Below are 72089 nucleotides of genomic sequence, written 5' to 3'. Positions count from 1 at the left end.
CACATTTGGCACGTATTTTTTTCTCGCACAGATACAGCCTAAAGCACTGCAAGACTGTGAACAGCAATTTGCAACTGAAAACAACAGAGTCAGGAACTGCTAAACAAATTGATCGCGTAAAATCAACCTTTGTGTAAAAAAATAAACTGTTGCAAATGTCTAAATTACTTCTTGTGTGCATGCGGCAAAAAGTTCCCAAAATAACCCGATTTGTACATCTTTCTTTTACCTGCGTTTACAGTTTTGGCACGATTCTCTCACATTGAGTTTTGCAAGGGCGAAGAGAAGGGTGGGTCCACCTTCATGTAGCCAATCAAATGAGCTTCTCGCTGACTCTCGTTTTACTCTTATCTGATTGGTTCAATTAACACGGCAGTCGCCAGAACACATCTTTATCTTCATTTGGCTTGCCATCGTTCTCGTTGCCGAAATTGTACTTTTAATGCACACATACATGTTAAATAAATAAATAAATCATGATTGCTTAACCCCCTGAGGTCGGCTATCGCGCCGGCGCGATAGGCTCGTTTTTTTCCGTATGAGTGCAAAAAAAAAAAAAAAAAAAAATATATTAATTTTTATCTTATATGCTTGTGTTATACATCAATCGATCCTGTTAAGTGTGTATTTTTTTTTTGTGTATGCTCATAATAAAAACAAAGTGTTGTGCTTTTCGCCAAATAAATAAAAATAAACATGACCTACTCTCCGTCAGTGAAGTCAATTCTGAAACACGTCCGAAAATGAACTGTAACTCAGCGAATACTCAGTCAAACAGGCATACAGTCACACAGGCATGAAGCTTGAATTCTCTTCTTTTAAATGAAGTAATTTTTATAAAAAACAAATATTCACAGTTTATGTAATATGTATGCAAAGAGAGAGATGTCAGTCGTTCTCATCTCAGCTAATTAAGTTTTAATGTGCTCCGCCCACGGAGAGCGCGCGCTATTCAAACGCAAATGTGAGGCGATCCAACCAAACCTGTGAAACGCCCACATCAGCTGGATAACACACACCGCGAGTTCACTTTCAGACTTATGTACTTTACGATGCTGTGAGGAATAATACTATCTTGATAATAATCCTGCAAAAATTTACCTCAGAAGTTCTGGAAGTATCATTTCGAGGAGCAAACGGATCCCGCTGAGGAATTAGGTCAGTTCTGTTTGCTTTGTTCTAATCGGAATGAATGAACGCAAAGATGCGTGCTGTTGTGGAGCTACTACAGCTGGCAAAAATACTGTTTAAATATGAATCGCGTTTCTGTGTATGAATGAATGAACGAACGAATGCACAGATGCGTGCTGTTGTGGAGCTACTACAGCTGGCAAAAATACTGTTTAAATATGAATCGCGTTTCTATGAATGAATGAACGCACAGATGCGCGCTGTTGTGGAGCTACTACAGCTGGCAAAAATACTGTTTTAATATAAATCGCGAATACAAAGAAAGATTACACTGGAAATATTGTTACAATTTTAAATGTTGTTGTAATTGTATAACCTTAAAAAAATATATATATATATAAATATATATATATATATATATATATATATATATATATATATATATATATATATATATATATATAAGGATAGATGTAAACAAAATCTTAAAAGGTCATTATAAGCCTTCTCTTTAAATAATTTTATTATGCTTTATTAGTGACACATTTGGGAAGAGAATATATTCCAAGTCTGAAAATTCAGTATGAGAACAATTAACTGCACAATTACTAGAAATGTTTACCTTGGATATTGTACAATTTGCAAGCAAAATTTGTGGAAAAAAAACAAAAAACCAGTTATATATTGTCCTTGCATTCTTGTGGCTCAGTCACACACCTGAATGAAAGGCTCATTACGTATGCAGCCTCATTATGCGGGCCCCATTGACTCCGCAGGTGTGAATCACGCCCACCCGCATATGGCCTTTCCAAACAAAAAGTGTTTTACAAGATTTAAATCAATGTATTGTGTTATGTGAATGAATAGGCAGGATGATTTTCACATGATTTTGAAGAAAAAATTCTAGGCAACGTCATCCATTAGTCAAGTCAAGTCAAGTCATCTTCATTTATATAGCGCTTTTAACAATGTAGATTGTCTCAAAGCAGCTTTACAGAGATAAGCGTATAATTTAAGGTAACAGAGATTGTTTCGGCTTTACAGCAGAGTTAAGTTATTTCCATCTAAAGTTAGTTTTAATTGATTTGGTTCCGTCGCAATGATCATTTGTTATTAAATTAGGGGCCGCTAAGACGACACCATTCTCTCTACACAGACTTTAAACGCGAACCTGTGAGAAACGCTGATGGCGTTCACATGCGCATTTAGAATGGGTTCTATAGTTATGTGCGTTAGAATATACGCAGGTTTGGAATTCCCTACAAGCCAAGCCTAAACAAAATACTTGTCTTTCCTTATAAATTTTGATAAGGAATTTTATTTTATTTGTTGCTTTGGGGTAGGACCGCAAGACGAATTTTCCCGACAACGCCTTATCTGTAGAGTGGTAGTGGGATCCTCCATAGGGAGAGACTAGTTGGCACTTCAGCACTGCGTTGTCATCGGTCCAGGTGAAGGTCCTTCGTCAGATCTGGATACGGCCTGGATCCGGCAGGCTGCAGGAAAAACCTTGGGATAAACACAGACACTAAAATTAGCGTAGATGCCATTCTTCTCATGATGTAACGAGTACATCAGGATTTTTGGGAAGTGTTCCCGGTTCCGGCTGACCTAATCTATGCAGCATAACATTAAATTATAGAAGTCTATAATGTATTATGTGAAAGCTAGGTCAAAGAGATGTGTCTTTAATCTGGCTTTGAACTGACAGAGTGTGTCTGCTTCCCGGACAATGGTAGGAAGACTGTTCCAGAGTTTTGGTGCTAAATAGGAATAGGATCTACCGCCAGCAGTGGATTTTGATATTCTAGGTATAATCAACTGGCCGGAATTTTGAGATCGTAATAGACGTGACGGACTATAATGCGTTAAGAGCTCGCTCAAGTACTGCGGAGCTAAACCATTCAGTGCTTTGTAAGTAATCAGCAATATTTTAAAATTTATGCGATGTTTAATAGGGAGCCAGTGCAGTTTTGACAGAACTGGGCTAATATGGTCATACTTCCTGGTTCTGGTAAGAACTCGAGCTGCTGCGTTTTGGACCAGCTGTAGTTTGTTTATTAAGCGTGCAGGGCAACCACCCAGTAGAGCATTACAATAATCTAGCCTTGAGGTCATGAACGCATGAACTAATTGTTCCGCATTTGTCAATGAGAGCATATGACGTAATTTAGATATATTTTTAAGATGGAAAAATGCAGTTTTACAGATACTAGACACGTGACTTTCAAATGAAAGATTGGTATCAAAGAGCACACCCAGGTTCCTAACCAACGACGAAGACTTAACAGAGCAGCCATCAAGTGTTAGACAGTATTCTAGGTTATTACGTGAGGAAGTTTTTTGTCCAATAATTAGAAACTCTGTTTTTTCAGAATTTAGAAGTAGGAAATTACAAGTCATCCAATTTTTTATATCCGCTATGCATTCCGTTAATTTTGTGAATTGATAAGTTTCGTTAGGTTTTGAAGAAATATAGAGCTGAGTATCGTCAGCATAACAGTGAAAGCTAATTCCATGTTTCCTAATGATATCTCCTAAGGGTAGCATGTACAGAGTGAACAGCAGCGGTCCTAATACTGAGCCTTGTGGTACGCCATACTTAACCTGTGATCGATGAGACATCTCATCATTTACTGCTACAAACTGATAACGGTCAGATAAGTATGATTTAAACCATGCTAGTGCATTTCCTGTAATGCCAACATAATGTTCTAATCTATTTAAAAGAACGGTGTGGTCGATGGTGTCAAATGCAGCGCTAAGATCGAGTAACACTAATAGAGAGATACAACCACGATCGGATGATAAGAGCAAATCATTTGTGACTCTAACGAGAGCTGTTTCGGTACTATGGTACGGTCTAAATCCGGACTGGAAATCCTCGCAGATATCATTTCTTTCAAGAAAGGAACACAGTTGTGAGGATACTGCCTTTTCTAATATCTTTGACAGAAAAGGTAGATTCGAGATCGGCCTGTAATTGACTAATTCTGAAGGATCAAGTTGCGTTTTTTTAACAAGCGGTTTAATCAAAGCCAGCTTAAAGTTTTTTGGTACGTATCCTAGAGACAAAGACGAATTAATGATATTAAGAAGAGGATCTATGACCTCTGGAAGTATTTCTTTCAGTAGCTTAGTCGGTATAGGGTCTAACATACATGTTGTAGATTTAGATGATTTAATGAGTTTAGTAAATTCTTCCTCTCCTATAGCAACGAATGAATCAAATTTTTCCTCAGGGAGACTACAATGCACTGCCTGATGTGATACTGTAGTAGACGGTTGCATAGTTATAATTTTGTCCCTGATATTATCAATCTTATAAGTGAAGAAGTTCATAAAGTCATTACTGCTGTGTTGCTTGGAAACTTCGGTGCTTGAAGCTTTATTTTTCGTTAGTTTAGCCACCGTTTCAAATAAATACCTAGGATTATGTTTATTTTCTTCTAATAGGGTTGAAAAATAAGCAGATCTAGCAGCTTTTAAAGCCTCTCTGTAAGTAATTGAGCTCTCTTTCCATGAAATGCGAAATACCTCTAGTTTTGTTTTCTTCCAGTTGCGCTCCATTTTTCTGGCTGCTCTCTTAAGGGCCCGAGTGTGCTCGTTGTACCATGGCGTTGGACTATTTTCTTTAATCTTCTTTAAGCGCAACGGAGCAACTGTGTCTAAAGTGCTGGAAAAGAGAGAGTTAAACGTTTCTGTTGTAATATCTAGTTCTTCTAAGCTATCTGAGATGCTGAGATGATGAAACTGATTAGGAAGATTATTAATAAAGCAATCTTTAGTAGCAGAAGTGATAGGTCTCACATATTTGAAACACGGAGTCGGCTTTGCAGCCTTGGCTAAATGCAAATTACACGAGACTAGATAATGATCTGAGATGTCATCGCTCTGCTGCAGAATTTCAACAGCATCCACATCTATTCCGCGTGATAATATTAGATCTAGAGTATGATTACGACGATGAGTAGGTCCTGACACGTGTTGTCTAACTCCAATTGAATTTACAATGTCTTTAAATGCCAATCCCAATGCATCTTTTTCATTATCGATGTGTATATTAAAATCACCAACAATTAGTACTTTATCTGCAGTCAATATTAATTCTGATAGAAAGTCCGCAAATTCTTTGATAAAGTCTGTATGGTGCCCTGGTGGCCTGTATACAGTAGCCAGCACAAATCTCAAACGTGATTTATCGTTTACACTATATATTTTTACATTAAGCACCAATGCTTCAAAAGAATTATATTTAAAACTTGATTTCTTAGTGGTTTTGAAACTATTACTATAGATTACAGCAACACCACCCCCTTTGCGTTTCAGACGAGGCTCATGTTTATAACAGTAATCTTGCGGGGTTGATTCATTTAAAGTAATGTAATCGTTTGGTTTTAGCCAGGTTTCTGTCAAACACAGCACATCTAGGTTATTATCTGAAATCATATCATTAACAATGAGTGCTTTTGAAGTAAGCGATCGAATATTCAGCAACCCAAGCTTTAGCATTTGCTCATCTGTATTATAGCTGTTTTTTATTTGTTGAACATCAATTAAATTTTTAACCTTAGTTGGGTTTAAACGTTTTTTGGATTTCCAAATTCGGGGAACAGACACAGTCTCTATATGATGATAGCTAGGTGAAAGAGGCTCTATGTGATGGGATTTATCTGACCTTGGTGACGAGAGGCCGCTAGCAGACAGTCGGTTTAGCCAGTCTGTCTGCTTCCTGACCTGAGCCCCAGATTGTCATGTTTGAGCTCTAAGACTATGAGCCATATTACTAGAGAGAAGAGCAGCACCATCCCAGGAGGGATGGATACCATCTCTTTTCAACAGGTCAGGTTTGCCCCAAAAACTTTTCCAATTGTCTATGAATTCTATATTATTAAGCGGACACCACTTAGACAGCCAACCGTTAAGCGAACACAATCTACTAACTATCTCATCACTCCTGCGAACAGGAAGGGGGCCAGAGCAAATTACAGTCCTTGACATCGTACTTGCAAGTTCACACACCTCTTTAATATTAATTTTGGTGATCTCCGACTGGCGGAGTCGAACATCATTAGTGCCGACATGAATAATGATCTTAGAGAATTTACGATTAGCATTAGCCAGCACTTTTAAATTTGCTTTGATGTCAGGCGCTCTGGCTCCCGGCAAACATGTGACTATGGTGGTTGGTGTCTCTATTTTCACGTTCCGTGTAATAGAATCGCCAATAACTAGGGCACAATCATTCTCAGTGGGTGTTTCACTGAGCGGGGCAAATCGATTTGTTATGGTAATCGGAACGGAAGAGTGGTTTTTAGATCCGCGACTAGAGCGATCCCTCACTGTCACCCATTTGCCCGGCTGCACAGGCTCTACTTCAGCCAGAACCGACTCATGTAAAGTGTGCACTATTCTATGCGCATCCAAAACATCTAAAGCACTAGCACTCTTACTATCCTCAATTAAAGTTTGGATGCGTGTTTCTAATTCTGAAATCTTCTCTGTCAACCTAACTGTCTCCTTACATTTATCACATATAAATCCTATATTGTCGACAGAGAAGCCTATACTAAACATGTGACATGAAGTGCAAGTGACAATAACAGGACAAGACATTACTCACCGTGTTTGTTGAGTGATTCTTACTCACCTGAGCTTTTTATGAACTCAAAGGCGCGGACGCGCGAGAGAAAAATAAATAAATAAAATAGCTGAGCGCACGGGTGGCGCGTTAACAGGCTGGCGAATTACTAGCGTTTTGTGCTAGTAGTACTAATAACAAAAGCTAGCGATGTCAGGTTAATCTGAGATGTTGGGTAAAATGTAGTAGTATAAACAACTAGAAATGGTAGTAAAATGATGGTTCAAAACAAAGAAATATATGGCTAAGACGGAGCTTATCGCACCGAATCAAACAAACACACTCACAGCAGGCAGCGAGGCAGACAGGAGCAATCGATCAGACAGGAGCAATACCCAATTAGTCAAAAGTCTTATTTACATATATTTAGAATGTGTTTTATGGCCTTATTTCAGAAACTTTAGTTTTTTGTTTTTGAAAAATCCATGCATAAACATTATTCTATCAAAAATACAAACATGTACATGCAAGTTGTTCACATATTATGGTAGCCCTGTTTGTGCTAAATAGAGTGAATTTACACCTTTGCCATTAATATGTTTATAAGCAACTGAAAAAAGCACAAATGTCAGGGCATGTCAGAACATCTCAAGGACCCCAAAAACCCCTCAGACCCCAGAGGGTTAATAAGCTGTGCACCATTAGGCTGACTATATGAGTTAATACTAGTTCATAATAAAAGCTCACGTATCGATTGCTCCTGTCTTGATCGATTTTGTTTTTGTCTACCTTGCTGCTGGTTTGTGTCTGTAAGCTCCATATAGCTTTCTGTTTTGAATCTCTATTTACTAAATCTGCACAATTTCTGTTGTACTGGTGGCACATCTGAACGCAAATTTACTTTATGTACAAAGCCAGCAACCACACCCAAGGGTTCACTGAAGTTGACAGCAGTTTGACCGTTCTCTGCAGAAGATGCAATAGATCCATTTCGTATCTCAAGATGCAAAGCAGTAAAGAGATCCATGCCAAGTAATGGTGTTCTGTCTGGTACAATGTAGAAAGAAGCCTATGTATGGTGACATACACTCACCTAAAGAATTATTAGGAACACCATACTAATACTGTGTTTGACCCCCTTTCGCCTTCAGAACTGCCTTAATCCTAGGTGGCATTGATTCAACAAGGTGCTGAAAGCATTCTTTAGAAATGTTGGCCCATATTGATAGGATAGCATCTTGCAGTTGATGGAGATTTGTGGGATGCACATCCAGGGCACGAAGCTCCCGTTCCACCACATCCCAAAGATGCTCTGTTGGATTGAGATCTGGTGACTGTGGGGGCCATTTTAGTACAGTGAAAACATTTTCATGTTCAAGAAACCAATTTGAAATGATTCAAGCTTTGTGACATGGTGCATTATCCTGCTGGAAGTAGCCATCAGAGGATGGGTACATGGTGGTCATAAAGGGATGGACATGGTCAGAAACAATGCTCAGGTAGGCTGTGGCATTTAAACGATGCCCAATTGGCACTAAGGGGCCTAAAGTGTGCCAAGAAAACATCCCCCACACCATTACACCACCACCACCAGCCTGCACAGTGGTAACAAGGCATGATGGATCCATGTTCTCATTCTGTTTACGCCAAATTCTGACTCTAACATCTGAATGTCTCAACAGAAATCGAGACTCATCAGACCAGGCAACATTTTTCCAGTTTTCAACTGTCCAATTTTGGTGAGCTCGTGCAAATTGTAGCCTCTTTTTCCTATTTGTAGTGGAGATGAGTGGAACCCGGTGGGGTCTTCTGCTGTTGTAGCCCATCCGTCTCAAGGTTGCGCGTATTGTGGCTTCACAAATGCTTTGCTGCATATCTCGGTTGTAATGAGTGGTTATTTCAGTCAAAGTTGCTCTTCTATCAGTTTGAATCAGTCGGCCCATTCTCCTCTGACCTCTAGCATCAACAAGACATTTTTGTCCACAGGACTGCCGCATACTGGATGTTTTTCCCTTTTCACACCATTCTTTGTAAACCCTAGAAATGGTTGTGCGTGAAAATCCCAGTAACTGAGCAGATTGTGAAATACTCAGACCGGCCCGTGTGGCACCAACAACCATGCCACAATGCCTCAAAATTGCTTAAATCACCTTTCTTTCCCATTCTGACATTCAGTTTGGAGTTCAGGAGATTGTCTTGACCAGGATCATACCCCTAAATGCATTGAAGCAACTGCCATGTGATTGGTTGATTAGATAATTGCATTAATGAGAAATTGAACAGGTGTTCCTAATAATCCTTTAGGTGAGTGTATATATCTGACTTTAATGGTAAGGCACCATAAAACTGGAATTGTCTTTTTCATATACATCACCAAACGACACATCAAGGGAAAGATCTGCGAAGTGTTGGCAGTACAGATGCTCTGGGAGGATGGAAACGTCACAGGTTCCGTATGTAACCCTGCTTCGCTGAAGAGGGAACGAGGCACTGCGTCGAGACGCGGTGGGAACGCCCCTGCGTGATTGCGTCGTGCAGCACGTGTATAATCAGTCCAATGGAAAGACGAGACATCATAGGTGGGTGACGTCATCGACCAGGAAACTATAAAGCACCCCTGAAAACAGACCACGCTAGCTTCTGATAGGCCGAAGCAAGTCAATCACAGGCATGCAGGGAGTATGGCAGGGCGATGCAGCATCTCGTTGCCTCGTCAGGGAACCAGGGTTACATACGTAACCTGAGATGAACTCGAGCTGCGTAGAGACGTGGTGGGAACACCATACCCACAACGCCATAATAGCAAATGCCTGTTCTGCGTGAAGTCATTGCACACACTAAGAAGCAAGCACCCCAGACCCTGGAGTGAAGCCTAGATCCAAGTCATAAAATCTAACAAATGTATGCGGTGAGGACCAGCCTGCCGCATCACAGATGTCATGGAGGGAAACTCCCGATAATAAAGCCTTAGAGGCAGCCATACTCCAAGTAGAATGGGCCCGGACAGCCAGAGGTGACGGCTGACCAGCCGCTTCGTAAACAAGTGAGATAGCCTTGACTACCCACTTCCTCATCCTCTGTTTGGATGCGGGGCAACGTTTTCTTGGTGACCCGAAACAGACAAATAATTGATCTGATTTACACCACAGGATAGCTCTGTGTACATAGGCATCCAAAGCCCGAACCAGGCACAGCAGATTAAGTTTTTCCTGATCTGGAGTAATAAAAGGTGGAGGACAGAAGGCCTGCAGCACGATTTGGCCCGAAACATTAGTAGGGACCTTAGGAATATAACTCGCCCTAGGGTAAAGAAAGGCTTTCACCATACCAGGTGCAAATTCCAGGCACGAGGGAGCAACCGACAAGGCTTGCAAATCTCCAATTCTCTTGTTAGAAGAAATAGCAATAAGAAATAACGTTTTTAGTGTAAGGAACTTTTCTGAAAACTCTTCAATGGGCTCGAAGGGAGCCAAAGCCAGGCCTTCCAGTACAACGGCCAAATCCCAAGCCGGTGCTCTAGTGTGCAGTGCAGGCCTCAGCCTCAGAGTGCCACGAAGAAAACGAGTAATAAGAGAATCTCTCCCAAGTGAAGCACCACCCAGAGGGGGGTGGTAAGCAGATCTAGCCGCCACATACACCTTCAAGGTAGAAGGAGATAACCCAGCAGAGAAATGTTCTTGCAGAAAATCAAGTACTGTACCAACAGGGCAGATAACAGGATTCAGATGGTGTTCTCCGCACCAAGCAGAGAACAGTTTCCATTTCAATGCATAAAGTCTTCTCGTGGAGGGAGCTCGAGATTGGAGTATGGTCTCCACGACCTCGGTCGAGAGACCTCATTCTATGAGCTAGGCCCCCTCAGAGGCCAAGCCCACAGAGATGGCGGTGCGCGAGAGTGCAGCGGCTCTGAGCTCTCTAGTTCGGTGCTTTTTAGTATGTTTAGCAGGAATTGCATGGCAAATGTATGGCGAACTCTGCCAAGCACAATGTGTATATAATCGCACTAACCTGATCAGCATTGGCTTACGAAGTAATGTTCCAGTCACAGACTATTTTCAACAAGCAAATAACATACCGCTCAAAATATCAAGAGCACCGGGGTCTCCGTGGATTGTCACAGGTTCCTGCAGGCAGCGATGACAACGGCGGAGGAATAGGAAACAGAAGCGAGGATGTAGAGCCGGCCTACTATTGCGTCCTACTATAGAAGCATCCACACAAGCCCCCTCTTCCTAGTGTTTTTCTTACAAATGTAAGATCCATTGTGCACAAAATGGATGACCTAGAACTGCGAATAGCAACTAGCAACTTTGCCCAGGATTGCTGTGTGATGATCTTGTCTGAAACCTGGCACCACCCTGCTTTCCCCGATAACGCTGTACAGCCAGCAGGCCTCACCATCCACCGACACGACAGGAATAGTGACTCCGGTAAGGACAGAGGAGGCGGACTCTGTATCTATATTAATAATGACTGGTGTTCACAAAGCCATGTATCATATAAATATTGTTCCCCCCATCTCTAGGCATTAACTATCATCTGCCGCCCCTTTTACTTACCTAGAGAGATAATTGTAGTAACCATCACGGCCATCTACATCCCTCCAGATGCTAACGTTAACGTAGCCCTCAGCTATCTTCATGGGTGCATAAGCAAACAGCAGCAGGCGCACCCGAATGGGGTACATATAGTAGCCGGAGATTTTAACCGGGCATGCTTAAAAGCTGTCCTCCCTAAATTCACCCAATATGTGAAGTGTGCCACCAGGGAGAACAGCACACTCAACCATGTCTATTGCAATATTAAGCATGCATGCAGAGCAGTGTCCCAGCCACACATTGGCCTGTCAGACCACCTTTCTCTGCACCTTATACCAGTCTACACCCCTCACATCAGGAAAAATAAGCCCACCATTAGGACGATCAACACCTGTCCAGAGGATGCCCTCTCCCAGCTCCAAGACTGCTTTTCAACCACGGAGTGGCGTCTATTTGAGAACCTTGATGTGGAGGAGTATACAGAGTCTGTCCTATCCTACATCACATTCTGTACTGAAAATGTCACCGTCACTAAACGGATCAGGGTCTTCCCAAACGTGAAACCCTGGATGACAAGTGAGGTGCGGCTCCTTATCAGGGATCGCAACACAGCATTCAGGTCAGGGGATAGGGCACAGTACAGCTCAGCCAGAGCTAACCTAAGGAATGGCATTAGGGCTGCTAAGGTAGCATACAAAAGGAAAATAGAGGGATACATCATGGACAACAACCCACGTCAAGTGTGGCAGGGATTACAACACATCTCCAACTACAAGGGCCACAACATCACATCTAACAACCCTGATGCAAAAAATGGCAGAGGAATTAAACAGTTTCTTTGCCCGGTTTGAGGTGAATGGTCAATCAGCTTCTCCCCCAGCCTTCACCAGCACCTCTCTATCCCTCCAGGAACATCAGGTGAGGAGAGCAATAAGTGAAGTGAACCCGAGGAAGGCGGCTGGACCCGACGGAGTACCAGGGAAAGTACTCAGGGCATGTGCAGACCAACTAGCGGGGATTTTCACCGAGATCTTCAACATTTCTCTGACCCGAGCCATCGTCCCATCTTGCTGGAAATCCGCACCATCATCCCAGTTGCAAAAACATCAGCACGGAAAAGCCTGAATGACTTTAGGCCCATCGCACTAACATCACTGGTAATGAAGTGTTTGGAAAGGCTGGTTGCCCAGCACATCAAGGCCTGTCTCCCACCATCATTTGACCCTCACCAGTTTGCCTATAGGGCAAACCGCTCTACTGAGGATGCTATTGCCATCACCCTCCATGCAACGCTGAGCCACCTCGAACACTCAGGCAGCTATGCAAGACTACTCTTCATAGATTTCAGCTCAGCCTTCAACACTATAATCCCGAACATTCTGATTAAAAATCTCTTGGGCTGATCACTTACAAAGCACTAAATGGTTTAGCTCCGCAGTACTTGAGCGAGCTCTTAATGCATTATAGTCCTTCACTTCTATTGCGATCTCAAAATTCCGGCCAGTTGATAATACCTAGAATATCAAAATCGACTGCTGGCGGTAGATCCTTTTTCTATTTAGCACCAAAACTTTGGAACAGTCTTCCTAACATTGTCCGGGAAGCAGACACACTCTGTCAATTCAAAGCAAGATTAAAGACACATCTCTTTGACCTAGCATTCACATAATACATTATAGACTTCTATAATTGAATAATTCAACTAGTCTCTCCCTATGGAGGATCCCTTTACCACTCTACAGATAAAGCATTGTTGGGAAACTCAATTCGCGTATCTACCCCGATTTGATAAAATAAAATAAAATTCTGTATAAAAAATTATAAGGAAACACCAGTACTTTGTTTAGGCTTGGTTTGTAGGGAATTCCAAACCTGCGCACATATATTCAAATGCACATAACTATAGAACCAATTCTTAATGCGCATGTGAATGCCATCAGCGTTTCTCACAGGTTTGCGTTTAAAGTCTGTGTAGAGAGAATGGTGTCGTCTTAGCGGCCCCAAATTTAATAACAAATGATCGTTGCGACGGAAGCGAATCAATCAAAACTGACTTTAGCTGGAAAATAACTTTATTAAAGAACCGCTATAAAGCCAAACCAATCTCTGTTACCTTAAATTATACGTTTATCTCTGAAAAGCTGCTTTGAAACAATCTACATTGTTAAAAGCGCTATATAAATGAAGATGACTTGACTTGACTTGACATTATACACCCTGCTCACCTCCTGTTCAACCTGCTTCCCTCTGGCAGGCGCTATAGGTCAATGGAAGCTTGCAACTGCTAGATTAACAAATAGTTTTTTCCCCTGGGCAATATGTTCACTGAATAAACAATAACCCTGTGAAATATCATATTACCTTTCTATGTGGTTTACGTGGTTTCTTCCACGTAACCAAGGCACGTAGGCATCGCTGCGTGACCTTGATCATGCGAAACGGATTTCCCCTCGAAGAAAACCCCTTGGTCCTGAGCAACCACTGCAGGGGTCTCATGTACAGAAGGCCAAAAGTGATTACGTTGGACGCAGCTGCCATGAGACCCAACAGTCTCTGAAACTGTTTCACAGTGAGTGACTGGCCTAGTTTTATCCCATTTACGGCTGTGAGAATCAAAGAAATACATGCCAGTGACAATTGTGCCCGCATCGTTGTTGAATTCCATACCACACCTAGAAAAGTGGTCCTCTGAGATGGGAGGAGCACACTCTTCTTGGCGTTGAGCCTCAACCCCAACATCTTCATGTGAGACAGAACGACATCTCAATGCCAAACTGCCATCTGCTCAGACTGAGCTAAAATCAACCAATCGTCGATATAATTCACCACGCGGATGCCCTGGAGTCTCAGGGGAGCCATGCATTTCGTAAAGGTGCGGGGTGATAATCCTAGGCCGAACGGAAGAACACGATATTGGTATGCTTCACCCCTGAAAGCGAACCTCAGGAACTTCCTGTGATGAGGATGGATGGATACATGGAAGTAAGCGTCCTTCAAGTCTATTTAAACAAACCAGTCCTCGGACTATACCTGTGACACAATCTGTTTGAGCGTAAGCATCTTGAGCTTTAGTTTCTGGATCCTGCTGTTTAGTTGACGCAGATCTAGAATAGGACGCAACCCCCCATCCTTTTTTGGAACAATGAAGTAACGGCTGTAAAACCCTGACTCCCTGCTGGGAGGAGGAACCCTTTCTATAGCCTCCTTTCATAGAAGAGTCAGTACTTCCTGCTCCATAACCAGAGCCTGCTCAGGGTCCACCACCTTAGGGAGGACCCCTAGAAATCTGGGCAGACGAGAACCGAACTGAATTCTGTAACCCTTTTCTATTATATGCAGGACCCAATGAGATATATTTGGCAGTAGTTTCCATGCTGCCAGAACTTCTACTAAGGGAACCAGTCTCTCGAGACTGGCTTTGGATTTGGTCAAACAGTCAATTCGGTGCCCTGAAGCAGCGAACCGGCAGAGAACAACCAAACTGACGGTTCTACGACCCTCCTCGGAGGATCGTTTGGGGACGCTAACACCTCGGTGCCCTGAAATAGCGAACCGGCAGGAAACAACCGAACTGGCAGCACTGCGACCCTCCTCAGAGAGTCGCCCCCCAGAGGGTCACTGAGGAGAAATGGTTTCTCAAAACCCTCGCTCCCCAGAGGGGACCACCCTCAGAAGCCTGATATCCTTGGCGTCAGGACTTCTTCTTTGTCAAAGCTTTCTTCGAAATGATGACAGTCCTCAGATCTTGCCTACCTCTAACTGGCTTTGACTGCGACCGCCACCCAGGCCCCCCTGATTGTGGAGGAGCCCAAAAAACGCTTTGTTTTTGCTGCACTCTGTGCTGCGAGGAGCTTGTAGTCGGCTGAGACTGCTCCCGCCCAGCAGTCTCAGGGACATTAGATTGGCGAGGAAGAAACCTCTGGAACGCCTGCTGATTGTTTCTTTGTCTCTTGAAATCTATCGACGACACAATTTATAGCATCACCGAAAAGACTTGAAGGTGAAAGCGGTGCGTCCAGAAGAACAGATCTGTCTCTATCCTTTATGTCAGATAAATTTAACCATAAATGTCACTCCGTGACCACCAGGGCTGCCATAGAATGGCCTATTGATTTGGCCGTCTCCTTGGTGGCCCAGAGAGACAGATCTGAGACAAATTCTCGAATAGCGTCAGTCTCATATCAGCCTGGTATGCTTGCAAAATAGACATGGTATGCAAGCATGCCGCAGCCTGACCTGCTGCCGCATAAGCTTTACCCACCAGAGCTGAAGTGGCTTTTAATGGCTTGGTGGGTAACAACGAAATAAGATTGCATGATTTATCAGATGCACGTAAAATTGTAGTTTGTGTTCATTACTATAGCAACAGTGGGATCCCAGCACATTTTCAGTAGAACGAAAAAGAGTATTTTATTTAAGATGTTAACCTGTACCCCACTTTTTACTGGCACTTTTCTATTCATACTGTTTTAATTCCTAATTTCTTTGATCGGACCTCTCACTTACCCTTCTTTGCTTTTGCGTGGACTTACTTTTCAAAATTAGTAATAAAACAAGTGATGTTAAGTGATATTAACATTAACCACTTTGCTCTCTCAGACAACAATGTTAAATGTTAATTCATTTAAAGACTTACAGTGATAAAAATTATAGGTTAAGCTTATCATTTTCACCTTTTCTTTTTCCGCTCTGCACCCCATACTGCTTCCCACTTAGGGATGGGTATCGTTAAGGTTTTAACGGTATTACTACTCTTACCGATACTCCTTATCGATCCGGTACTTTAACGGTATTCTTATCGGTTCTTTTTGTTATATTAAAAAAAAGGAAAAAAAAAATTTAGAACATAATTAATATTGCTTTATATTTTGAAATGTAAAATAAATATCTATAGCAAAAGAAAAAGCAATGCTTTAACAAAACAAATAAAACATGTATGTTATGCAGAAGGGTGCAGGCTTTTGTGTTTTATATACAGAAGACATAGGACACCAAAAACAAAGTACAAACACATGGTCAAACAAAAAAAAAGTATACAATAAAACAAATATACAAATTATATACCCAGTGCTTTAATTTCAGTAATGTCTACTGACATTACTGTTCAGGAGTAATATGGGCTAAAAAGACATCTAATAAAGTCAGATGTAAAATAACACTGCATAGTTTATCATAGATAGATTGAAGCTTATAAAAGCCAAAATTATTCATTCAAGAGCTGCGACTGATTTTCTCTTTGCCTTTTGTTGTTTGATTCACATTAATGGAGCAATCGTCAGCAGGATTAGACTGCTGCCTCTTTAAGACCAAATGCAGATCTAATCATTATTATGCATCATATTTTCTCCCAACTATTTACGCAGATTTAAGACATAAACTGTGTTTAAGTGAATAAACTGTTTAAGTGTATCTCCAAGACGGCCATTTTGATATATTTTTGTGTATATTTGATCGTTTAGATGCGCACACGAAGCCCAAAATATACGTTGCTTGTCTCGTTGCGGTGTGTTTCGGAGCGCGCGCCGCATTTGGAACAGCGTCTCTTGCTCAGTTTTGGTACTTTTAATAGCCTTTTATTATCAAAGTACGCGTCCCGCAGTTTAGCAACAGTATAGACTACATTTTACAACAATCACCGATCGTGCAGATTCTAACGTTAAGTTTGGGTTTTAGGGAGAAATGACAGCGCACCGCTGTGAGGGGAAGGAAGTTGCGCTAAACAGAATGAATGCGGTTTTAGTTTTTAATGGTTATACCTCAAATATCTTTTTTATAATCATTGGAAGCCAAAATCTAAATCTAAAATAAAATTAGTTTAATATCAAAGATCTAAGTGTAGCCTAACCGTTTGAATGTTTAGTTCTGTCCTCATCGTCACTCATTAAGCAGGGCTGTTGTGTTGTGCGCACCGTCGCTCCGCGTGAAAGATCTCTCTCTCTCTCTCTCTCTCTCTCTCTCTCTCTCTCTCTCTCTCTCTCTCTCTCTCTTAGCAAAAATGCATCACAGTCAAATGGTTTAATATTATTATGTATAGAAGTGGCTGGCGAGATTAAATTTGCAAGATAATCATTTCTTAATAGCAATAGCACTTTCTTAATTTCTCCAGTACCGACAGCAGAACCGATAACGTCCGAGCGTATCGATCCAGCGGTATTTCAAAATTCAGCACCGGGGCCCGTTTAATACCGGGTTTCGGTACCCATCCCTATTCCCACTTCTAACCATTTTGGTCATGGGACAGACTTAAGGCCCTAACGTCGGAGGGTGAGTGGCAAAATTTAATTTTGAACTCATTTGAAATGCTAAACAAAAGTTAAATCAAAATGTTTCTTTTCACAATTTGTTTTTAACAAATAATGTTTGATTATTTATAAAGCTTTATTAAAGTAGATTTTCAAAGAATGATTTTGGCACAATGGTGCCCCCCTCCCGTGTGGCGCCCCATGCACTACATTTACTGCAAACCCCATTTTTGTGCCACTGCAAACCCCTCCAGCAGGAAATGGATATCACCTCATCATACGGTGCCCGTCTCCCTTCGGTCCCCTCAGGGGGATGTTCTGCCAACCACACCACCTTGTGTGCTTTGGAGCGCAGCGGTCTCTTCAGTGAGTTCTAGTCTCAGTGTCCGCCCGGAATCGTTGCGACTCTGAGGGGTCAGTTCAGTTGTTTCCTGCCGGTCATCCATTTCAAGGCACCGGATTGGCTACTAGATTTCAGTCTCGAGAGGCTGGTTCCTGTCTCAGCCGAAGTCTTCTTGGGGTAAGACGGATCTACGAACCATCATTATCTCAAAGAAGGCCTGGTGCCAGACCTCTGAGGGCAGTCCCCTCCAGGGGAAGTGCTCAACACCTTCGGTGCCCTCAGGGGGCCGTTCTGCCAACCCCACCACCTTGTGTGCTTCGGGGCGAAGCGGTCTCCAGCAGTCTCTCAAGTTGGGTTGAGATGCTAGAGACCAGTCTCGAGAGGCTGGTTCCTTTTAATAGTCTTAGCTGAAGTCTTCTCAGTGTAAGACGGATCTGAAGACCATAGATATCTCGAAGAAGACTTCGGGAAAGAGGTCCTGACGCCAATAAAAATGTGTTCCTCCTCCCGACAGAGAGTCTGAGTTTTACAGACAGTATTTTATAGTTCCGAGGAAGAATTTGGTGTTGCACCTAATTCTAGATATGAAAGCCTTAGCGTAAGTTCTGCCAGGAAGACTCAATCAGCGCGTCACGTATTACCTCACTTCTAACCAATCATGTGCTAACACTCGCAGTATAAAATATTGGTACATATATTTGTCTGAGTTCGCAGATGCTGACGCTGCCAATTACCTCCATCTTCCCCAACCACCACCAAGATGGTACCTTCCCCTTCATTCTCCCCACCACCACCAGGATGGTCCCTTCCTTTACCTCCATGGGGTCGGCTGCACCCCTGCCTTAGTCTTCAGGCAGGATATGCAGCTTCCGCTACCCTCACATTGCGCGCTAAGGACGGGGCCTACGCCAAAGAACTTAATAAATTTATGCTTGCTGAGCTGTTAATAAATATACGCTTGTTATATCATTTTATCGCCCGGGTCTTTCTGGTAGAACTGTATGCTGAGGCAAATTGTGACACAATCAGATTTGAGGATTGGTTTGTCAATTCTTTTGAGTGTAAAGCAAAAGAGATGACGTCACGTTTTAAGGAACGGGGTTATAAAAACACAACTCTCCATAAAGCATATAGCAGGGCCAAATCTGCAAATAGGGTATCACTTCTTCAAAGAAACCTAAATAAGCCAACAAAAGATAGACCCATTTTTGTTACCACGTATAGTACAGAGGCAGACCAAATTAAGAGAATAATTAGAAAAAATTGGGGTATTATTGAAAGCGATGAGATGCTTGGCCAGCTGTTTCCTGAGCCACCTCTGGTAGCTTTCAGGAGATGTCCTACTATTCGAGATAAACTGGTCCGGAGCCATTTGAAACCAGAAGGCCAATATACGTGGTTGGGATCTAAACCCAAAGGGTCTTATAAATGTCAACACTGCAATCATTGTACAAATGTTTTGCAGTCTAAAACCTTTGTTGATACTATTTCCCAAAAACAGTTTACCATTAACCACTTCATAAGCTGTAAAACAATATTTGTTATATATAGACTGGAATGTCCTGAATGTAAAGTGTTTTATATAGGAAGGACAAAGAGGCGCTTACAGGACAGATTGGCTGATTCGCACGGGCAACATGAACTATCCTATGGCGAGACATTACGGGGAACACCACAATAGTGATCCATCGACCGTACAGATCTGTGGAATTGATCATATCCCATTGTCACTAAGGAAAGGAGACAGGCAAAAACTACTAAACCAGAGAGAAAGTTTCTGGATTGATAAACTGCAGGCGACTAGATATCCAGGCCTGAATGAAGAACTTGATCTCAGTGTTTTTCTCTAAAACTACAATTCTAGAAATTTTATTTTATTTTTTATTTATATTTTATGTACTTTGGTGATGCATGTATTATGTAACCTTGGTATGTAGCCACAAATATCCTGTTCTATTAAGTACCAAGGAGGACATCTAGTGGTCTTTCTATAATCCTACAACTTTGAACCTACCTCTGCCAAATGGAGGTTTTTGATTGGTTGTGTGAAGACTTAAGGAAGGTCTCTTGTTTTGTGAAATTGTTGACTCCCTGACGAAGGCTTGTATGCCGAAGCGCGTCAGAGTTTTTAAAGGTTTATGATGACCAAGCCATAAAATAAAGGCTTTTTAATTTTTCTTAAAGAGAGTGCCTTGGAGTTTCCTAATTTGTTCTATAATGTGCAGATCAAATTGAATGTGCAGACCAAATAAATAGATAAATAATTCCCCCAACCCACACACACACACACACACACACACACACACACACAATTTAACAATCTGTACCTTATGGACTTTATGCTTTACAGCTTTATGCCACTAGGTGGGAGTAGAGTATGATTTGGACCGTGTATGAAAAGTGGGACAAGAGAGAGAAAATGAATAAAGGAATGGAGATACTGTATATGTGTACACTTTTATATCCTTATTTTGTGCTTTATCTTTTGCTAAAAGGAAATACTTAACGTAATGGTGATAAAGATGGCTGTGCTTACACCCCGCACTTATTTACAAATTCTAAGTGAGCCCATGATATTTTTAAAAGCATGGCTTAACATGTTTAGAAATTATGTATTGCTTGCAGACATCAATATTCTGGAGGGTTTCCAAGGGTACAGCACAAGCTGGTATTGTATGAATGAGGTGACTATACGCTCACAGAGAGTATTACATGTGAATAAAACCTCAGGAAAGTGGAGACTATTCTGCAGTCTCATATGCTGCAGTATGAAAATTCTCTTGCACTCAAAACTAGTTTTAGTTTTTCCACTCTCGGCATGGTTCTTGTGGCTAAACTGAAATTACAGATTATTATTTAACAGTAATATACTTTTTTCCACTTCTACATCTGTACGAGTCCAACACACCACAGTGACTAATGCTGCCAACTCAACAAAGTGTGTCTTGATGTTCAGCAAGTTCAACATTAATTGCGACAACTGCAATTTGCCATCTGTGATGCCATTTCAGAGGAACTGCATTCTGTCGATCTTAGCAAAGCGAATACAGCTGTTATAACGCATACCATTAGGGACCCTTGCAAGGGAACAACTGATACTCATGAGGGCATTTTCTCTGCATCAGCTACAGAGAGACTCCAGAAATGGTTGTCTTAACCCAGAGAATGTTGCAGCAGTCATATATAATCTCTGCTCATTCTTTGGATTGACAACATGACACACAAAATGTATTCTCAAATATACAAATCTAGTCCAACCTCTTCATGCCTCAATCCAGAAAGACCAAGAATTTTGCCGGTCCAATGTTACGCAAGCTATCACCAGAGGGAAACACCTCAAAGCTCAGCGATAATGCATTTCTGATCATGCTTTACCGCCTATTGTAATTACAGATGCTTGGGATTATGGTATTGGCACAATACTTTTCATGTTTTCATGGAGAGACAGAAAACAGAGAAAGCCATTGCTTTTGCATCACGCTTACTTTCTGAAGCAGAGAGAAAGTATGCAGTCATTGAAAAATATGCATATAGCAACAAGGTCCAAGATTACTTTTTCTTTGTGTCTATAATGCAGGAAAAGGCATTCTTACTCATCAATGCATGAGGCCTGAAGTACATCTTTATTCAAACACACAGAATACAAAAAATAGAAATTAAATTCCTTTAAATTCCTAAAGCTTATAATCATCTGATAGCCAAGGTTCCAGTTTCACTTAAATCGTACATGTCTTAAAATGCCTGTATCTGGACTCCTCACTGGCCTTCCCAAAAAGACCATAAGACAGTTGCAGCTCATACTGCCAGGATTCTGAGCAGAACCAGAAAATATGAACATATCACACCAGTCTTCAGGTCTTTACATTGGCTTCCAGTAACATTTAGGATTGATGTTAAAGTATTATTACTGGTATATAAATCACTCAGTGGCCTAGGACCTCAATACATTGCAGATATGCTCACTAAATATAAACCACATATAAACAGATAACTCAGATCATTAGGATCACATCAGCTAGAAATACCAAGGGTTCACTCTAAGCATGGTGAGTCTGCTTTTAGCTACTATGCCAGCCGCAGCTGGAACCACCTTTCAGAAGAGATCAGATGTGCAATCCACATTGGAAAATCTCACAGTAAAACAAGCAGCTGTGCAAAATATGATTCACCAGTTTTTTGCCAGATGAGAAGTTTATTTATGAGAAGTTTATTTATGTATAATCTTATTACTCTTTTCATTCTTTTTATAACTGTATCCACTGTATGTCCGACTGATTGCACAGTATTCCTCCTTTTGATTCTAAACTGAACTCAAACGGCACAAAGAATTGGGTAAGAGACAAACATAACTTAATTGGGGAACTTGAGAGATGAAACCATGCTGATGACCTGGGTCTGTGGTGGAGTAGTGAGTCTGATGTGTAATTAGAGTCCTAGAGCTCCTCCTGTCCGATTTTAGGGGAAAATCTGGTCCATCGGAGACGTCCAATAGATTTCTTAGGCGCCGAAATAACACCACAGACACAGTTTAATCACCATGGGAAAATCTCAGAGTAAAACTGGGAGTGGTGGAAAAATATGATAAACCAGTGTTTAGTGAGATGAGAAATGATACTGAATCTATGTATCATCTTTTTACTCTTTTAATTCATTTTATAACTGTATCATACATCTCTTTTAATTTCTAAAAACTGTTTTAATTTTCCTTGATTTTATTTTGCGATTATTTTAATTCCTTTCTATAAAGCACTTTGAATTGCCATAGTGTATGAAATGTGCTATATAAATAAACTTGCCTTGCCTTGGCCTTATAGTGTCAAGACAGACACACAAATTGGACTCCTTATAACATTGTAGATTTCATTTAATTCGTATTATTAATTATTTTTTGAGTCTCTTTACATTGATTTGTGGATCATAATCTATTTATTTTAAAATAGGCAAGGAATCAAACTCAATATTGTACATCCCTAGCATCCTTATCACTCATTAATAATCCATGCACTGTGTTTAAACATGGGAGAGATCTGGATGTTGTGCAGCTAATTTGAAATAAACATGGCTAAAGATGTTCTTATACTGTAGCCTAACAACAACCACCAATGAAAATTGCCACTTTAAAAGTATAATTATATTTTAATTTAAATTAAATGATGGCTGTGTCTGTAGGCTATAATGGAATGATAATGTGTGTAGGTTTTGTCAATTGAGGTAATCTTCAAGCTCTAAAGTAGGAGTGTTGAAACCTACTCCTGGACGACCACTGTCCTGCAGTGTTTAGCTCCAACCCCAATTAAACATACATGAACCAGCTAATCAAGGTCTTACTAGGCATACTAGAAACTTCCAGGCAGGTGTGTTGAGGCAAGTTGGAGCTCAACTCTGCATGACAGTGGCCCTCCAGGACAGAGTTTGGACACCCCTGTGTTAAAGGTACAGTCTGCTTCTTTACCTACTTCAGCATTGTCCATCTGGCATCCTGCAAGCTTAAAAGGAACCCAGAAATGATTTCTCTAGAGTCTTGATGTCTCTATCCAATAAATTCCCTGAGGTGTTACATAAAAATATAACAGCAGTACCCTTGAAAAGATATATCTGCAGCTGAGACAACTGATGTGGTGCATTGTGCATCTCTCATGAGAATGAATGATCTCGCATTCATAACCAGAGGCCCATTTCAAACAAACAGTCGGAGATCCCTCCACCATCCACCTCCATACATTAAATTCATACAGTGGTATATAAACATTACAAATAATTAGAAACCTGAATATCAAAACCTCTGGTGCATGGTGTAAATTAAATCAATGTTGTGACTCTAAATCTTATTTAGGCCATTTTTTTTATGAATCACACAATAACAGAGGCAAAATAAATGTTGGCATGAACACAGGAGTTAGCCTATTCTTTTTTATTAGAAATACATGGCATATGGGTGTAATATCAGAAATACATAAATTCTGTTGGGTAGCATAACATGATCCAAATATCCATGGCCTCTTGCTCTGCATGCAAACAACATCAAAATGAATAAATACAAAGTATTCACGGTGACATTGCATTTTTAAGTATCTGCTTCAGTAAATGACTTTTAAAGACTTTTAACTGCCACCACAAACAGAAAAACACCAAGATTTTTTTTATTTATTATTATTATTATTATTATATTGTTGGTCTTTATTATAGATATGACATGAAGGGAGAGGAGAGGAGAGAGGGGAACATGATCAGGAATCAGTGACTTGAACTTGGGTTACCCAAAAGGATGTATTACTAGATGTTGGAGCGCTGCCCACAAGGCTATGGCTCCAAAACCACATTGGTGTTTGTTTAGGCAGTGTGACTGTGACAGTGACAGTGATCCCCACATTCAAAATCCAGCAGACAACTTTATAATAAGACCTAATAAGCAAATTAGCAAATTAGAATGTTCTGTAAAAAATTTAATTAATGTCACAAAGCCTTGTGAATTAAAATTTGTAGTTAATATATTAATTAATGTTAATATATGTTTTAATCATACTGGGCATCTCTCTCTCTCTCTCTCTCTCTCTCTCTCTCTCTCTCTCTCTCTCTCTCTCTCTTTCTCTCTCTCTCTCTCTCTATATATATATTATATATATAGAGAGAGAGAGAAATTTGAAACAAATTTTACACAATCTCATAAATCTATCCGAACACCTATCCATTTCAAGCATGTAAACACAGTTTGTGGGTGCATTTCAGGAAGCTGTAGACTTGGAAAGTCTAAGAGTAATTTTACTCCTTCACATAAGGGTGAAATTGATGCCATTTTTCTTTGCACCTGCAAGATCTGACAATATTCCAAAATGTCTGGCCAATCATTCATTAAAGGTGGTATCAGTGATTTCAGGCCCAAAAATATTTTTATCACATTAATCTAATCTTTCCTAACTATCCGCTAGCTGCCCGCCCCATCAGCATGCCGTCAAAAAAAAACGCGTCTCTGTAGGCAGCCTAGGCTCTGAGATCTGCACACAAAAACAAATGGTTTAGCCAAACACTCAAAACCAAAACAAATAGTGTTCCAACCAATCACCGACAGGGGGAGGGTGTTGTGAGGTTTTGTGATCATGCACGGCTGCACGCGAAGTCAGAGCTGAAGAAAAAGCTGGCTCAAAACCTCACAACACCCTCCCCCTGTCGGTGATTGGTTGGAACACTATTTGTTTTGGTTTTGAGTGTTTGGCTAAACCATTTGTTTTTGTGTGCAGATCTCAGAGCCTAGGCTGCCTACAGAGACGCGTTTTTTTTGACGGCATGCTTATGGGGCGGGCAGCTAGCGGATCGTTAGGAAAGATTAGATGAATGTGATAAAAATATTTTTGGGCCTGAAATCACTGATACCACCTTTAAGCACAGCAGACCAAACATTTACATTCTGCTCAGGGCAGTTGAGAGCAACTCTGTACCCAAGGCAAAAGATAATTATTGTTAAAATTATTATTAAAATTAGATTTACACAAAACTAAAGCAGCATTAACACATCTGAAAAAAAAATGCTTTCTGGAGCAAAATTTTGTGGCATTACACACCACTGAATATTGAGATTTATTATTTTCTTAATACTCCCCATCTGCAAATTAGTGCAGATGAACTTTCCAAATACATCATCTTTCAAATATGTTAACCAGGTGTTAATAAACACTTCAGCCCTTGCAATCACAATTGTTCTCCAACCCTTCTCCATTTAAACCATTCCAGTGTCCTAAACAGACATACAGGGAAAGTTTATGTACAGAATTGTTACACAAAAATTCCAGTTTCATAAAGACAGCTGCACTCTTCATATTACATTTAAAGATTTTACACTTTATGGTGTTGAAATGTTACGTATATATAGAAATTTAATACTATAAAGTAGCTTGGCTACTTGCTGGCATGATTTTGGTCTTACACACCTATATTGTTCAGTGCCAGTCAAGTTGATCTCACTTTGTATCAAAGAAGTCTAAGTATATTGTGAGCCAATGATTTACCTGCTGCGTTATTGCTCTACATCTGTTCAGGCTCAGCGTCCGTGCAGGTTTCCCATGGATTTCTTGGTATCTGTGGCATGGAGACGAGCAGTAGACCAATTCCACTGAGGAGAAGCAGGACAAAACCCGTGCATGCACAAGCAAAAGACCAAGAATAGTAATACTCGATCCAGATAGTTTCCTCGCTTTCTATCATCCTTTTGACTGACTGCCGCATTACCTCTACTGAGATGATGGCACACAGACCTGAGTACAAAAATATGAAAAGATATTATTAAAGATTTCTCTATAGCTTTTCCATGAATGTAAAAAAAGTTGTGGAATCTAGAAAATGAATGTTTATCTTTCTGGCTGTCTGTCTATAGTTTTGTTTCAGGTAAGGCAAATGAAGCTGTGATTAGATGTTCCATCTTACCAGCAAAAGCAAAGAACATGCCAGCAGGCTTGTACAGATAGTCCTTTCCCTTTCTGAGGGAACCCAACACACACAATGTGCCCAGAATCATGAAGAGCAGACTGAAGAGGGCTATGGCTGCTGCTGAGATGTTGTATTCTGAGTAGAGAAATCAGAAAGAGGACCATGTCTATTTTAAAGTATGACAGTGAATCAAATGTCAATGACAATGACTCTCAAATATGATATGACTCATGCTTCAGAACTATTTCCCTAGATGCCTCTATAAAAAGTTTCTATATTCTGCACACTCTTGTATTTCCTCCAAAAACAGGGTAACTGTCCACTATGACTCTTCCACTGTGATTCTTTCTTATTTCATCCTTCATTATATGTTCCTTCCACTGCTTCACCCTTACAGCACATGCCGCAGAAGAAAATAATGGTGCACAAAAGCATTCTCCAACCAATACAGTATAAAGTCAGTCCAGGCTTGAATTGATTTGACTATGAACTTACCTCTCTGAGTTTTAACTTCAAAGATTTCAGAATCTTCCCCTGGTGTGAAGTGTCTGAAGTAAGAGCAGTTGATTTCTGAGAGAGAAAAAAATTGATTTAAATTATACATTTGAATGAAACCCCATATAAGAATGTTCAAGGGGAAATGTATTTTCCTTTCGCTGGCTACTATTGATGATATGTGACCTTGGACCACAAAACCAGTCACATGGATCCATTTTTTGAAATTGAGATGTATACATCACACTAAAGCTGAATAAATAAGCTTTCCATTGATGTATGGTTTGTTAGGATAGGACAATATTTGGCCGAGATACAACTATTGAAAATCTGGAATCTGAGGGTGCAAAATAATCGAAACATTGAGAAAAATCACCTTTAAAAGTTATCTATCTTATCTAAAAGATAAAGTCTAAAATATCTTATCTAAAATATCTACATGGAACATCTTTACTTAATATCCTAATGATTTTTGGCATAAAAGTAAAAGCGATAATTTTGACCCATACAATGTATTGTTGGCTATTGCCACAAATATACCCGTGCGACTTGTGACTGGTTTTGTGATCCAGGGTCACATATGTGTATTATAGGCTAAGACTGAGTTTATTCATACCCTCACAATAATTCTTGTGAGTTGCCTGTTGCCTTAAGTGTCAACTGCAAAGGTTTTTTTTTTTTTTTTTTTTTTTCACGAGCAGCTAAATATATATGTTGAGTTATTTTGACAACTGTAAACGACTCAGAGTTGGCTTCATGAGGCTGCTAGAATGACAAAGAATGTCGAATCAAAGCATAGCAATATTAGCTTCTGCCTAATGTATTCAATCACTATTTGAAAAAGGGGAAAACTATTGCAACCCGGTGTTGTTTACCTGGAATTGCATTGTTTTATTTACAGAAATGACTGATGAGGTCTGGTTTCACAACTATATTGCTATAGTTCTGAGTTGCATGTAGAGCTACCCTTTCATTGAGTGCCAAATATACAAGCAGTATTAAATGAATCATGTGCCTTGTATTCATGCAATGTCTGGCAATGAAGTTGAGTGGCTAAAAACTGCCTCTCAGAAGCATAAATGTCCAAGATAATTTATGTCTATAGTTTTTTAATATGACAGAACAAATTTGATACTACAATGTTGCAGTCTCATTCCTAATATTCATTACATACTCCCTGAAACTGTCATGGATCTATGTTAAAAGTAATGGACTGTATAATGCCATGTCATACAGCAGATGTGATTGGATCCAAAGTAATTCTGTAATTTTAAGTCAAATCCACCTGTCTGTTGTTAGTGACACCAAATCTTGATATGTTCTCAAAAGCATGTGACTGTTACCATAAGTTTTAATAATTTTAATGATATGGGCCACAGTCGGAGGGGTATTATTTGAGGGTCAATATGTATACCGTTCTCTCAGATGTGACCGTCAGTCACAGAAATGGAATTGTACCACTCTTAAATTAAGAGTGTCTCCCATCTTGGGACAGCTGACTATTTACACAGCCTAATTATAGATTTTACCAGTCACACACGTACTCACACAGCTGGGTATGTTTTGTCATGTGTTAAAAACAATCAATTGGTTAAATTCAACCTCATTTTATAGACTTTATGTTTGACCAATTTTTTATCATTTGGAAACATGTCTTAAATGGATTTGAAATCAAGCAAAGTTCAGGGTCAAAATTATTTTTCAGAATGTCTATTTACACAAATTAGCCTTGCTGACAAAATATATTTGCACTACATCCACCCACCATTTTCTGGTTGAGACAACAAAATTGAAAAAGAAACTGAAGCAGTGAATAGTAAGGATAGTGAATATAGATTTTGACAAGACTGAAATCAATCCACCATCCCCGTTGCATATCGGCTCAGAGAGGCTGAATAAAAAATAAATTAAATTAAATTAAATCGCAAAACAAACCTGTCTTGTAACGGTGAAAGAGTAAAGATAGTGGACAAAGCTTTTTACATGACCAACGCAAGTTCGAATCGACCTTTCTCATACTTTCTTCCTTTTCCCATCATATCTCAGCTCGGAGAAGCATTTATATTAAGTAAAATTTAAGAAAAGTGAAAATAAAGTGCCTAATTGGTAATAGGATTGATTTTATTCTCCTCTAAACCACTAGATGGCACAAAAACATGCCGCAGGACTTTCCTAAACATCCGCTTTTCAAGATGCCTGTGGAAATCCTTGATGCGATTGTGGGCAGCAGGGCAAAGTTGATTCTGTGCTAAATTGATATTTAACGTTCTTTAAAATGTTTTATATTTAACATTCTTTAAAATGTTGTAGATGTAAGTAGCAAATGAGAATCACTAAAAATTATTGCAAAAAGGCGCCCCTGCTGTTGGGGCGAAAGGCACAATAATTAACATGATAACAAAATAGCTGGCTGACTTTTCCATTTGTTGACATGACATGGTTAGATTGAGATGGTAAATATCAAATATCAAAGTTATAATGAAACCATCATTGTGGCAAGCAGGAGGAGGCCGAGGACAGTGAGTGAGCAGCACGAGGCGTGATTGATGAGCGACACCTGCGCGACGCACCGGTCTCGTATCTCACGGAGGAGCGGAAGCATAAAGGGAGAGCGACGACAGTGGAGATCTGGAGAGGACAGGCCTGAACTTGTGTTGTGTTTTGTTTTATTGTGACAGCAGTCATCCGTGCGGGGCTTCTGTCTTTTACTTTCGTTTTGTATTTGTATCATAAAGATGTGTTTGAATGTTTGCCGGTTCCCGCCTCTTTCTTCCCACAACATTTAACCTTGTTACAATCATATTTAAAAATATGATATTAATCATATCATATAATAAAATATCCTATTTATTTATTACGACTGTAAAGCTATATTATTTTATTATGGGATCTCACTCAATACTTGCAGAATTTTTACTTTTTTTATAATTTTGTTTCTGTATTTTTAAAATGAACATAATTTAATGATAGTATATTTATTGAACAAAAAGGAATTATTTTATCTATCAAAATAAACAGAAAATAGTACAAACTTTGATAAAGTGACTGTTTTGAACCACGTGTGTGGGGTAAAAGGCCAAACCACTTTTATGATTTATTTTTACGCAAAATCAGTTGCTCCATAAATTGTCAATAAAAACATACATATTTTTTCTGTAATCATACACTATGGGAATAGTGAAAAGCACAATTTTCTTAAGGTGTGCCTTTAGCCCCATTGTACCCAACTGTCCATGTCTAATGCAGTGGCGGCTGGTGCTAAAATTTTTTGGGGGGGCACAACAAACTGAATTTTTAATTCAGGACTGAATGTAGGCTTATTGTTAAATAACAATTTAACAGTGATAATAATGTAGCTATCATAAGCCTAAAGTTTAGCTAAAACTTCAGCCGGTAGGGTTGGGAAATAGCCAATTGCCAAATAAATCTGAATTTTTGGGCTAAATGGCATAAATGGTATAATCTGAGTATTTAATTATTATTTTTCTATTTGAATAAAAAAAACCTGTATTTTTTTTTTAATATTTAATATCCTGATCGATATTGTCCTACAAACAATGTTTATATTGAAGGTTATAAAAACAAACATAGTGCAACCTTGCTGTCTATCTGCAGTCTATCCAAAAAAGGGGTCAAATGAATCACATTACATTCTAACATTGCAACATTACAATCTAAAAACAAAATAATGTTTTTTAAAGAAGTAGTTAAATTTTCTAAACCAAAAAAAAAAAAGCTAATATCATAAAAATACACAGGTAGGTTTGAAATTATCTAGCACATTTATGTTCACCAACAACAACAACAAATATTCAACAACAAATGTTTTAGCTAAATATATTTATAATTTAGTGCTAATGTATATTAGTCAGAATAATTGCGCTCAGACTATTCTATTGCGCTCCGTCTGTTCGGCGCGCATGCACGCGGGGGCGCTCGTTCACGGAAGTATAGCTTGCAGAAAGCTCGCCCACTCATGACGGCAAACTGGACTTTCTAACATTTACAGATGGAGAATATGTCCGTGAAATGTAAGTTATGCACTGAGGAAATTATTGGATGTCACTTCAGCTTATGGCTAAATACTAATAGAGGTACATTTGTTTCCACCAATCGCTGCACAAGTTTAAGGTTACGTATGATGACGAAAGCACGTTAGTGCGAGCCCTCCCGGAACCCATAGAGAATGCATTGCAGTGCCTGCAGTTCGAAAAAAAAAATCTTTGAATGTAAGTCTATGGGAAGACTCTGGGCGATTCTCAGCCAGAGTGAAATCGCCCAAAAAGAGGCGGGACTCCACAGAACGTGACTCGGCGCTGATTGGACTATATCCAGAGGCAGAACAACAGTGAGTGACTGCTAGCGTAACTCTGTGGTTGAATGAGATAGTGATAGAAAGTCCCTTTCACACTTAGGTGGTGCGTCGCCCGATCGCCCTAATGAAGAAACCGCCGCTGGTCTAATGTGTAAAGGACTTTATATGCTAGGGAAATGGATATATGTGCCTTTTCATACATTATTTTATAATAATAAAAAAAATGACATTCATTTTATAAAATAAATAAACCAATAAATAAATAATCGTACTTAAAAAAAACAATTGATGTTTGTCAACAAAACAATTTTCAACCAAGTAAAAAACAGACCTTTAGAGCAACATTTTTTAAGATAATGAGTAACAACCCTAATCCTGTGCAGACCTTACATGTCAACCCTAATCCTGTGCAGATCCTGCATAAATCCTGTATAATTATTGTGTTCCAGTAAATAATTAGTTATTCATTTTCATTAATTACATTCACAAACATTGTTACGTAATATCATATAAAACAGATCCTTATTAGGTGATTAATACAAAGAATTAGAAATGTAATTAATTATTTATATTTTTATATTCATATTTATATACTACTTTGGTTACAAAACTGCTTACACTGTGTTGTAAAATAAAAAAAAATCTATTTAATACTTTACAGATCTGAGGGTAGGGACTATATGTACCAAATAAAATAACCAGGTAGTTTAAAAAATAACTTATTGCCTGATCTAATTAGAGACAGACTTCAGTACTTAACTGTGACTGAGTTTTGATGATGGAAAATTCAGCTTCAAGCAATTCACCTTAAACCCTGCACATATACTATGTTCAGGAGTAAAACACATTTTGAGTCCATGTTAAAGGGTTAGTTCACCCAAAAATGAAAATTATGTCAGTAATTACTCACCCTCATGTTGTTCCAACCCCGTAAGACCTTCGTTCATCTTCGGAACACAAATTAAGATATTTTTGATGAAATCTGAGAGCTGATCACTCCTCCATAGGCTTCTAAGGGATTGAAACTTGCTGGCCCAGAAAAGTTATTAAAGAGATCGTTAATATAGTCCAAGTGACTCCAGTGGCTCAATCTTAAGTTTATCAAGCGGCGAGAATACTTTTTGTGCGCAAAAACAAACAAAAATAACGACTCTCAGATTTAATCAAAAATATCTTAATTTGTGTTCCGAAGATGAACGAAGGTCTTACGGGGTTGGAACAACATGAGGGTGAGTAATTACTGACAGAATTTTCATTTTTGGGTGAACTAACCCTCTCCAACATTTAACCTCCGAAGACGTGTTGATTTTAAACCATCGATATTTACTTTCACTAGCTTCCATGCTTTAAAAATAAATATTTATCACCAATTTTCACCTCATTTAGTGCAAGAATACAAAGAAAAATAAAATAAAACTATTAAACAATCATTAAGCAGAGACTTTATAGGATATTGAGCCAGAGATTCAGAAAGGCCTGTTTATCTGATCAACATTTCTCACGTTGTCACTTACCCCCCGGTAAGCTGATAGGTCCACAGCTTTTACCAACAAATTCTTCATCCTCAATATAGATGTATTTCTTACAGAGTCTCCAAAGGCCGAAGTGGGCTGCCTCACATGTTGTGTTTACGTTCTCCACTCGAGGACTCAACACAGCCCAGTGGTCTGTCACCACCGCTGTAAACATGGACACTGAGCCCACCAATATTACAAAAAACAAGATTTTTGTTTTGGTTTCCTTCTTCATTTTGTCCGGTATCCAATGCTAATAGACAAATAAAATGAAAAATGACACGAGAAAAATTCTTTCAGTGAAGTTATCACTGAATATCTGGACAGTGTATAACAGAGACTTGATTCTTAAAGGCTCAGTGCAGAACTGTGCTTGTGCATGGATAAAAGAGGCTAAATGGCAGTGCCCAAGTATTTATGCTGAGGCCAGACTCAAGTCGCAGCTGTTGAGGCTCATCAGGAAAGTTGATGACCAAACTGGCTTGTCTCACAAGAGGTATGTGGGGGATACGTTGGGCTTCTATAAATGTGTGCTGTGAGTCTAATGTCTGGCTGTTGACATATCAGATAACCATCTGTGATAACTAGGGCGTGTCTATTCCATGACAAGCAGAATTAAGCATTAGGTGTAAGTGGGATTGAATATAATGTGAGTTATATTGTTAGTTGTTATAAACTGTTAACAAATTTTATTAAAGTGATCACTGAAGTATCTAATAAATGTAGGACAACTGATGAATTGATTCTGTCCTTTGTTCCAAACAGAAAAACTGTCATAAATGGCCAGACGCATTCTCAAGGCAGTTTGAACCAGGGTACTTTTCATCTACTGTTTTATGAATACTACGAATTCAGACATGCTACTCAGCTCACATTATGTTATTTTGTTTATTTTTTTATGGAGTAGGCATATTTGGACACAGGGGAAGAGTGGAGATGGAGAGGGAGAGCTTGGTGGAAGTGTGCAATTTTAAAACAAAACTTAAAAAGAATGTTCTTGGGACCTTAAAAATTGGTTCACAAAAAACTAAACCAAATTAAAACAATACAATAACATTTGGAGAACATTGCAGGTAACTAGGGCAGTATTAGCCTAGATGTTTTTTAGGCCTTTATTATATAAAATAACAGAAAAACTGTTGAGAATAGAAGAAGCTTTTTTGTTTCTGGTTTGAGATATTTCTGGGATTGGTGAGGGTACTGTTGTAGTACCGTATCAGATAGTAGTACCATGTAGTGCCATTTAGTACCATATACGAATATAAAACCACATTTTATTGAAATTAGTGGACATTGTGTGTTGAAAAATAACATTTTAAATAACATATAACAACTTCTATGTGCAGTCTCTTTTTTGAATGTATAAGTACATACATTGTGATAGGCCTTAAAGCAACACTAAGGAACTTTTCCTCTTCGGTCGCCCTACAGGTTGGAAGTGGAATTGTCCATAACCGCTGTCGTAAATAATTTTTGAATGAACGATGGAGTCGTTCTGGACCTGGTACTGCACCTGGTAGAGCAGTCCACAACACTGTAATGCTCAATGGGAGTATTTCCTTATGTAGATGTACTAAAGCAACTGCTGGGTTCATGGTGGGTTGGTTGTGTTTTCTGTTATGCTGATGGCATGAAGTAAATGAAGATCAGGGAATGGAGAACTCAACTGCAGTTTTATTTTAAATGGTGATTATGCAAAAATATAAACATAAACAATCAACTTAATCAAAGATGTGAAACAAAACATAAACTATGAGCTAGACAAAAAAAATAACATGAAACAGTGTAACATCCTTCAATACAAAACAAAGAAATGTGGCAAACATGAGGGCTTAAATATAGGACTATGGGACATGAGGGCTTAAATATAGGACATGACAAAAACAACCAATCACAAAACAGAACTGCTAAACAAGATAACAAGAACAGAACTGAACAAATTAACAAGACAAAAAAACAATGAAAACATGACATGTAAAACCAGCAGGAAAAACATCACATGGTATGAAACTATGAACAAGACTATAACGAAAAGTAATTTTAAAATAAAAGACAAGAAAAACATGACCTGGAAACTTGAAACATGAAGAAAAATTCAGACCAGGGGTGTCCAATACTGAATCTGAAACAGCTAATCAAGGACTTTAGGATCACCAGAATCTTCCAGGCAAGTGGGACGGAGGATATGTGATAGTAAATAAGAGTTGGGAACTAGAGAGGCAACCCATGGCTTTCTTGCAAGATGTCAGTGAAGTAAAGATAAATCTCACCATGTTGTCTTAATGTTGCTTAAACATTATTAAATGGATATTTATAATACTGTAGCTATAATTACCTCAGTGGTTATTACATCCTTACTGTGGAAAGTTTCTGCTTGTATTACTTTTCCATCGTAACATACATTTAGTTTTTTTAAAGATCAAATGATGATGGGCATCTTTAAACATTGAGTGGATTCTGTCCTTGGCTTTATAGTCAAGGGGCCAAAACTGATATTAAAACTTTGTTGGACACTTTTTGGTACAAGTATACAACCTATCCAGTATTAATATTCAACCCCTCAACATGTGTTCTAGCCAGGTTGTCAGCTTAGAAAATGTTTTTTTGTCCATTTTAACACTATATTCTTAAATGTGGTAAAAGCGGATTTTTTTCCCAAAGTGCTTCCATTTTCTTCCATGTTACCTATTGTAATTTTGGGCAAATGTGCAATATAATCCAACTTATGTGCAAGCATGATCATTAAAAAATAATAATCAATAAATACCACAAGAGTATCACACCACAAGGGTCACTGTTGTGTCAGCACAGCTGTGATTTGGCAGCAGATTGAGGCAGCAGATCCAGAGAAGATGATCACAGCAGGTGTCAACAGTACAGTGTGAACAAAACTTTATAAAGGAGTGAATCACACAACAGATTAACTTGATCTATTTGTCTACACAAACATTTATCTCAAGGTTCTACCATTCTACCATCAAATGTTGCCAGAAACAGGTAAGCTAAACTGTTTTCCAACTAGCTATATACAGTACTTACCAGACATACTGTATAGCTAGGCTAATTTACTTTCATAATTACTAGCTTACTTACTAATAGGTAAATTAAGTTTTGTGCAGATGTGTAATGGAAATATTATGTTTTTAATTTATTTGTTTTAATTTATTTTAACTATTACATAGTTATTACTACTAACTAGTTACTAACCCTTAACCCTATAAAGAAGTGAGAGAGCAGTTTTGTTAGGATGGAATTAATAACTATAGTGATATGTGAATTAAATATAATTTGTGTTACAACCTGGTACACTAATTAAGTCAAATAGCACCATAGACCATCATCTACAGTTCTAAATTTCCGCCTTGATATTAAAGTATTATAACTTGTGCAGCATTGCACTGTCTCTCCCTACAAGCTTTAAACTTGGCTTTACTCATTCCCATAGATATGGGTACTGATTGATAGAGGTTTTGGGATACTAGGTTATGTTTCCAAGCTGATATTCACTTTGAAAACTGGTTCTCTTTAGGCGGAGATTGTTTATTTCATGTTCTAGTTCTGTTGTCTCTTACAGTGTACAATAAATGTTCATTCTGACACTTCAACAGACATCACATGAGTGTTGGCTTTCATTTGATACCATTTTTATGAATATGGTCCTTGTGGTTGTGGAGATATTCAACATTTACTGTTGGCATGTCGTATTGAGCAGGAAACCAAAAAATTGGCCTTTTAAACTAAAATTGTTTGTACAAGTCAAAAAAAAAAAAAAAAAAAAAAAAAAATCAGCTTGACAACCACCCTAATATCTTTCCTATGGGTGTCTTCTAACTAAAAAAATAGGGTGACAGCTTGTACCAAAACATGTCCTTTTCAGAATTGGCCCCCTGACTATTAGGAATGCATGCAGCTGACCGGCTGCATATCCTGTGGATGATGTAATGTGAGGACAGAGTGTGTATGGCAGTAAAGTTTTGCTTCATTACATAAATGCTTATACAACAGTGAACTTTTCAGCAACTAGGGACATTGTGCAAGTCATCCATGACACTTTAGGAACCAAATGAACAAGTTAACCATATGTGACAAAGATTATTTCCCTAAGGATTTATTTTTTCATTATGACAGAAGTTTAAATTAGGCATTGGGAGTGATGGACAAGTGATAAACAATAGTTTCTACTTATAAAAGCATCCATATTTTAAACATGGGCAGTATATTCTAGCATATGGCATCTGACAATTGTGATTAAGTTTTAAGTCAAAGGGGTGGGGTTCCAGAGAACCTTAAACTAAGTTGTCATCTACTGTCATCAACTGGCTATAACAATGACATTCATTGGCACCTTTTAATCAACAGGATTGGAACTGAACTTTGCAGGAAGGTAGGTCTCCAGGAGCATAAACCATACACCACTTACAAAAATCCAAAGCAAAATTTCAATCCATTATAGCAGTATTGTTTCTGTTTTTGTTGCGCTTTTTCAATAGATGTTTAAAAAAAAAGCAAATGGCTCATTCAAAATGCTAAAACAAAAATTGCCTTAAAAAAAGTCTGTCATGTAATACATCTATTACATTTTATCTTAATTGCTTTGTTCTTAAACAGTCTTGGTTACACTTCATTTTAAGTCTTAGCATTCATCTTAACATTCTCTAAACTGTTGTGTAATTGTCACAGCGGTTTTATTGAATATAATAACTTTTCATAAGTTGAACGTTTTCAATAAAACAATTTTTTATTATTATCACGTAAGCCTTACTGGTCAGAATGTTAAGATAGTAGATAACATTGGGAATGTTTGTTATATACAAATTAAAATTTTGTCCTACTTCTTTTTTGACACTGACTGTCTGATTTGTATTGCTTTTTAGATATAGCTTTCAACAGTAGGCAAACATTTAGTGGGAAAAGTTAATACTGTAGTACACAAAAAAAAGAATATGCACATTTATTTTTGTAGCAATCTGTAACATGTAAACCAAAAACATTCCATGTCATATATATTTATGGAAAATACATGTATGTTTGATAATTTTTGATAACTGAATGGATCATTTTGCATGTGCTGGCTCAGACGAAAAACGTCTGTCACACACTTGTGAAGAGTGTGACAATTTCACTAAATCAACTCAGCAAGCCATGTGTATTTAGTTACTGTGCAAATTGAAGACAATTGTCCATACTTTTTTGTATGTGCCAAAATGCGTGGAATTTGGTTAAATTAATTAGAAATTCACAACTGGTGTGACCAAGGAACTAATTGTTCAGAGATCTGAATATTCTTTTGAAAAAAAATGTGAAAATTGAAAAATGAGCCAAAAGCGATACCGTTAAAAACTGTACCGTTTTAATAATCCTAAATGCATGACATGACTGCATTTTTACACAGGAGTGATCTTGTGATTCAAGCTGTCCTTAACATCTTTCGGGATGCAGTTGTGGGCTTGCAAGAGATTAGGATGTGCAAGACCAGTGTAATATGAGCCCAGAGCACCTGCCTTGAGTGGATGTTCTCTCACCAGCGTATACATTGAAATGTCCCCCAAAGGTATCGAGGAGCTGGTGATGCTAAGTATGGCAGGGGAAGTGCTTTTAGATGGATCTTTGGATTGAGAGCAGGACTGGGGCCGTTGTTGTCTGTAATGGTAACTTGGAATGCCAGTGTGGAGGGAGGGCGAGGGGGGAGGGGAAGTAAACTCAAAGTGCTTGAAATGAACCTCTTTGTTCTTTTCACTGTAGATGTTAACTGCCAACACACCGATGGCCTCAGCCACTATGAAGGAGAGTACACCTGAGTAGAAAGACCATCCGTAGCTGTAAATATTTTTTTTATCTTCTCCTTTCTTGTCACCAGGGTCTCCGGCATTACTGGAGATGTAAACGATGATGCCGATGATATTGCTGAGACCTAATGAAAGGTAAAATTATAATAATAAGAAGAAGAAGAAAAGGAAGAATCTTCTAATTAGATAATCCCCATTGTCATAAACTTGTCAAGTCATAACTAAATGTTTTCTCAATTCCAAGTTATGATAATGACTCCTACAATCATACACAAGTTCAGTTTTGAAAACCCATCATTGTAAAATTTTAGTAGACTAATGTCATACAAAAATATGACAAATTGATAGGGCACAGCATTAATCAAGCAAGTTGAGATCAAAATGAAAAGTTTGTGCCCATGATGAAGATAGACAAAGTAATTCAAGTAGAAATTATGCTTATTAATCCAAGAGACATAGGTAATCAGTAGTGAAGAAACTCAAACGACACAGAGTGTAAAACAAAACAACACAGTACCGGACAATGAATGGGAACTCAAAGACTAACAGGTGAACAAAGAGTAACCATACTAATAATAATTCATTACATTTACAAAGCGCTTTTACATATGGAAGGGGGAATCTCCTTAATCACCAATAATATGTGCAGCATCTACCTGGATGATGCGACAGCAGCCATATTCTGCCAGAATGCCCACCACACACCAGCTTGTTAGTGGAGAGGAGACAGAGTGATGAAGCCAATCAGTATATATGGGGATTATTAGGAGGCCATGGTGACAAATGAGAGAACGCCGGGAAGGCGCAGCCAAGCTCGCAAGTCCGTGGCATAGGCAGGGTCACGTCTGACCAGACCCAGAGTGAAGGAACCCGGTGGAGCCGTAAGGATGATGGTATATGGTGGAGCCAAGGGAGGGAGGAGCGAAGGTGGAGTCGACAGGTCGGCGGACCGAGATGGAGAGATGGGATCAGAAGCTGGAGGTGGAGCTGGAAGATCCATTTCCCTGGGCGATGCTGGAGAACGAAAGACATGTGGCTTATCCACAGAACAGAATGGTGTTAGAAGAGAAGTCAAGGGGCTGAAGGGAACCAGCGGAGGTGAGGCTGACAGACTGGCTGGATGAGGATGTGGAGGCGGTAGAGGGAGGCTGGGTGGGATCAGTGACGATGAAATAGTCTTGATACAGGGCGACAAAACAGACTTTATGCTGGGCAGGACCAACAGCGACAATGAAAACACAGAAAACTTGGTGCTGGGCAAGACTGGCAGACTAGTTCCAGGAATTGATTCAAAAATTCCTCCAGTGGCCATGCTCCTTGATGACAACACAGAAGACTGTGGACAGGAGATTCATCCGAACATCTGTATCCAAATTATATTCCACAAAGGACAGTTTTAGTTCACCCTCAGTGGAGGGATTGTGTTCGTGGTTCCCTTTCGTTCGGGAACTCCTACGTCTCGTCGGAGGAGTTTCCAACGAATTGGGATCACGCTAGGGAGACCAACTGTCTTCGAGTGAAATAAAACAAGCCAATAAACATTGGCATGCAAGATTTGCATTCCGCGGCCCGCCTACCAGCGCGGGTATAAAGCGGAAGCAAGCGCATACACAAACGCTTTCTGCTTCGGAGCCGACCGGTTGTGTCCTCTGAGTGTATGAGCGTTTTGGATTGTGTTTCCGTGAAGCTCAACGAGTCTGCTGTTTCAAGAAGTCTCTTTGTGTTGGTGTTACAGCGCGGCAGTGATCTTCGCGATCTCCCGGATCCCATCTATCACTTCAGGCGAGCTGCTTTTTTCAAAGAGCTGTTGTCACAGCTGGTATTCGGTTGAGTGCACACAGCGGGCTTGCAGTTTCCCCGCTGTGTTGCCGCGTTTGATCCCTGCATGCTTCGGCACATTAAAAGAGTATTTTCTCTGAAAGAGCAACACGAGTGAAGATCGCGTCCTTTTAAGGATGACGTTTCACCCGTGTGTTTCTGGGTGCGGTCAATATCTGCCTCCGGGTGATGATTGAGTGACGATCACTGTCTCGCGTGTTTGGGCCTCGCGCACGCTGAGACAGCGTTAGTGAATGAGTCATGTTCTCATTGCGGGAACATGACCATCGCGACTTTGAGACTGAGACTGAGATCCCTCAGATGAGGGGGAGTCGCTTTGGCGATTCCCCGATCTAGTTCTTCTTCGGGTTCACTTCATAAAAAGTCTACTTCGGCTAATCCCATGGGTGGTCTGAGGATTACTGTGAGGAATAACCCGCCGGGTGAAAGACCCCCACGGGCCCCTCAATCCTCCGTGTCGCAGCCATTGGAGTCTTCGATTGAGACAGCTGGGTCATCTCGTGTGACTCCAGCTGTTTCTTTTGGAGCTCCACCGGAGGACCAGATTTCGATCGCGGCATCGGAGGGAGAGCAGTCATCTTCTGGGAATGACGATTCGGCTGCGCTGCCCCCTTCGGGTCTGGTAGCGTTGCCCGAGTCAGACCTGGAAATGGCTGCTATGCTTGCCCGGGCGGCCGCGAGTGTTGGGCTCGCGTGGAATCCTCCACCGTGTCCCGAACCCTCGCGGCTCGATGATTGGTATCTTGGCGCGGGCCGTGCTGGTTCTCAGCGCGCCGCTCCAGTGCCTTTCTTTACGGAGGTGCATGAGGAGGTGACGAGGAAGTGGAAGGCCCCTCTGGCAGCCCGACATAGGCTGACTCCCTCCTCCTCCCTCACCACTCTTGATGGCGGAGCAGTGAAGGGATACGAGGGCATCCCCCCAGTGGAACGGTCTGTGACGATGCATCTGTGTCCCAAGACCGCGTCCACCTGGCGGGGTAACCCCACGCTCCCCTCCCGTGCCTGTAGGTTCTCTTCAGGTCTGACTGGAAAGGCTTATAGTGCGTGTGGGGAAGCTGCTTCCGCCCTGCATGCCATGGCACTTCTCCAGGTTCACCAGGCGAAGGCGTTCACTGACATGCTGGAGAGTGGTACTGATCCAGGGGTGCTGCAAGAGCTGCATACGGCGACGGACCTTGCCCTACGGGCGACGAAAGTCAGATGTCCACTCTTGTGGTCCAGGAATGACACCCTGTGGCTCACCTTGGCTGATATGAAGGAGTCAGACAAGAGTAAGCTCCTGAACTCCCCCATATCCCAAGGTGGGCTCTTCGGCGACGCGGTGGAGGATTACGCCCAACAGTTCTCCGCCGCCCAGAAGCAGTCGGAGGTGATCAAACACATCATGCCACGGAAGAGGGGTGCTGCTGCCCGGTCTTCACCGGCTCCGGCTGCTCGTCGCCGAGGGCACCCTCCTGCCGCCGCCTCCGCCCCTGCTCAGCCTAGGCAGCAGCCTTCACCTAAGCCGCAGGGTGCCGGCCGCAAGAGAGCTGCCCAGCCTGCTCCCAGCGCCTCTAAACCTCCGGGCAAGAGGAGAGGGAAGAGATCCTGAGACAGGCGACCCAGGGGACATACCTGTTGCTCTTCGGGAGGGTGCCTCTGCACCACTCCTTCCCCCGGAGGAGGGCCGGGTGGAGAATCTTTGGTTTCCTTTTGTTTCTGTTCCGCCACTGGCCAGCAGACCAGCGGTACCCAAAGTTTCAACAAAAGAGCAATTTCTATTTCCCCTGGGTCATAAACGGTCGAGACTGGTAGTTCAGGACGACGCTCAGTTGCCTCGCCGCTCTCACATCTCCTCCGTCCAAGAGGGCCAGGATGACAGTGCGCGCCGCAGCATTGCCTCGCCGCTCTCATTCCCCTCTTTCCAGTGCTCAGATGACAGTGATGCCGCCTCGGCCACTCTCATCTCCCACTGGGCAGGGAGGTGCGGATACTTGGACTCGATCCCCTCGGGCGTCGTTCCTCGTTTCCCCTCCCTCCTTCGCCTCGGGGCAACAAACAGCCGAACACCTCCGTGCCTTCCTTGTCGATTGCCCCCACGTGGAAGCAGGTTGGTGTTACATGTCACACCCAGACTCCACTTCCGGCCGCCCCAGGGCCTCCGGAGTTGAGTCCCTGCCTTCCACCTCGCTGCCCCACCCCGGGTACGCCGGTGGTCCGGGTCGGCTCACTGGTACGGATCTTCGAAGCCTGGCTAGCGCTTCCCAGGCCGTCCCGGTGGCTCACCCGTACCATCCGGCTCGGCTATGCAATTCAGTTTGCTCCTCCCAGGTTCAGGGGCGTCCACTTTACCCGTGTGCGGTCAGAGGATGCCCCTGTCTTGTGGAAAGAGATCGACGTCCTGCTGGCGAAGGACGAGATCGAGCCGGTCCCTCCAGCCGAGATGAGGTCTGGGTTCTACAGCCCTTACTTCATTGTACCCAAGAAAGGCGGTACAATGAAGCGATCGACCTGAAGGACGCGTACTTTCTCGATTCTTCCTCGTCACAGACCGTTTCTTCGGTTTGCGTTCGAGGGTCGGGCATATCAGAACAAGGTCCTACCCTTCAGGCTGGCCCTGTCGCCCCGTGTCTTCACGAAAGTCGCGGAGGCGACCATTGTTCCCATGAGAGAACGTGGCATTCGCATTCTCAACTATCTCGACGACTGGCTTATAATAGCTCACTCGCGAGACCTGTTGTGCGAACACAGGGATATGGTGCTTCACCATCTCAGTCGGTTGGGACTTCAGGTCAACTGGGACAAGAGCAAACTCTGCCCCGTGCAGAGGATCTCTTATCTCGGTATGGAGCTGGACTCGGTCGGCCAGACTGCGCGCCTCACGAAGGAGCGCGTCCAGTCAGTGCTCAACTGCCTCAAGTCCTTTCAAGGCAGGTCAGCGGTCCCACTGAAACTTTTTCAGAGGCTCCTGGGGCATAGGGCAGCCGCGGCCGCGGTAACGCCGCTCGGCTTGCTGCATATCGCACAGCCGATTAGAGATCATATAGCCTTCTCGCACAGACCCTGCGCAAAGTCAGGGAGGACGAGGAACAGGTCCTGCTAGTTGCACCGTATTAGCCCTACCGGACTTGGTTTGCAGAACTCATGCTCCTCGCGACAGCCCCTCCTTGGCCCATTCCTCTGAGGAAAGACCTTCTCTCTCAGAGACGGGGCACTCTATGGCACCCGCATCCAGACCTCTGGAAACTTCATGTCTGGTCACTGGACAGGACGCCGAGGTTCTAGGTGGCCTACCACAGGCTGTGGTACTTCAACCGAAAAACAGGATGTAAACAGGTATTTGCGCTGGCTTAAATAACATAATTTTTATACATATCTTTCACATCTACTGCAGTCAGATTCACTCGTGTTCACTCAGAAGGAATCACTCACATTTTCTGTGCACTTGTAATGACACATCAAGGATGTTAAGAGGCTAAAAGCAGGTTTAGTACTTGCCACATTGAAGTCAACAGGGTGCAAATTTTAAAAATAGAATAACTCGGTGTAGGCAACACTGTTTTTTGCCGTTGTTCTCTGTATTGACAGCACTCCAAATGTACAAAAAAATGAGCTCAATGTTAAAATTGACCGGAGTTCTCCTTTAAGGCACCTCGCTGACAGATATTTGTAGAGCTGCGGGCTGGGCGACACCCAACACGTTCGCTAGGTTTTATAGCCTTCGTGTAGAACCTGTTTCCTCCCGTGTACTCGCTTCGGCCAGTAGCGCGAGGAATTAGGTTAGTGTCGGCTTGCTACGCCATTCTCGCCCCCAGAGGCCAGATACGTGCGTTATTCTGCTCCGTTGGTTACCCAACAAACGGCTAACCTCGTGAGTTCCTCCGTCTCCCCCTCGGGCGACAGGCGAGGCGGATCGCCGGTCGCCAGGCCTGTTCCTCTCTGTTGAGCTGAGTTCAGGCTGGGTCTTATGTAGTGGTCCCTACGGTGACCCCATAGGTGTCTTTCCACGTTAGGTTACCCTCCGGGTTAGCCAGTGTCTTCCCCTTGACAGACTCTGTCTGTCGTCTCTGCTGAGTACGCTCCCACCCTTCGGGCTGGGACTACCTCAGAGACTGCCATGTGTTCACTACCCTACGGGCTAGTGCACATGTGTATTCCTAGTGCCTCCCTTCGGGCAGGCTTGGGCTCCGCAACGTTTCCTTCTACATCTTGGCACGCTTTCCCAGTGTTATCCAATGTCCACTGAGCGGGTCTTGCGGAACAGCAGTGTGACTCTTCCCAGCCTAGCTTCCGCACATAGGAATAAATTTCAAGAAACTGCTGCTGAAGCTTAGGTAGGGCGCTGGAAGGGGCCAGCATCATGGCGTTTTATTAGGGATCCCAATTCGTTGGAAACTCCTCCGACGAGACGTAGGAGTTCCCGAACGAAAGGGAACGTCTCGGTTACGTATGGTAACCCTCATTCCCTGAGTAGGGAACGGAGACGTCTCGTCCCGTCGCCATGCTGCTGTACCTTCGCAGAGGACTGGGCACCGTTCGGCTCCTCAGCGAAAAGCGTTTGTGTATGCGCTTGCTTCTGCTTTATACCCGCGCTGGAAGGCGGGCCGCGGAATGCAAATCTTGCATGCCAATGTTTATTGGCTCATTTTATTTCACTCGAAGACAGTTGGTCTCCCTAGCGTGATCCCAATTCGTTGGAAACTCCTCCGACGAGACGTCTCTGTTCCCTACTCAGGGAACGAGGGTTACCATACGTAACCGAGACGTTTTCCTCCATTCCATCATATTCCACCAAAAGTCCAATGGCGATACACAATGGTGCCAGCTAACACACCTGGTCAGACGTAAATTGGGGCTAAGGTTCCGGGGCGATGGTAGGCTCTGTCCATGTCTCAGGCTCTGGTTTGTTCATCTCAGCAGGCATGAGTTCCCAGCCTGCAGTGGGCCCTGTCTTAATGTCCGTGCTAGGTGCTAATGGCTGGCTGTGCTCTAGATTCGGCTCTGTGAGGTCCACTGGAGGATTTTGGGCAGGCAGGGTTGGGATTAGTATAGCTGGTTCGGAGTGGGCTCCTCTACAATAAGTGGAGAACCAGCCACACAAAGGGCGTACTCAATATATTTAAATAATGAACAGTTGTTGTTCCCTATGAGCATTATTTGGAGCACTTCGTCGTTAAGCTATCTCCAAAAGAGCATTTTTAATGTTCACTCGTTCCAACATACCTGACGGCACAGTTCCAGGTATTCATCCACAAAATCCCGCTGTGTCGACTGAAAGCCTCATTCAGAGCAGATAGAGTATGGCTGTTCTTGAGGTAGATACTTTAAGTCTTGCAATAGAAAAATAGTCAACAACAAGCAGATCCTGGTATGGTCATTGACAACAAGGGCTCAATCAATGCATTCCTGTGTTGATCACAGACACTACATAGCTCCACGATTTGGTTATATGTACTGACATACCTGGCCACCAAACCGACTGACGAGCTCTGGCCCTGCATTTTACAATATCTTGGTGGTCCTCATGTAGAATCTTCAGCATCTCTTGCCACATGAAACTGAGAATGTCAATCCATTGTCTCCAGCTATGGAAAAATGTCCTCACTCTTGCCAATATGGACACAGCTCTTTTTGCAGGTGACTTTTCTCTGGTCACACACACTGGCAGTACTAACGATTTTCTCACAGTTTTAACACTTTTTTTCTCTAACTAATTGTTTAAGCCTTGTTTCTGTAGCTGGCAAGCCAGTGCATGTACAGCAGTAATGAAAGCTTCTATACTCTCTCCTGCCACTTGATTACCTCTGTTAAATTTGCTTACACAATGCTGTTGGAACCCCATTTTCACTGTCTTATATGACTTTTACTCCTCCTCGGACAGGGGAAAAACATTCAGGATATCTTCAGCTTTGTCACCGATGGTATACATGAATGTGTTAACCAGATATTCTTGTGACTGCTTGTCCAGGCCTGACGCAGTTATATAACGCTCAAAGCGTTGCATCCATTTGGGCCATTTATTCATATCAACATGGGGGCTTCAGCGACGGAATCAGATGTGGCACACTAGCTGCTTCATCCTTTGTCACCACCTTTTATTTTTCCCAGTGTTTCTCACCAGCTCATCTATAATCTTTTCTCCGTCTCGCTCTGTTGCGGCTTCTCCAAATTCTGCTTTAATCTCTGTTTCTTTCCCCGCAACATATATAATTATTTTTGTTTTATAATTGTATATAATTGTATCGTAACTAACTGGTTTACTTAAACTTCTCATACTATGTTATGTTAATGGAAAGAACGAGACAGAACATGTAGTCTAACATGATACGGAAACATGTGGAGTAGCCTAGCGTAACCTTTTATTCCCATCTGTTCACCATACATATGTGTCCGGGTAGGGGTGGGCGATATGACCAAAATCTTATATCACGATATGAGCAATTTTATTTCACGATAACGATACATACATTATAATATAATTATTTTCCCTTTAGATAAGGTTTTTTTTTATATCAAAATTTTTTATATCATTGAATTTTCATTATTCTTGTCACCATTTTTAAGCTTACTGACAAATAAACAGTGAACAAAGAAACTAATTACAAGCATATAGAAAACCAAACTAAAAATGAACTAAGACAAATGAAATAGAACTACCTGAAAAATGTCAAGCACTAGAAAAGCACTAGAAAAAAATACTACTTAAATTGTATGTAAAAGTGATCCATTGTATGAAAAACACTGCATAGTCTTCACTGTTTAAATATACATTTATTCGTATTAAAGTTATAAAAGTGATTCAGTCAAGAGCAGTGAGAGATTTTATATTTTTGTTGTTGTTTGATTAACATTAATAATGGCAGCAGGTAAATTTGGATGCTGTCACTTTAAGACCGACTGCACAGATCCAATATACTCGTGCGTTTTTTTTCTCAACTGCTTACGTTCACTTAAAGGGGGGGTGAAATGCTCATTTTCACTCAATCTCCTGTTAATCTTGAGTGCCTATAGAGTAGTATTGCATCCTTCATATCTCCAAAAAGTCTTTAGTTTTATTATATTTATAAAAGAAAGATAGGCTGTACCGAGTCTTTCCGGAAAAAACCGAGCGGCTGAAGGCGGGCCGTGTGGGCGGAGCTAAAGCTGTGCTAACGCGCCGAGCTAACAACACACAGAGACATATGAAGCAGTTTTACTCACCGCCCGGTTCCAACGCACGACCGCGAACCTTTATCATTGTGACTGCTCGATCCTTAAGCATTAGACGATCTGCAAATCCGTCGATCTGGGCTTTGTTTATAAAACAAGCATCGTCGAAATGCAGGGAACAAACAGTCTTGCACAACCTTCGTTGATGCTCTGAAAAAACAAACTCCATCCACTGCTCCCTTAATGCTGGGTTCTTTGGGAATCTGTGCAGGGTTGTCTTGCCCTGGCAACTAAAAACCCACTTCTTTGGTGACACTGACTTCCTAAAGCCGAGCATAGCGCTTTGATGGGCGTACTGCTTTCGCTCTCTCGCTCTGGTCTATGGTTGCGCGCGCGCCCGCGTCCTTCCGGAGAAGTGCTCTTAGGACCCGTATAAGGAAATTCCGCTACATCTGACGTCACACATGCCCATACTCGGAAAAAACTTTCCGAAACTTGTGACAAACCGGAAGGAGCATTTTTGGAACAGAAATACTCCTTCAAACGTACAATTTAATTTTTGAAACTTTGTCCATGTTTAGCATGTGAATCCAACTCTTTAACAGTGTAAAAAACTCAGTATGCATGAAATAGCATTTCACCCCCCCTTTAAGACAGAGATGACTGTTGTTTACTTGCAAAGACATGGTCAGTTTGATACATAAATATATGTATTTATTTGTTCATGCCCAATTAGTCGGCAAAAAGCACTCAGTTCAGTTTTCATGTGCTCTGTGAGTAGCAGCTTCTTGCGCGCATCTCTCAGACAGCACTGAGAAACAGTCTCTCAGCATGCGCATATAGCGAAATGATTTGTCTTTCTGCACTTCAACGCTTGAAATTCACTTGTTTTTAAACAGCAATGCTTAAAAACACATGCAACCAATAAGCTTTCGTGACTGCATCACAGCAACGTCAAGTGAACCACGATCTATAGCCCACCCCTATGTCTGGGTAACACCACAACTTAAACAATTATTTCCTTTACAGAACAGATATGTATATTTTCGTTCATCGCAACATATGCAGAAAATGAAATTGGAAAAATTGATTAAAATTCAATTGGCAACAAAAAAAAATTACAACATTATATCATGTCTTACATGCATTTATGGCAACCCTGCTTTTTCAATTAAAATACACGGTTTACTAAAAGGATGATTTGGGTTTGGAGACTCCTCAGGGATTCTCTTCTGAAGCACTAGAACTGGCTGAATGTTAAGGTTACTGGCATGTGTTGTACCTGCAGATACAAATAGGATTCCTGCGCTCAGAATAATGTTATTTCTGCTGCTGTAAATGTGGCCCACCCCGACACAAAGTCCACCCAATAGAAGCAGGATGGTACTCAGGATGGGGAAGAAACTGGATGCTCGCACTAATCCTGCAACACACAAAGACATCTTACTGTGTTTAAACAGACTTTTAAATGTGTCACCAGCACGAAATGTGTCACCAGCTTCTCAGATCTAAAATGCAAGCAAAATATATAGCTCCTAATGGCATACACATTATCAGCTAGCCAACATTATTACAGAAATGTCATATTGAAACAAATCACCAAAAATTTTGGTGAAATTTAATCAAGTGGTGGAATACTATTTCGAATCTTTCTTTGAATGTCTTAAAGAAAATGAACTCACGGAGGATGTACTCAGAACCTTCGGTGTCATAGTCATCCACAGAAAAATGATTGATCCAGTAGCAGCTCCCATTGTTGATCCCTGTGCCAAACATAAGTGTTGCTGAATTTTAAGTAAAGATTATAAAATTAATTTTAAGTTAAGTTTCTTCCTTGTTTTTTTTTTTTCAGAATTAAACTTCAAAATCTTAAATTAGCTTCTCCTCCGCCACTAAGAATATATTAAATATATTCTACCTGCTATCTCTTCTGTGTGACCTTACTCTAAAAAATCCCTTAATGTATGCAAATATACATGTAACTGTTAAATATCTGTACCATAGGTATAGTCTTGTTGAGGTCTATAAACCATCATCATGTTTTATCATGCGTGACTTTCTTTAAAGCCGCATGAATAGAAAGATCTATCAAAGATTAACAATCTTTACAGAACAGAATAAAAAATTTCAAATAAACAACCAATATTATGGGGGTGAAATGCAAACTGTTCCTCGGAAGCTCAGGATCTTGCAGAAAATGTAATGTATTTGTTTGTCAATGTTTTGAAAAGGATCATTGTAAAGACAAATGAAAGAGCCTCTGGTGCAATCTTGCCTTCTGGCTTCTAGAAGGTACAAGAGGAAAAAAAATTCTTAAAGCACAAGAGAGAAAAAAAGATTTCAAGAGTATTTTTGTGAATAGTTTTTTGTTTTAGTTTTTTTAAGGATTTTTCTTAAAAAGCACTAGAATTATGAGGAAGGCCGAACTCTTTACAGAATACTTTCTGTAAAGGTTCATGTTCATTCATGTCATAGCCTATGTCTGGCAGAATATTAGGCTACTTCAATAGGCCTACATTCTTTCTTATTACTGTAGGCTATAGTCTCAAATTATTTGAACAAGAAATCAGTGGAAAGCATAAGACCAATTTGTTATAGAAAATTGTTTTAAATGACAAAAAGTTGAACAATCTAGTATTGTATCTAGTATTAATTAAAAAAAATGATCTGACCGTCCGTTTATTACCTTCGATACAGCAGATCCTCCAAAGTCCAGAATGCGTGAGATCTCCTCGTGTTTTCTTTGGCTGCAGCAAGGTTTGGGTTTCTGTTGCGTTGCTGGTCGTGTTACAGATGTGTGTTCTCGAGTAGAGCCAGTAGTCGGTCCCGATAGCGACAGCCATCAGGCTGATCCCTGCGAACGCGCCCAGGCTCGTCAAAACAACCTGAGCTCCACGATCACACCAAGCCATGATACCGCAGGCTAGACTGAACTGAGCGCATCAAGACAACTTCACAGTACATTTCACATATCTCTGTTACGTGGTCAAATTCAGCCACGCATGATGAGCACATTAGTAAAACTTTATTTATTTATTTTTTTTGGGGGGGGGGGGGGGGGGGGAGAAAAAAACATCCAGTAGCGGCTCCTGACCTATATTTAGGGAGATCTGTAGGCTACATGACGGTGACATGACTGCAGGTCCTTAATGGATTTGGATCCAACTGTCAGCGCACTCTTTAAGAACACAGACAATTTCATTACTTTTCTTTATCATCATTTATCAGTTGTGCATTCCTAGCCTAGGCTATAGCTTTTTTTTTTTTTTTTTTTTTTTTACCACAAGTTATAAAGGCTATACGATTTTGGTAACACTTTACAATAAGGTTAAATTAATTAATAGTTATTAACTAACATTAACTAAAAACGAGCAGTACATTTGTTACAGTATTTATTCATCTTTGTTTATGTTAGTTAATGAAAATACAGCTGTTCATTGTTAGTTCATGTTAGTTCACAGTGCATTAACTAATGTTAACAAATACAACCTTTGATTTTACTAATGTATTAGGAAATGTTGAAATATTGTAATATTAACTAACATTACTAAATGCTGTAGAAGTATTGTTCATTCATAGTTCCAGTTAACCAAACTAGTTTACTAATGTTATATGAAACTTATTGTAAAGTGTTACCACAGTTTTTCTTATTAAAATAATAACAATAAAAACCTCGCAAAATTGAATGCAACTAACTTTCTGTAACGTTCTGATTTTCATGTAATAATTTAGTGCCATAGACTGTATAAAACAAGGTTAATGCTCGTTATATTTAGTCACTATTTGGCTATTTTTGGCCTAGGCTACTAAATAACGACTTAATAAGCACTTTAAAGGATAACTGTTGCCAAAATGCAACCTCTTTTTGTTAATCTATACCCGGGGCAAACTTTAGTTTAAAAGCATAATTAGAATGGAACGCCACTTTTAAGTTTGACCGTATTTTCGTTTTCGGTCAAATTGCCTTTTGAATGGTAGTGCATGGGGCACTACTATGATGGCATCAAAATCGCTATTTTTAAAACACTAAGAAGGCTCGACACAACTTGAAACTTTGCTCGAAGTATATATTTGCTCAAGTTATAAATAACTTGAAGCCTACATAATACCCCTAATGGTTATTTTTAGATTGTTCTACAATATAAGATGTTTTTGTATACCAACCTGTACAGAGATTTTGTTCATGCTTAAATGTTTATTTTTTTAAAGGGTAACTAAACCCCTGGGGGGGGGTTTCGGCCCCCTTTATTTAAAACTTTATTTATTTATTTTTTTTTGGGGGGGGGGGGGGGGGGGGGGGCGTGCACCTGAGATGCATCTCTCTGTAGGCAAGGGCGTGGTTAGCTGGTACCCTCTTTGTCACAGGGCGCCACAGCTTCCAACAGGAAAATTCAACTGCAGTAGCCACCGTTCAACCTGAAGAGGGCAGCACTCAGACGTTTTTTTAAACCATATATTGTAGAATTAAAACACTTTATACCCAAATGTCAAAAAAAATTACTTTGAATCAATGACCAGCATTAAAAAAAAAAAAAGTTGTTTTAGGGTTTAGTTACCCTTTAACATAATCCTTTAAGTATAGGCCTTTATTCTGACACTGTGTATGTGTATGGGCGTACAATACCTGTACGGCTGTTTAATCTTTTTATCTATCTCTTCCATTTAGTTACATACACCGCAAACACAAGCTGACTCAAAGTAAATGTTTTCAAGGAGTAGAAGTCTCATTTTTCAAAGATGTGATTATTCCTGCCTCCATTTCCAAATGACATAAAAGTCATGAAAGATTAGTGTTTAGGACAAATGGAATTTAAACAAATGAAAAAAGATTTATGCCACAATGTTTCAGACAAACCATCTGAACAGGGGCATTTGATGCATTCAGTGGTTATAACAGTATAGGTAACATAAAAATAAAAAAATAAAAAACTATTGTAATGACTTTCATGGATTATTTGCTAAACCAAATAAACTTAATATATAATATTTGAGTGTCTGGTGGAGGCTAAAATATGCTCATTAAAAATATTATGTAAATCAGGAACTATTATTCGCCAGTTTAATAATAATAGTAGTAATAAACTGAAGTTGCCTGTATTTCCCCTTAATGGTAAATGAACACACATTATTATTTCCAAAAAAGTTTAATCTGCATGCTGGAGCAACATATGAACACCAATCTTATTATGCATTTTTTTTCTATAATGTCTGAAAGGAATACAAGGCATTTATTTAATACAAAGGGAAATTGGGTGTCACTGCGGTTAGGAGGCTTCACATGGAGTTACAACTATAGTCAGAGTTAAACACAAAACACAGTAATATTAAGTGCAGTGTAAAACTAATGACTGAAACTAACGTTGTTCTCTGTCACCTCGTTGTCAATAACAATTTAAACAGAAGCAATGACAGAAAAAAAAATATTTAACATTCGTTCAATCAGATGTTTCAAGTTGAAATAAAAAGAAAATGTGTACCAAGGTCTCCCCGACAGCCTCTACTGGAGGTTGTGGATCATCTCTTCTTTGGCAATGAGATGAGTGGTTTTGTTGACCAGAGACATGAGAGAGTTCAGTTTTTGAGACCAGTCATTCAGAAGATCGTTAGGGTCTTTAGGCCTTTGGAAATTAATGATACCAGCGAGGCGGTCCACTTTCGCATAGATGGTCTTATTGACCACCAGGTTTGATAAGAACTCCTCTGATTCCTACAAGAACGACAAACATGCAAGATGAATACTACAACATTCATAGAAATGTTAAAATGCTTTCAATTCTGATGAGTTATTAAGAGCGGGGTGGGGGAGGGATATTACAGCATTAAACAAATCGATAGCCTTAATTAAAAAATTTAATGCACCATTAAATAAATTTGTATCACTGTGACTGAAAAATCCCTCAAACCAAGCAGAAAGCAGCATCAAAAAAAGTTATATTTTACTTAATGACAGAACTCACATCAATTGAGAGGTCGAGCAGTCCTGCCATTCTCCCCATTGTGATGCTTGTGTAATACTTTGCCATTATTCTGATGTTCTGGTAATGGACAGAAAAACAATATCAATTAGCAATTTAATGACAAAAAAGCAAATAATAGCACTTATCAAACCACTAATCAAAACTCCATTCACAACCTATTATTCTTCAATGTCTTGGTATAAGGTTAACCAAATTTGATGACAATGAATTTCCTAGGAGGAGCATTTAGAAGTTCACCACATTCACAAACTAAAAAATTTCCAACCTGAGTGAAGCTAATGAATGTCAGTGAACAAGCCGAATGAGAACAATGTGTACCAATTTACATATATAGTCAAAAAATAAAATACACTGTAGGAAGGCCAACCGGTAGCAGTGGAAAAAAGAAATGACGTGCTGTACAAAAAGTTGATGAATAATCCAAAAATGCTGTTTTATTGGAAGGTGCAAAAATATTTACAGTGCAGGAGAAAACAAAAAATAAATAAAAACAGTACAAAAAGTTTTGTAATGTGCTAATTTTGGCTAAACCAAATGGCCCAAGTTCGCAACACTGCTCAGAAGTCCACAATCAGAACTAAAATCCTTTCAGCCAGCAAGCCTATTTCTAGGCTGAAGCCCCACCTATAGGGCATACCAAAGCCCCTTTCGCATAGAGATTCCCGAAAATACACGGATAATGTGTCCTGGGATCATTTGATTTTGGTTCATTCATACTGCCAGTGATTTTCCGGAATCTTTGAGTACATTCCGTAAAGATCCCGTAAAGACACGTGACGTCAGGATGACACAGCGTCTTAAAGGGCACCTATTATGCAAAATTCACTTTTACATAGTGTTTGAACATAAATGTGTGTTGGCAGTGTGTGAGCAAAACCACCCTAGAATGATAAAAATCCACCCAGTAGTTTTTCTACTATCTCAATAAATCATAAGCACTGTCTCAGAACACCCTGTTCTAGATTTCCCTCACTGTGACGTAGAAATGAGCTAAGCCCCACCGACGTGATTTGATTGACATCTGGTTTTGGCATAGACCCCGCCCTCGGTGATCTGCATCCTCCATTGTTTCAACGACAGCCGGTAATGTCTCCTAAGAAGTGTGTTGTGGGATGTAAGAATGGACATACTAGTCTTCACTGACATCAGAGCCACTGAAAACACAGCAGATGGATTTTATTTATGAAGAAAAGGCACCACTTAAACTTCCTAAATACGAGATTCATTTTCTGACTGCCTGTTTAGTGAACGAGGGTCAAAGTTAATCCTAGAGTGTGGATCGTTGCCTACAGTTCGCGATCCAACGTCACCTCCAGAAAAAGTAAGTGTATTTTATGATTTTTGAGCAAATAGTAATTTCAATCGATGTCAGCCAGTTCAACAACAAATGCGTCTAAAGCTATTTATTGTCGTCGTCATAGGATGTCTCAACAAACAACGTCAGACAGTTTTATGTCACGTAGGCATTTTTTTGCAGCATTTACAAATGTAAATAAATTAAGGTCTGCTCTATCTCCATAGACAGTAGGTTATATAAACGTCTATCTCCCTCCCCTTAAGAAATAAATAAAAAAATTCGTTTGTACTTAGCAAACGTTATCACAGTAGTGTGTGTGTGTGTAGTTTCAAAAAATTGCGCGAACGTTATCACAGTTCGTGTGTGTGTGTGTGTGTGTGTGTGTTGCACATCCATAATGGCAAAAGGGACGCGATTAAAACTTTGTAAGTACATAAATGTATCAAATAACCATTCCGAGACGTTTAGTCCATTCTCATTCGTGTTGATTCTGTGCTGGACTCTCTTCATCATCTAGGTCCAGCAGCAGGGCGGGGATATGCAGCTCATTTACATTTAAAGTGGTACACACAAAACAGCTCTTTTTAAAACAGGCCCCAAAAATGACATTTTCAAATGGTTATAATAAATTAACTGTGGGGTATTTTGTGCTGAAACTTCACAAATGCATTCTGGGGACACCCAAGACCAATATTACATCTTCTAAAAAGGGGCATAATAGGTGCCCTTTAAGTTTACTAATGATCTGCACTTTCGATCTCAAGAAAACTAGAACACAAACTTTAGACTGAAAAAAAAAAAAAAAAAAACTCCATAGGACCTTCCTGATGTGTACACCGATGTTAAAGGCACACTATGCAAGATTTGTACCTTAACCTGTTAAGCTGCAACCCCACTTTTGAAAAATCCCCAGAAATGACATACCCAAACTGAAACAGATACAGTTCATGAACCCTCTGCACTAAAAGCACAAGTATGATCTCATTTGAAAGCTGACACCTGGCAGTTTATTGTAAATGTAGAATTAATTATTGTCATAATGAAAAATATAGTTATAAATAGCTTCAAATTTTTGTAAAGTTATTAGAAATTTATTTTTATGAAACATTTTCATGAAAATAAAATTGAAGTTGGCACTGTAGCAATCTAGAAATGCACTGCAGCTAAAGCCACATGTCTGACCATGTTATATGTACAATATGAAGATGATAAGTCTAAAACTCTGTATTTAGTTAAATGTTTTTCAAAATCATGTCATGACTTTATTTGATTTGACTCTAAAATGCTGCTGATGATTATAGTCATCTTCTAAGTCATCTATTTAGTCTTTTGTCTCTATTGTTTTGTGGTGCAGACGAGCCCCATTCAGTCTCAGTCTCCCCATGCACACATTCACACCTCTCCAGCCTGGTTATGGCTCTAAATATGCATTTCTTTTGTCTGCATTATAGCTACTAACGACTGGCTATTCACAGGCTATTCATAGGGTTTCAATCCCTAATTTATTTTCTCAAAGTTCTCACTGTATCTAACTGTATCAAATGCCCTTCTGGAATAAAGAAACATGTCAGCAAGCATTCCTATTTAGAAACAAAATCATAAAAGATAACTTCTAGGTTGCAGGTGCACCTAGAGCTAGCTAGCATGTTAGCTTAGCACACCATCAATACACGACAATTTATGAGATTAAAACCATGTTTGTGCTCCAAACTTACTTTATAACGCAAGTCGAGTGTTTTAAATTATCTTCTGTGATCTAATTTGGCTTCAGATAAAAAAATCTGACAGAAAATATACTATTGTATGGTATTCTGCACAATGATCGTCTATATAGATTAGAATTACATTATAAATATAATCTATTATTATGAAAATACCTGGCCTGGCTTGAAAAACACAGGTAACTCAAATATCATTGCAATCATGTTTATTGTCTTCAAAACATCTTTATCTGCATGTTACAGCGCGATCTCTGTAGCTTTGTGTGTATCAGTGACTAGTGATCGACCGATATATCGGTCGGCCGATAAATCGGGCCGATATTTGCGGGTTTGACGTGTATCGGCATCGGCCGATACGCGGCTGCTGCGTTCGCCGATAGTTTTTTCCCGGCATTATTTACAGACAGGCGTCCGCAGGCAGCTCTGTGTTGCTGGAGATGCTGCAGTTCACGCGCAGCCCATGCACTGCCCCTCCCACACTAGCAGAGTGCTGGAAGCCTCTTCAAGACAACGGCAAGTTTTAAACTTTCAAAGCATCTTTTAACTGTATGACTTAGCTGAAATTTTGCCATACACTTTAAAAGTGGAAACACGTTGCTTTATATGTGCGTGCAACTAAGCAAGTTTGTGGGTCCAAATGGAAAATGCGAATGCCTCATCTATAAAACTGCTTGTCATTGTATTTAAGGAGCTGCAAATAGCTAAGTTTGAGGCTATCCATATGCATACGGCAGCTGTTACGAACACTGGTAATAGGATTAAATAATGCCGACGTTGTTCCGTGATATTTGTGGGAGTTTTATTAAGCGACCACCTGGCTGAGGTTTGGACGTGTGCTCATAAAAGAAGCGACGCGGTTGCGACACGCATGCGATGCAGCGCGCTCGTTTGTCCAAGCGCTTCTATGCCGTGGTGAGATGATAACAAATACATTTTTTAGGGCCTGCTCACATATCGCGTCTTTTGCGCGCTCAAGTTCGTTATTTCAAATGTAGGCACGCGGTATGCGCGCTCATAATGGAAGCGTTGTTTTTTCCAAGCGCGTCCGCGCCGCATCGAGATAAAAACATCTCAACTTTTCAGAATGCCGCATCTGTGGTGGAATAATACGACAGCATCGAAAACTCGGCCGAACAGCTGATCATAGCTGGACAGGGCGGGTTTTTATTTCTCATCTCCATAAATATATGTAGTCGTAAAGGGCAGGAAATAAATTAATCCTTCCAGTTCCTCCATGTCATCATGGAGAGCGCAGTTCATGGCTGCATAGCAAAGACAGACGTTTATTATGCTGCTTGCTTGTTGCTACTGTGTGCAATAGTGTAATTATTTTATTCATGCTTAAATATTTATTTTCAGAATTTACTTAAAGAATTTGAATTATGCTTAAATATTTATTTTCAGTAATTTTAGCACTGAACTTTTTTTTACTTGTTCTACCTCACATGTTTTTAATATTTGTCAAATATTTGTTTTTTTTAAGTTCAATAAATGTTCCTTTTTTAAATTGAGACTTGTAACGTTTGTTATCATCATTGTGTCATTTTTATGATTTAAATTGAGTGAGCAAAAGCAATATCGGCTCCAAATATCGGCCCAAGAAAATCGGCAGCCCGTATTGGTCATCGGCTAAGGCTGATTAAAAAAATCGGTATCGGCATCGGCACTAAAAAATCCATATCGGTCGATCCCTATCAGTGACGTCCTGGAATGTCACATGATCATGGCTCTTCTTCATGTTCCATATATGGACTATTTTTGTGCATATAGCGCCCTCAGGCTATTGGTATGAATTGAAAACACAGTATCAGAGTATCCAATCGCTCATAATGATTACATCGACGCATTTGGGTATAAATTCAATAAATATTATTCCTGTCTATAGAAATCTGATGTAAACTTATGAGAATATATCAATATTTCTCCAAATCTGCACATTTTTTAGCTAAAGCCCTGAGGGACGTTGTTTTGTGAATTGCTGTCATGACGACAGCACGGGAGTTTTTTTATGAATGAAAGCGGCTGACGCGCATAATTCATATTAAAGGTATCGACTCATTTTTTCATTTCATAACTCCTGACACAAATTAAGAAATAACTGTCGCTATAAGTTTTTCAGAATACAATAGTGGTCAAATACTGAAACTTGAGTCATATCTTTTTAATGATGTATAGTTTGTCAAGGTATAACATTAAATCTTATAGTAACTTTGAACTATATATAAAAAAAAACACTTCAGTGCGCCCGCGCACTGGCAACGGTTAACAGGTTAATATAACAGCTTCGAAATAATTTTGATGGTAAACGAACTCATAGTAGGGCAAATCATCCCAAAGCCGTGGGGGGGGGGGAACGCCGCTGGCAAAACCAGCAATACAAGTTTGAGAGGTGGCTCCCCGCCAAAACATTTGCTTTATGGCACGACGTCACATACATCAACAACATATGAAGCAGCCTCTATGGAAGACACTAGCACGCATTTCAGACGTGAATCATGGCAGAGTCGAGGACTAAAATGAAGAAAGCACGGTCGGAAGAGTGCAGAGACGGCTCTACGTGAGTGGCATTTACGACAGTAACGTTAAATACAAGTACTCCACAGCGACTCTAGAGGTCGCTGTTTGAGAAAAACGGAAACTGCAAAGTGTGCCTTTAATTTGCCGGCAACAGCACAGTACAAGTGATATAGTTGTATGTTTGTAAGTCCAAGTTACAGTGAACAGGTTAACCTGTGACATACACCCTCTTTGAATTTTTGGTTTTACGTATTAGGACATAATAAAAAAATCATCTGGTCATTAGCAGGTCATAAAATTAGGTAAATACAACCTAAGACGAACAACAACACAACATATTACACTGTCTCATTATTTAACAAAAATAAAGACAAAATTTAGACACCATGTGTGAAAAAACTTAGTACATCCCATGATTTAATAGCTTGTAGAACCACCTTTAGTAGCAATAACTTGAAGTAATCATTTTCTGTGACAATCATTCATGTGGGTGAATTTTGGCCCACTTTTCTTTCCAATGTTGCTTCAATTTATTGCGGGTTGTGGGCATTTGTTGATGCACAGTTCTCTTAAGGTTCTGCCACAGCATTAAATTCAGGTTAAGGACTGGATTTTGACTGGGACATTGAAACACCTTGATTCTTTTCTTTTTCCACCAATCTGTTGCTCTTTTGCTAGTGAGCTTCTGGGATCATTGTCCTGTTGCATGACCCAATTTCGCAGTGTAAACACAGCCTTAAATTTTCCCACATTGCTTTAATTTTGGTCTAGTTTTTGTTAAATAATGACAGTGTAATATGTCATAGACTAAAATCATAGAATTCAGAGAGGGTGCTCTGACATAGTTAGTCTATCTAACTCTTACATAGAGTGCTATGTAAGAAACAATATATGCACCAAGTTTATGAACTACATTAAAAAAAAAAAAAAAAAAAAAAAGTTCACCAGATTTATAATGAGAAGCCAAAAAAGAAGACTATTTAAGTCAGGTATGCTTCTGCAAAGATTAGCTCCAAACCTAATCAAATTCACTTGAACCAGCTAATTAAGATATTCAGGAACACTTGATAATTACAAACAAGTGTGTTGGTACAGGGTTGGAACTGAACTGCTTTAAAGGCTCCTGGCGGTTTACTGTCAAAATATATAATAATGTAACAAAACTTAAAAAACGAGACATCCTTCCCCGACATCCTAGTCTTTGAAAACCTGTATACTGATTTTTATGTAAAGAACTCGGACGTCGTGTGCTTATGAGAGTCTCTCTTCCATTCTATGACACATGAAACAAATGCTTTTACAATATTCAGATCCACTCTGTTCTGTAATGTCAAAGTGTCATGCAAAGGCAAGGGATGAAATCAAACCATAGTTTCACATAGCCAGATCTACATAGTCTATAGTCTCAAATATACTTTCATAACCAGGGCTTGACACTTTTTGCTCACCAGCCACTGTTGCTAGTGGTTTTCCAAAGTTACTAGCCACTCATCATTTTCACTGTCAAAATTGTGGCCATCGATACCTTGGGGAAAAACTGCCATATATAGTTTTATCTTGGCAGTATATTAGGCTGCTGTCACTTTAAGACCTGACACATGGGCCCATTATACTGTTACACATGCGTTGAAACAAATGACATGAACACTAGTGGTTGACCAATATATCGGCCTTGGCGATATATCGGCCGATAATTGCCATTTTTGAAATATCGGCATTGGCCGATACGTTTTTCTGATTGGCCGATGTGTTGGAAGCGGGACTTTTATTTTGACGGCGCTCCATACTTTTATTTTGACGGGCAGCGCTGAGAACACCAGCGCCAGAAGAGAACGGCAACGGCAGCTCCTCAGATCACACAGTGCTCACTCACATTCTCCGTCTTCATTAATGTACGATCTCTGTCAGTCATATCTAATACTTTGTTAGACAGAACTGGTAAACAAAGAAAGTAAATGGTATGCGAAGCAAGTAAAGTAAAGCGTTTGCTTTTATTTTGTTTGTAACAGAAAAGGCAAACAATCAGGCTAAAATACTTTCTCATTTGCCGTCAACATTCAGCAAATGCGCATCTACGTCATTTAAACAAATCTCTGAATATCTAATAAACATTTAATTTCACAAACCTTGCAGATTTAATCAAATCCAGCTGTGATATTTTGTGAAGTGTGCATTACTGTCTGCAAGTGACGGTCGGTCCGTGCAAAGTGAGTGAACGCGAACAGAAGATCAGCTTCACAGGAGATGCGATCGAAAAACTTTAAATCCTTCATTTTAAAATATGCTGACATATAACCAGTTGCCAACTGTGTCATATTCATATCTGTGATATATCCAGTTGCCAGCTGTATCATATTCATATCGCTTTCACTGTACTGTATGTAAAATTAGCGTTACCTTGTCTTTATTGAAAAAAATATGATTACCAGCACGAAATTACCAGATTACTGAGTGCCCTGTTACAGTGTTTACTTTCTTTTTATTCACATATTCATATTCTAAACAATTACTTTGTGAAAAATACTGTAATAGGATTGCAGATTCAAGAAGTTGCCATCTAAAGTATAAAAGCATGTTTATTTTAAAGATTTGTTTTCTAATTTATTTATAATTTATTAAATATTGATTAAAATAAATATATATAAAAATATCGGCTTTATATCGGCCATCGCCCACCCTACTCTCTAAGATATCGGCATCGGCCATCAAAAAAACAATATCGGTCGACCACTAATGAACACTCGCCAAGACTGGCCTTTTGACATTATTTTGTGTGTATTTGACTGTTTAAGCACAATAAGCAGCGAAAAAGAACTCAATTTAGTACTGAGAGGCGGCTTTATGTGCGCACAATTTGGGTGTGAGCACAAAATCTGCGGGAATGAGTAAAATTCTGCACAATATGCCTAATCCCACGCTGAAATTCAGTATTCATCCAGAGCAAATTAAATGAGTGAGCGAAGTGATGCGTGTGTGTGTCAACTCGCTGTCGGAGAGATGAGAGAGCGAGAAAGCGCAGCTGGTATCGTGTATCTATTCTGCGAAAAATGAGTATTGGAAGCGTTTTAAATATTTCAGTATCAATTTGTATCGAAAAATCTATATTTTTGACAATACTGCTCTTAGTTTATTATTTCATTGACACATTCATCTAACTGTCGCTGTCAGCACAGTGTATGGCCTCTGGTATTTCCAACTTCTTTTTAAAAAAAAAAAAAAAAAAAAAAAATTACTTCACCGTGAGTACATTGAATCACATTCATTCTTTTGTGCGTTACGTGTGCACGAGTAAAAAGTTGTAATAAAGCGGTATTTTTTTTTTTTTTTCGCAAACAAACGCTTGTGCCGCTTCATAAAATTTAAGTTAAACCACTGCAGTCACATGGATTACTTTATGTCTTTCCTACTACAGTTCTGGACCTTGAATGTAGTAGTTGCGTAGCTCCCAATGGAGGGACAGAATGCTAATTTGTGTTCTGAAGATGAATAAATGTCTTGCGGGTGTGGAATGACATGAGGATAAGTAATTAAAGACAGAATTTAAATTTTTGGGTGAACTAACCCTTTAAAAACCTCAGTGACCTTTCTTTGTAATGGCATGGAAGAGAGCAACCAGTACAACACTTTATAACCCTCCTTTTGTGAAAGAAAGTCATGGGTTTTGACCAACAACAACTAATGAAAAATTTCCTTTGAAGTGAATTATTCTTTTAAGAGAGTCACATGAACAGATGTAAATGATTTTTAATAAAGGAAAGCTTGGCTTCACATATCAGCAAAAATAAGCCTTACTCACATGTTCTACCACTCTATTTTTCAGGTCCTTCCATCTCTTTTCTCCCTCTTCCGAGTAGGTGAAAACATCAGTGTCAGGAGTTTCCATGGAACCCTCCCTCAGTTCCTTCCCATAATCCTCCACTACAGATGACCAGCGCATCAGCTCCATGGTGGTGAATTGTTTCAGGAGATCCCTGCCAGGGAAGAATGAAAAAAGATAAACCCCTCCACCTGAATTTACTATTATGCTTGTGGCTGGCTGTCTGTCTGCGGAAACATATCTCTGAACTCTTGCAGAAAACTCCCAGTTTGTTTTGGCTCATTTACCTGTATTTGGGTATTTCCTCCAGTTTCTTGTCAAGGCTGATTCTATGAACTAAATCCGACTGTTCATTGTCATAAGGAGCCAAAATCACGTAGAGCACCACACTCTTGAGAGCCTAAAAGATACATGAGACCTTTTCAGTTTTCAAAAAGCACTAGATTGCAAAAGAACCTACTGTAGCTATGTTTTCATCCAAGTTGTGAATTTATCTTGTGGGAAAAATTTCAAAATTGCATAAAACTTTTGCGAATAAAGCAGCGTATTGTATGCATTCAAGATAACAAAATCGTCCCTTCCTGGAAAATTGGTGCAAAATGGAAGTTGCTGCAATCGTGGAAGCCACTGTGGCTCCTTTTTCCTACATCATACTTGCGTTTCAGAAAATGCAGAAGAAACGTAATAAAAAAGGTGCCATGCTATCTTGCATTCGGATGCCTGGTGTTTGGGAATGCAATCATGTGAGAGAATTTCCCAAAATGCGGATAAAAATATGTGGATTGAAACAAAACTAGCGTTTCTTTGCATTACTAAGCTGAACAGCAAAGTTAAAAAGAAAAGGCAAGGTACCTGCTGCCATTTGGATGTGTCTTCTAGTATACAAGGAGTGTCATATATGGCTCGGTAATGTTTGCATATGGACAGGTAGGAGCCCTCGTGCAGATCAACTTGAATCATCAGATTATAATATTTCAGTTTCAAATCCTAGACAAGCAAGAAAAGCAAGCGTTTATGTAAATGGTAAAACTGAACGGACCTCCCACCAATATTATTAACTTAAAATGAATCAGAGAAATACAAGAGCAGAATCAAAGTTTCCTCAAAAAGAGGATGAAAACCTCAGTGCCCTCATCCTGGAAGAACTTAGTGTTGATCTTTTTGCTAATGATCTGTGTGCGAATGTAGTCCTTCACAGCAATGCACAGCCTCATCTGCTCCAGAATGAACTCTGCCTTCTCCTTCTTCTCCATTGAGCCATATGTCTCCACCTGCAGTGAGTAAGAGCTTGAGAAATTTCTGTTCAAATCAAGTGCGAAGTGTGAATGCTTCAGGTTAAACAACAAATTAAAGTAACTGCTCTTTTTAGTTTGCAACAACAAGATCATAAGATATATAAACACATACAATTTTGTACATTAAGAAAGACATCATATAGTTGTTTTGAAAGAATGTCTATGAAATTGTAAAATGTGTAGTGGATCTTGAAATTCCACTGACATTTGAGGTACTTTATTTGGGTTTAATACCCAAAAATACTACAGCAACAGATTACTAATATTTGTTTAAAATGATCTTAGTTGTTTTCTACGAAAATAATTATGAAGAATTGGTTGTAGCCTGTGGCACCAACGATACATGAATTTATAGAAATTTCCAGGTAAAGCTGAAATAAAAAAATATATAATGATAAATGATAACTTTAATAATTTGATGTACTAAAATGACTGAAACTAAAACAGAAATAAATATAAAGCTAAATCTAATAAAAATGACAAAGGCACATAACAAAATGACTAAAACTTAAAGGAGCAGTCTGTAAGAATGAGTAAAAATGGGTACTGCAGTCCAATTCAAAATATCGGAGATCGTTGTTTCTCCTGCCACCTACTCGACTCGACACTCACGCAGGTTGCCAGTTTGAGCACATGCAACAGGAACGAGTGCAATAGACAATGAAAATTGGCAAAGTGAAGTATCACAGACCAAAACAAAAACAAACATTCCAGCCTGGAAACACACATTTCAAAGTAAAATAACTGGCTGTGGAAGTGTTTTTCAGAAAAACGAGTATGTGAACTTGGCATGTTTCCCCAATATATGCAAACATATTATGGTATTTTTATGCTTTAGTAGAGTGAAAAGTTAAATACAGCACCTTTAAATTAAAATTAAATTATATATATATATATATATATATATATATATATATATATATATATATATATATATATATATATATATATATATATTAAATATATATTAAAATATCGTTATGAGCCAATTCAATCCAATAAAATAGCCAATTCAAAATATTATGAAATACAAAAAACAAAACAAAAGATCACTTACAGGAACACACTTCTGTCCAGAGTGGCTATCTTTATGCACATGTAACCCCTCTGGTCTTATAATCACTGCTCCAAGTGGGACTCGAACCGGTGTGTCCAACATGGGAGGCGGGCGCACTTACAAGGACACTTAAGACAGCGGCCTTCAACGTCAGTCGCTACTGCACCTCTTGAGTGAGGTTTACTCGCACCACTTTAACTAGTAGGCCTCCGTTACACACATGCGCGCACAATATATGCACACATTATTAGCAGAAGAGACTGTTTGTTTTGCCTGGGGTTGGGGGGCAAATACAAGCAGGTCCAATGTCACTATTCTCTAGTACTGTTTCTAGTGTCAGTAAGACCCCTTCTTTGCTATGTGCTGAATTGTCCAGCAGCAGGTATACATCCCAACCCATTTGAGGAGGCTGAGGTCCTTTGGAGTGACAGGGCCTCTCCTTAAGACTTTTTATGACTCTGTGGTGGCGTCAGCCATCCTCTATGTTGTGGCTTGCTGGAGCAGCAGCATTACTGAGAGGGACATGAAAAAGTTGGATAAGGTGATCAAGAAATCCAGCTCTGTCCTGGGCTGTCCGCTGGACTCAGTGAGGGAGGTAGGAGACAGAAGGGTCTTGGCTAATTTGACAGCTATGCTGACCTATGAGTCCCACCCACTGCACTATACTCTGTCAGCCCTGGAGAGTAGCTTCAGTGACAGGCTGCGCCATCCCCGCGGTGTGAGGGAGAGATACCGCAGATCTTTCCTACCAGCGGCCGTCAGACTGTACAACGAACACTGTTGACTTTGGACTACTTTATTTTATTTTATTTTATATTTATATTATTCATTACATGTCTCATATAGTGTGCTATACCCACTTATGTGCACTGATCTTCTAAACTGTACATTTATCTATTTCTGTCCTGTCTTATTGTTGCAAACCGTAATTTCCCCACTGTGGGACAAATAAAGGTTTTTCTTATCTTATCTTATCTTATCTTATCTTATCTTATCACTGAATATTCCAGTTAGTTTGAGGCCTTAAGAGTATGATGATGACTCACCTGCAGTTCCTGGAGAATGGATGCAGCCTCTTTCACCTCTCCATTTTTTTCTTTGATACAGGCCAATGTTTTAGTCAGCCTGGCACGCTCAATCTCCACATATATCTGCAAAAACATTAATATTCACTCAGCATGATTAAGGAGTAAAGCTGGGCATTACAATGGAGTCGAGTGATCTAGCTTATAAGAAATAGATCTGGTACAATAATCTAAAAACAGAAGGAACTGAGACCTTTCCAGCAGTGACCGTGCGTAGCGTGTCGATGAGTCTGAGTTTGATTGACAGGTCACTCTCAGCATCGACATATGTATAACATTCCTGTACCATCTTTGCAACAGCCTGTAAAGGAAAATTACGAGAATGTTAACTATATATTTAATTCTGGGAAATCAATGGTAAAACATCTTCTAACAAGTTATTTAGAATACACATATTGGAAATCAATAATATAATAATAATCAATAATACAATAAAAATAATGATGAGTACATACATTGTTACAGTTGCTGTACTGAATTGATGTACCTGCCTTTGTTATTACTTCCCTCTATTATTTATTTATTTAATTATTTGTGTGTGTGTGTGTGTGTTATATATATATATATATATATATATATATATATATATATATATATATATATATATATATATATATATATATGAAGAGTTAAAGCTCCAGTATGCGACTTTGGTATTTGACCACAAGAGGGCGCAGTTTCAACAATAACAAAGGCGAAGCTTGATGACGCTATGAAGGAGGTGACGATGGGAGATGTCGTTTTTTTTTAATGCGTTTTCACCATCTAGCGATGTATCTAAATGGAATTAATGAATCATGATCACGGATGAGGTAATTTATTCGTTTTTGTATTACCTGTATGTCTGATCGTATTATTTTATTTCATCATAATTAATGAACTGCAAGGAACGTGAAATGTTATGCTATATTATCCCGTTACAACATACAGCTATTTGTCAAATGATTTGTTTGGTTAATGTTGTCCAGTTTTACGTTTTTATGGTTAATGCCGTGTTGTGTAACGTGTTCAAACCAATATCTAAAAGTAAATTTGAACGAACATTTGCAAGTAATGACTAAATATATTTTTTTAACATCATATCCGATTGTATTTAATTGTACTGCCATAAGCTCGGTCACCACACGTGATAAAAAGCCTTACCAAAGTACAAAGAGCAATATAACTTTGTTTATAAGTGCTTTTATTGACAGTTGCATGTCTTACCTGTCTATCAATACACTCGCGAGACCAGAGTCTCGGTCAAGTCCAAGATTGACGCGCAGCTCTCTCCATCTCGAAAACGCCTGGCGATATTTATCTGGGTTTTATTCCTCCGTTTGTCACACAGTCTGAGTGTATCCGAATATGGACGCTTTCGTTTTGTTGGCACTGCCATACTCGCCAAAGAGTTCGTGATCCATAACAGCTATAACCATACAGTCTATGGCTATAACGCTTTAACCACCACTTCCGCATTTGACCATGCGATATTCCGGTGTGGTGGGTCATATTTTTTATTTTATTCTTTTTTTTATTCTTTGTCAGACGTCTTTATTGTTTATTGTGATAAGAAAAAAAAAAACTCAATAAAGTTGTTGTAAAAAAAAAAAAAAAAAAAAAAAAAAAAAAATCCGGTGTGGTGGAATATCCTATCACATGGTCCACACCGGAAAAAAGGGATATTGCGTCACTGAGGCGCGACATTTCTTTTCCGGGACGGCCAGTTATTTAAAATCGGAATTTCTCTGAAATAAAAAATCTTTGGAGACTTTTGAGATATTGTGAGTACACAACTGGAGGAAATATATCACACTGTGCAAGTTATTTTTGGAAATTTTATTACAAAATTCCTACATATTGGAGCTTTAAGTGCCATCTGAAATTTCTTCTAGAATGATCATTTTTATCAAGCTCGTATATTTAAGTTCAATAATTTCACTTAAATGGCAATGCAAATTACCTATTAATTGTCATTTAAGTGAAATTACTTAACTTAAATATATATATATATATATATATATATATATTAGGGCTGTCAAAATAACAGCTTTTGTTATTTTTTCCTCAGATTAATTAATCGAAATTAACGCGTTAAAAAAAATAACGCAGATTAATCCATTCCGTTATTGACCTTTGAACCTGGAGCCGTTCTAGCCACCATTCGACTGTAAAATGAAGGAGGGAGACGAGAACGCGCTGGCGCTGCCTGGATCACACTGATGATGGCTTAGGCTGAAACGCGTCTGTGGACATGGTATAAATAAATATATGAGATATAACTAGGGAGTGCGGTTTTTCATCTTTATTGGATCATCGATTGGAACATTTACTTATAAAAAACGGGTTGATGGAAGTGTTGATAAAAATAAAGTTGTCTGCAATGTCTGAGGCAAGGAATTTGCATATCACCGGAGTTCGTCCACTCGAACGTACCACATCGATGCAAAAGCATCCAGGAGTTAACATTAATCCGAGGTACGACCTAGCACGTCCCGTGATACCAACTCTAGCAGTCAACGTCATCTTCAAACCTTTTATTTAATAATAAAAGAGTTTTTTGAACTTTAATGTCACTAATGCTGATTATTTATTGATTCATTTGAATCGAAATATTTAATACTTTCACAGCAAAAATTATGTATGCGATTAATTTAGATTAATTAATCACAGAGTATGTAATTAATTAGATTAAAATTGTAATCGATTGACAGCCCTAATATATATATATTTTATAGTACAGGTTGTTGAAAAAACATTTTTATTTGGCATCTTGACCTCAATCACTGGCTCCATGGTGTTTATAGAAGTGTTCCTACCTGCTTCAACTGGCTTCTTCTCTTAGACAGTAGCATGATGTTTTCATTCAAGGCATCCCAGTCTTTGGCTTCATAGCATATCTGAACTATAGCCACCAAGATCCTGGAGGTGGACACCATATCTGAAGCCTGGACAGAAGTGGCACAAATGCAGACAAAAAGCAGGACCTTTTAGAGTTAAGAATATTGTAGCTACAATTAAACAGAGCACAGTAAAACACTTACAGTTCTTGTTTGCTTCTCTAGTGACAGCAGACTCTCGACGGCCTCTTGTAGTCTGCCATCCTTAATAACAAAAACAGATAATGTTAGGGTTTCTTTATGGCATGTTGTTTTGCTAAAGCTCATATCATTGTGCATCCAGCAGTAATTGTTTATGAAACAGGTGAAATATGAGGCATGATCAGTGAAGTATCTATGGCTAAAAACCAAATCAGATGGCTATTTTGACAGCAATTTCCTGGAAGGTCTATGTCTGCATATGAAAACAATCGTTTTTCATTAAACGCGATACAGTGGTTTATATTAAATAAACCAATCATATAGTTTAACGCTGAAATGATTTGATGACCGTTAGCTTTAGCACGCAGCATGACTCAGCCGCTCATTCACACTTACTCTGGCCATTTTCTCACACTCAGGCAGACGCTGATCTACAGTGACACTGTAGTCAACCTCCATCTTTACTATCCGTCCATCTGATCGTTCAACTCTGTCCTCAGCCATTATTGCTGCTTATAAAATGAAGAATTCGCAGTGAATCTGACAACTTCAACCCGAACAGCTCGCTGTAAATCTTCTTCTGTTTCTTCGTATGGCGCTTGTTGTTTGACGGTGGGCAAACCAGATATTCGTGCATTACCGCCTCCAACTGGACAGGAGTGAGGCGTCGAAACGAGAGGGAAATTATCTTTATCACGTTGGGTAGGCTATATATGTTGTATTAAAATGTAGCAGGTTATGCGATGTTTTTCATAAACACTTTTTGTTATACTGTTTGAAACTCTCATACCCTGGTAGCAATCAATAATATGGTCTAAATATTAAAAATGTGGAAGTCTCAGGTCAGGGCCAAAAATCCAATCATTGCATTCGGTATCAACTGGGTGCGCGGAGGTATGAAAATACATATATTGATTTATCAATATGTATTTTTTTCATACCTCCGCGCACCCTGCTCACACGTCATCAGACAGTCACAGAGTGCCGCAAACAAACAGCAGTCTTCTTTTACAGTTCCTTCTGAACCAAAACCATAGATATATACACTAGATGTCGCCTGGGCTACGGCAGTTCATTGGAACGAATGCGTCAATAGAGCCGCCATCTTGGAACAGGGGAGCCCCTCCTCTTTAATGCATCAGCGTCAATGTAGGCAAAGGTCTAACGGAAATAAAATCACCATAAATCGTCATGAATGCGATTTTCTAGTTTTTATGGTTCGTTCCAACGGTCAGACATGTATTAATCATTGAGTCCAGAGGAAATTTAAGGTTTTGATATTAAGATAATTACTTCTTTTTCAAAATATAATGCATAGTGCTAGTAGGCCTAAGTTTATTAGTCACATTCTTTCACTTGAGTAAACTTAGGCTGTTTCTCAATTCCAAGAACGCAGAGAACGGACTTGTGTTCTCGTGGAGACCGGTCTTGCCAAGCTTCCTTGGAAGAACGAACTCGGAACCGGCCGCAATGACATCTGGGACACCAGGCGAGTACTAGCTCAAGTCTGCATTCGATGCATCCTCGGTATCAAGAACACATCCGGGTTCTTCCATGCGTCCTCTGTACTTGCGTTCTTGAGAATTGGGTCTGAACTTCGACGGTTATGATGACGTAAAACGAGAACACAAGGACGCAAGATCGCTGAAGAACGCATATTGAGAAACACCCTTAGAATAAACTATTGCTATATAATACATATATAAATGAGCAAAACTTGGCCACTAAATATTTAATATTCAATTATTTTAATGATCACAATATTTTTTTTATTTTATTAAATTGAACAAGCGCAACATTCAGCATTCAATCAAATATTCTAAAAGATGTTTTATTAAGAATAATGTTATTTCAACATAATATCTCGTTATTTCGACATAATATGTGTGCGTGCAACAAGCAAGAAGTGCATTTGTAAATCCGGTGACGCGTGCATTGATTTTTATTAATAAACTTCTGACAGTGTCGACTCGGCTGCAGAGATGAAGTTGACGATCGCCATCTCCGTAGTGAACGCGCCTAGAGAGAGAAATGCACATAATGGATTACATAATCAGAGAGTAGCCTAGCTTTTTTCTTTCGTTTTAAATTATTTCGTTTAAAGACTATTCAAGCTTTGTGTATTTGATGTATTTCTCATGTCTGTGTGAGGCATACACTGAGTTAGGATGAGATGCGCTCCAGCAATAGCCTAAGTGACCGCGCGGACGCCTCCATGATTATATTAACAGGCAATTTGTTGATGAATAAAATTGATTAAAATTAAGATACAATTTATACAAAACGAAATTCACTTTAAAGAAAGGCTTTAAACAGTTGACATTTTCACAAATTCCAGTGTCCTTCCACACCTCCCCAGTTTGCAAGGAAAAGAAACAAGCCTTTGAGCCCACTGTCCTTGTGCAAAACGCACACATACATGAGATTTGCGGAATTCTATGTATAATATTTATGGATGTACTGTTTGAAGATTGACAGGGAGAGGACCAGCATACTATTAGGACTGTACTTACAGGTTACAAGCGTCACACGTTTTTTTTTTTTTTTTTTTTCATTAAAAGGTTTGAGTACAATCGGTAAAAAATCAAAAGTTAGGAACAACACAGCACATGCAGCCAAAAGTGGGTATTGAGGATCAACTCCTGCATATTGTACATTTTAAACATAAGGGTTATTTCAAATAATATGTGTGGTTGGTGAACTGTGAGAAGAGTAAACTTTATAGTTAGTTACTGTGTTTGTCTGATATGATAACACACTTCGGCAAATTATATTTAAAATGCAATGGTCTCGTTTCCAAAGCATTGGTCAATATGCTTGCGTCGACTTCACTGTATAGCCTAACTTATATGTGCCCTGCTTCCTTTCCGTGAGTTCTGACTGAAAAATGGAAAATATCAAGCGCTTCCGTTTCAGAGTCCCTGTTTCATGTTTGTTAGCCCAGGACATTTTACAAATCCAGACAAATGATG

General features: G+C 39.7%; 3 protein-coding genes across 4 annotated transcripts; all 3 read right to left on the bottom strand.

Moving 5' to 3' along the window:
- Window positions 1-23731: 23731 nt before the first annotated feature.
- Window positions 23732-32963, bottom strand: cacng1a (calcium channel, voltage-dependent, gamma subunit 1a). Of its 2 annotated transcripts, XM_081380152.1 has the most exons (5): window positions 32578-32963; window positions 26749-26823; window positions 26251-26388; window positions 25836-26081; window positions 23732-25564 (listed from the first exon to the last, which is right to left on the bottom strand). In XM_081380152.1, exons 1-4 carry the CDS (start codon window positions 32810-32812, stop codon window positions 25852-25854), a joined length of 678 nt encoding a protein of 225 aa, XP_081236278.1. In that variant the 5' UTR covers window positions 32813-32963; the 3' UTR covers window positions 23732-25564; window positions 25836-25851. The 2 variants fall into 2 exon arrangements, with proteins under 2 accessions (XP_081236278.1, XP_081236277.1); XM_081380151.1 differs by having other exon boundaries at window positions 23732-26081.
- A 4998-nt stretch (window positions 32964-37961) lies between these two features.
- Window positions 37962-50242, bottom strand: cacng4a (calcium channel, voltage-dependent, gamma subunit 4a; the record flags this gene model as incomplete). The annotated part of the gene is made up of 4 exons (XM_081381437.1): window positions 37962-38488; window positions 48613-48753; window positions 49013-49093; window positions 50017-50242. The coding sequence occupies 4 exons, from the start codon at window positions 50240-50242 to the stop codon at window positions 37962-37964; spliced, it is 975 nt and encodes a 324-aa protein (XP_081237563.1).
- Window positions 50243-52455: 2213 nt separating this feature from the next.
- Window positions 52456-70129, bottom strand: psmd12 (proteasome 26S subunit, non-ATPase 12). Its single transcript, XM_081381436.1, has 11 exons — window positions 69514-70129; window positions 69121-69180; window positions 68896-69024; window positions 66291-66398; window positions 66059-66163; window positions 63782-63931; window positions 63513-63647; window positions 62948-63060; window positions 62640-62814; window positions 53288-53365; window positions 52456-53037 (listed from the first exon to the last, which is right to left on the bottom strand). Exons 1-11 carry the CDS (start codon window positions 69619-69621, stop codon window positions 52828-52830), a joined length of 1371 nt encoding a protein of 456 aa, XP_081237562.1. The 5' UTR covers window positions 69622-70129; the 3' UTR covers window positions 52456-52827.
- Window positions 70130-72089: the final 1960 nt, after the last annotated feature.

This window comes from Scardinius erythrophthalmus (genome assembly GCF_964197995.2).
Source record: "Scardinius erythrophthalmus genome assembly, chromosome: 12".
NCBI lineage: Eukaryota > Metazoa > Chordata > Actinopteri > Cypriniformes > Leuciscidae > Scardinius > Scardinius erythrophthalmus.
The sequence above is the reverse complement of the archived record's forward strand: the minus strand, read 5'-3'. Positions and strand labels throughout refer to the sequence as shown.

What these genes read in the sequence shown, in the direction of transcription:
- cacng1a (XM_081380151.1), bottom strand. Translation starts at nt 32,812, where the DNA reads ATGAAGAAGGAAACCAAAACAAAAATCTTGTTTTTTGTAATATTGGTG. An exon ending in TGAAGTTAAAACTCAGAGAG is followed by an intron (nt 26,389 to 26,748) that starts GTAAGTTCATAG and finishes TTCTCTACTCAG; the next exon opens with AATACAACATCTCAGCAGCA. An exon ending in CATGTTCTTTGCTTTTGCTG is followed by an intron (nt 26,082 to 26,250) that starts GTAAGATGGAAC and finishes TTTTGTACTCAG; the next exon opens with GTCTGTGTGCCATCATCTCA.
- psmd12 (XM_081381436.1), bottom strand. Translation starts at nt 69,621, where the DNA reads ATGGCTGAGGACAGAGTTGAACGATCAGATGGACGGATAGTAAAGATG. An exon ending in CCATTCTCCAGGAACTGCAG is followed by an intron (nt 63,932 to 66,058) that starts GTGAGTCATCAT and finishes TACTCACTGCAG; the next exon opens with GTGGAGACATATGGCTCAAT. An exon ending in GAGGAAATACCCAAATACAG is followed by an intron (nt 62,815 to 62,947) that starts GTAAATGAGCCA and finishes CTTCCCTGGCAG; the next exon opens with GGATCTCCTGAAACAATTCA.